The 60948-nt window shown below is 38.2% G+C and overlaps 1 protein-coding gene across 4 annotated transcripts; it reads right to left on the bottom strand.

Moving 5' to 3' along the window:
• Window positions 1–787: 787 nt before the first annotated feature.
• gal3st4 (galactose-3-O-sulfotransferase 4) lies at window positions 788–30532 on the bottom strand. 4 transcript variants are annotated; one of them, XR_006093541.1, is made up of 6 exons: window positions 30247–30532; window positions 24941–25057; window positions 14201–14501; window positions 10162–11274; window positions 1303–1379; window positions 788–1124 (listed from the first exon to the last, which is right to left on the bottom strand). XR_006093541.1 is itself a non-coding variant. In XM_042401423.1 (5 exons), the coding sequence occupies exons 1-4, from the start codon at window positions 30267–30269 to the stop codon at window positions 10168–10170; spliced, it is 1548 nt and encodes a 515-aa protein (XP_042257357.1). In that variant the 5' UTR covers window positions 30270–30532; the 3' UTR covers window positions 9101–10026; window positions 10162–10167. The 4 variants fall into 4 exon arrangements, 3 of the variants coding, with proteins under 3 accessions (XP_042257357.1, XP_042257358.1, XP_042257356.1); XM_042401423.1 differs by lacking the exons at window positions 788–1124; window positions 1303–1379 and adding an exon at window positions 9101–10026; XM_042401424.1 differs by lacking the exons at window positions 788–1124; window positions 1303–1379 and having other exon boundaries at window positions 9102–11274; window positions 14201–14498.
• Between the last annotated feature and the right edge of the window lie 30416 nt (window positions 30533–60948).

The raw sequence follows: 60948 nt of genomic DNA, 5'->3' as shown, positions 1-60948 counted from the left end.
GTTTTTTGAGAGGAGGGCATTTTTGCATATGCCAAATTTTCATTGAGAGACAGCCAGGGACAGTTTAATTAAAGTAAGAGTAGTATGAAATTAGATACATAGTATAGAATGGACAGACATAAAGAAACACACATACCTGTACTGTAGATAGACACACCAACCAACACACAGGTGCGTGCACACACACACCCAAGCATACTCAGATCAGCAAACAGGTTTAGTTGACTGATAAAAAATTTATTGTGAGTGAGAGAGAACTAGAAAGTAACTTGCTGAAAGTGAGAGTGTGTGACTAAAAGGCTGTGTGTGATAGAGTGAGGGAGGGAGAAAAAGGGATAATGGAGGCAACACCAGCAAAAAGAGCCAGATTATATGTGTGGGGGCACTTTAACTTGATTGGTCCTATTCTGTTTTTTAATGAAAATTTGTGAACCCCCTGCACATACACATCAAAATCCACCACACGTTTTCTATTTTCTTTTTTCATTAACACAATCACTTTCCTAGCTACACAAGCATATCCTTAACACTGTATTATCATTGTAGCACAGTCACTTTTATTCCTTTATTTCATGTCACTGCTTAAAACCAGTTATAATATAGATCTGTCACATAGCTTACTGTTCCTAATTCATCAAAGAGTTTATAAAAGTAGTAAGGGGTTACTATAAACCGTATTAAAAAATGACTAATTATTATATATTATTATTCTTCATATATATGTGTACATCCACACACTGAGACAGTTTTTGGTAAATAACCTTTATTGAATAAAATATGACAGAAAACAGATGACAGCAGTGAGTTTACTTATATTTTGCCTGTTTCATGATGTCTTGTCCTGAATCCTTACGTATAAAAGCAATATCAAAGTTGCCCAGCAGATGCCATTTTGATTGTATCAAATGCTTCAAAACAGTGAACCATTTTCAACACAATTGCCCCATATGATTTACTGCTTCAGAAAGCTTCATATCTCCCATCACAACTCTAAACTGCACTTTGGCTATGCCCCCTGAGATTGGGCCCAAAGCAGGGGTTGCGGACAGAAGCCGTGCACGTCTCTGCTTTACCAGCAGCCTCACGCCACCCAGCCTTCTCGTTTTTATACAGGTGGACTCCACCTACTCAAGAGAACAATATCAATTATCTCTTACAAAACACTCACAGGAACAGCAGTGTTAAATAACAATATATTATCAAAAAGAAATTCATTTAAGTTTACTTTACATGTTTTCTCTTAAAAAGAGTACTTTAAGAGCGAAATCCCCCCCAAAAGGCAAAACACCCCTCTCACTGTACCGCATTTGGTCTCTTCCCCCGGAACCCCTCTACTTAACCACGTGGACTGCTCCAGGTTGAGTTTGGCGTTTCCCGGACTGACAGGGAAAGAGAGAGCACAACAGAGAAGACAAAGGAAGCACAATTTAAACTCAGTAAACCGACTACTTTTAACACAACCGCAATGTCTCTTATTTTGCTTAACCACAACATTTTAAATGTGTGCATTGTACATGTCGATGTTAGCAAACACTTACACACTAGGTAAACAAGCTGTCGGGTAAAATTCTCCGACCAACAACGAGATTGAGAGGAGAGTGCTGCATGTATATATGTGTGGCGTATGCGCCTAACTTTAAGGAACAGGGCTTCCATGTGACAGATATGTTTCAATGTTACAGTCCCCCTTTTTGTTACTATACGTCCAACGCAGCTCAACAAGGAAACAGTGGGAATTTGATGCTGAAATCCTCCTTAACTATTCATATGGGCACCTGACCTATGTTTAAAGGCAGCTTAAAAATTGTGAAAATGTACTTAATAATGTACAATGTATCAAATGTAAAAGTGATCATTAAGTACAATAGCCTTAATGATAACTTTTAATTATATGAAAAGTGATTAATTATATTAAAAGTGATCATAATTATTATGCGTATTATTATATTAATACTGATGCATTACGTTTAAAGCAGAGGTTAATGTTCAGATTTCATAGTCTATTTTATAAAGTGTGTAGTTAACTGTATAACAGCATCAACAACTGTATGATCCAGCTGATGATAACTGAATGTTGGCTATCAACATGTGAAAATCAAGGAGACAAATGAGTGAAGTGAAAGAAATGTTGCTTTTATTCAGTACAAGAAAAAACAACTCAATGGATGCACAAAAAGAGCATGATCTGCTAAAAAAAAACAAAAACAAAAATACGCAGTTTCAAGTAAAATCCACGCCAAGGTACACTGTTGCTTTCTGAATGAACTCTTGCAGTTCAAATTCAGTGAAATCTGTAACAAGTTAAATTAACTATCTCCTGTCAGTAGTAACCTGGGGTTGTGGAATTGTAGGACAGCGATGGGAACTGTTAAAATGAAGTGAGCGTGATAAAAGATGAATCATACTATGTACCAGAGCTTCTGCTCATTCTGTCCTCAAGACAAGACGTACCTTTTATACTCTGCATCATTCCTACACACTATGTAACATAAAACATGTTCACATATGAAAACTTTTATAATAGTAACAAGCTACAAAATAAGTCACAGTACCACATCAGTAAGAGTTCTTTAAACCAGATTTTGCCTGGAAGAATAAAAACAAAGATTAATAGTATGTTAGGAAGACAAGCATGAAAATTAAGCAGAGTTTTCACTTTATTTTCTGTTACCTATCACCAGAGAGTGAGTTTGTAGAGAAGTGTTTGTAGGGATGAAACATTGATGTGTGCACACAGCATGTATGGAACCACACTGTACACCATAGAAAACAAGTGGAGATGCTTCTGTGTCTTCTAACTGTGACTTAGCGTCTCATAGTTATGAGAAAACTTTGTCATAATCACAATATCTCCATCTAATAATTAGAAGAAAATATAATCAAGAGAAAATATATTATAATTACAAGATCTGCAGCTCTCAATTACGAGATAAACATCCTGTGTTTACGAGACACCAATTATGATCTCCTTATTACAAGATATTGAGATGAGGAATAAGAATAAAGGGTCATAACTACAAGACAGCATTTCACTTTTTCTTTTTGTTGGGTGAAGACAATACTCTTCTGTGGTTACTGATCCTTGTCTAAGCATTATCTTGAGATCAAGATGTAATGTATTGTTGTCTAGAGGTAACACACCCCTTTATTCTTCAGTTATCCCAATATTGTGATTTATTCACCATTTTGAGGAATCAAACCATTTTTTGATGATCATGATGTAATTACCTGATTATATTAAGATAACAACAGTTAGTAATAATGGTAATATGAATATTTCTATGATTTGTAGGCCTACTCTTTACCTCTTGATGAATGAATACTGATACTTAGGTCAGGAGGGAGAATACTTATTTATACAGACAGGGCTGGGCAACATGGTTGAAATCAATATCATAATATGTATACAAAAACAATCCCATATGAAATAATTGAATTAATTTTCAATGTACTGGATTATTCCACCATCATGTATTACACACACCCTTACCAACATGCAAAACAAAATCTTCAGTAATTCATTTTGTTAGATTTAATTACAGTTGGCTTAAATTCTAAATTTGTATGATGACATTTTGTAAAACAATAGCACTGTATGACCCTATCATCACGCTACAATCCCAGTGAAACTAAAAAATCGTCAAAACATCCACTATCACCCAGCTCTAGTTACTGAGCGACATTTATCATCACTATTTCAACCATGGGATGAGTGTGAGCAGATTCAATACTTTCTCATCAACATCAATAGTAAATTCCATCATACTGTGACATACCAACTCCTCCCCTCGCCACCGCTGATCTCCAAAGAGAATAAACCCTGATAAATACAATATGTACACATATCAGTTTGAATAATAAATACAGAAGGACCTTGGTCCATAATATGACTGCATCCTAAGGCATGAAACAAATCCTAGTGGTAGTGTTTCTGAGACATATTCTGTGCATCTGTGTCCTACAGTTCAGTAAGCAGAGCTGTCCGAGCACAGGTTTAGTCCAGTTCTTCACTGCAATACAAGCATGTAGGGCTTGTTTATATCGGCACAATAAATGTATGGCATTGGTGCAAACAATATCCCTCCTTCGAACAAACTGAACAAATACTGAACATACTGTTCTTATAGCTAAACACATAAAGTTTGTCCTAATGGTGGGGCTAGAGGAAAGATCACAGGGTCACTTAAATAAAAAAAACTGGGAGCATGTTGTCATGTTGTATCCACACCTGACGTTTTGTGAAAAAAAAGCTTGACTGTCCAACATGCTGATTTTTCATGAGCGTGCAATGTTGCCATTAGAATTTTATATTCTTACATGCATGTAGACAAATGGAAATTCTGACCTGCTGGTGTCTCTGGAGGGAAGGTCAGAGCTTCACCAAAACTATGATTAATTAATTAATAAGCATTACACACACATGTTGTGGAAATTGGCCACTTTCTTCCATATCTTGCATTAGAGCCTGACCAATGCATCGAGATCACAGATATATTGTTGATTTGTCTGATATGTAATGTCAGTACAGAAATGCCAAAGATTACTTTTTTTAACTGAACAATGTCATAATAGTCTATAACCAAAATATAAGAAATCCTTATATAATGTTTATGTTCTATGTTTAAGTCAGAAAAACTGTAAAAAAAAAAAAAAAAAAAAATCCCCTGGAATCTTGGCATCTCAGTCAATGAGCAGCTCATTAAAAAAATTGACATTAACGTAACTGATACAAACCCACTAGATGGTAACAACTTATAAGGTGGGATACAGGATGTCCAGGCAGTGCAAAGTAATAAAAAAATACTAATTAATCTGATCAAGAAAGGTCCCTTCAAAGTCAATACAAGATACTGTATATTAAGGAGACTATCGACATGCACACCGTAGTCTGTGTGAGGAAAGGAGGGATTGTGTGCAATTTTTGATTTGATATAATTTGTATTGACTTTAAGAGAAGAGAGCTTTCTGGGTCAGAGTTATTTGTCCTGTAACAAATTTATTCTGCTGAACAACCGAAATGTTACCAGGAGAAGGCCATGCAGGACTGTGATACATAGTCTGACGATCCTGGATCGGGGCTAAGTATTGGTCAGGCTCTATTTTGCAAAGGTCACTGTAATGATACATAGTTGTAACTGAAGGAAATTTCAAGACTGCAAGTCTGAGTTTCAGATTTTGTGAAATAAATATAATGCAGTAGTTGCTGGAAGGTAAGAAAATGTAAACACTGGTATGTCCCTTTACTGTTAAAGCTTAATTAATTCTTTATCAGCCCTTTGACTCAATGTCTAAACCAGATGACTGTAAAAGCTGATTAGCAATCTCCTGTCACCATAGGAAACAGAGGAGGTATCCACTCTGAACACAATGCAGTACACCCAATCCCCCCAAAGGGCCATGTGCTGCAAGGTGACACCATTCACTCTGCACAGGATGGAGAACTCACTCTACTGTTCAGTGGAATATTGGATATTTTACACACAATCAGAGCTCCAACACACTTCAAACTGTTTCCAGACTTTCTTTCCATACCTGCACCTGAACACTCTGACCAGCCTGTACATATATTCAGTTGGCAATATGAATATATTGTCAAGTGTAGCTGCATAAGATGTCGATGTATGTGTACTATGACTCGGCCTCAGCATTTTTCACAAATTGCCTAAAATTTCAGGCTTGCTTAATACCTTTTATTATTGCTGATGTTGGCTAATATGTTCTTACATGTGCGCAAAGAGAAACTGTGTGGCATTTACACTTATTGTAATCAATATTTTGTAAATTGTAAATTTATTTCCATGGAGAATTTTCCGTTGTGATTGGTCAGAGGATGTGCATTATTTTCAGATATCACCATTCAACAACATTTTTTCCAATGTTGGTGAAGAAAAGCGTGAGCTGTGCCAAAATATGAATAAATACTTGAGCTCTGTCAAATTGCTGTTCACTCCAAGCCATGCAGTGAAAAATAACACACTCCATGGAGTGTTTCCTTTTTATTTATTTATTTTTTTAACACGTACTGGCTATATGAAGGCAATCAGAATAACATCTGTTCCACTTCAGACACCTACTTGTAAAATATTTATATAGTCTATACATTATTAATTATATTATTATTATTATTATTATTTATTATATAAGACTTTGCAATGGCAAAGTATGATGGCTGTACCAAAAATGAGACCAGTGTTTAAACAGTACACACTGCAGGAAAGACTTGTGTTGTTGACTGACAGCTCGAAGTGAAAACCACAACTGACGGTTGAAGTACTCTGACTGCTCACACACCAACCAGTTTGTCTGCTCTCCATCCCACAGCATCAAGCAAGGTACCTGCCTGAGTTTTCTGTGTGTGCTCTGTTTTCCTCACACACCACTTGACAACCAGTAAATATAGGTACCTATAGCTTACATGGCATTCAGTGTGGGATGTGCTAATTTCTGTTACAGCTATCATTTAGATTTAGAATTGTCAAATATTTCCATGTTACAGAGCCTAAAGAGAACCACATCAGACGACATACTGACTTTGATCAGATTGAGATATAAATGAGGAGGTTTTACTTGATTTCAAATGTAGTGAGTCACTTTGCTTTGGGAACCATAAAATCTCTCCAGAGCCTCTTTAAAGCCCTCAGTGTAAACATGGAACTGCACCTGCTCCTAAAATGCTTCAAAAATGCAGTCAACCAGTGCGACTTTGTGACTCACATATGTGTTATATTTTTATATTTGTTTTTGCACAAAGACTGAGCTCTCAACAAAAGCTGTCTTGAAAAAGCAGCCAGACAGTGTCAGCATGCACACACATTGTTTGCACACAAATTACAGAACTGTGTTATTGGATTGTAGGTGCACATGACTATGGATAGAGATACGAAAGGGGAGAGATGTTGTTTTGTTATATATGTCGTAAACAAAGATGATTAGATTCCACTGGAAACATCACGCAGCAGGATGTTAATGACTAAATATCCTCAGCACCATGACAAGGAAGCGGCACCACTCAGGGCGCATAAACAGATCCCTATAATAGAACACATGACTCGCTCAGATAAACACATCTAACGCTGCATTCCAGAGATGGTGGAGATTCAGTTTCCTACTCCAAGCTGAAGAAAGCAGGGTGGAGGTGGAGAGCAGGAATCAAAGAAATTGTATTCAATTGGAGGAACATCAGGACTAACAGCACCACCAGTCTGAGACAGTGATGCCCAACATTTCAACCATGGTCTCATTTGTTACAGCACTTCTGACTATCTCTCGAAATGTAGTCACTGATCAATTTGTCAATTACTTGATTAGTTTATTGGCAAAAAATGTATCTGCAACAATTTTGATAACTGATTAAATCATTTTTCAAGTAATTCTAGCTTCTCAAATGTGATAAATTGCTGTTTTTCCTTGTCTTAACATTACAGTAAACTGAATATTCATGGCCTTTGGACTGTTAGACAAAACAAGAAATTGTGCATTTCACAGTTTTCTGATGTTTTATAGACCAAATAATTAATTGATTAATTGATTAGGAAGATAATCGTTACTTGCAGATCTGATTTAATTTCAGGTGAGCATGTCAAAGGTGTGCTTAGTTATCAGTTACAAGTACCCAGCTCTTTTGAAGCTTTTATGTGCCCAAAGCTGTGAAATTTAAGAATGACAGGTGGCATTTGCTTGTTTTAAGTTTAAATTATGTTAAAAATATGGGTTGTATTTTTGACATAATTAGTTCCATGTTTTGTATGTTTTATTGGTCTTAATTTTAGCGCATCACTTATGATCTGCTTTTATTTACAAGTTAATCAATTGTATTTATATTGTTTTTTTAAGCTCCTTGAACAACAATAACAGAAAAAAGTCATTTTCTGTGTTAGTACTGTATGTCATCTGCTGTGTCTGTCTAGTTTGCCCTGTGAGCATTAACAAAGTTATCTTAACTAGGCTCAAGTTCAAAGATACGCTTTGTGATTTTGTTTACTCACTCAGTGATCTGGGAGGAACTCTGGGGAGTTGAGGACAAAATTTCTTGAAGATGCAGCTGCTTTGAGATGTACTTTCAGCCCACATTGATGAACTGTATTTTTAATACCTGACATCATAACAAAGAAGTGGATCTCCATGGGAACAGCTCTGCATGTGGATACATTCCATCTACTTTATCAGATAGTGGAAGGAAGGAATGTCATTTACCAGTCTCCTAGAAAATATCAAGCAGCTGAGAACAGAAGTAGGCCTCAGATGGTTTTCCCCTCTTGTATTATTAAGAGATATTCAACAAGCTGTTCAGACTAGTGGGGGCTCAATACTGACTTTGAAGCTGAACTAAGTTTGTTTACAAGAGTACCTTTATCCTGCAAGTACCAGCCAATGCTGAGTTTACAGAACATATCAGCAATGGAACATTAATGCAGTATACATACTCTAACCCCAGTTTGTGCCACTCATGTGTTACCATAACCTGACGTGCCAAATGGTTTGTTACACAGAACCTTCTGAGAAGTCATCCTTGGAAACTGTTCAGAAAAGGGCAGGCACTTTAAAAAAAAAAAAAAAAAAAAAAACTTGGCAGGTGATTGGATGAACTATCACTGGCTATCACTGTTCATCACACTAACTTCTCACTGTCATCACTCCTAAACCACACCCATAGCTGCCAGTAGTTTCACATAGGACAGTGATTGGTCCGAACTGTCTGAACTGTTGGTTCAGCCACAAGCACACTTGAACCACCTGACGAGATGGATTCTCACGTGATCTCATGAATCCAGCTGCCTCGCAAGGTTAAGTGTTACCATGGCATTAGTCACATAGCTGAGTGTGTGCTGTTCTGAAAAATGCCCGACAATCTTTGAAAAACCCAGAAGGTGCTTAAACACTTGCGATCATCTCAAAGACTCCTCTGACCTTATGAAAGAAAAAATGTTCTTTATGATAAAAAATCATGGAGAAGGAGGAGGCATCTGCACTGTGACTCACTCTCCCTCGCTGCCTTCGCTGCCTCCGTCTCTACTCTCTCTCTTTTCACCTCTCTTCTTATCGGGCCCCACCACCAGGGAAAAACTATATATATATATATATATATATATATACACAAATATTTGATTACTGATTTTGCTGTTCAAATATCATGGCAACGAACAAAGCTTCAAAACATTCGGTACAGCCCTAGAAATAGCACACCTCTTTGCTCATTTTATACAGTATATACAAGATAAACTCTGTCTTGGAACTCCCTGCCCTAAGATATCAGTGTGTCTTGTGTGTCTGTCTTATGTTTGTCTGCTGTTTGTCTCACTAACACCGCCCCTTAGTGTATAGTGTATAGTGTAAAGCAATTAAAGTATATTATGTATAAAGTATTATTAATGCATTATTTTGTATTAAATATGAAGTGACTCAAAGGAACAACAATTTCTAAAAAAAAAAGGATGACTGAATAAATACTTTTTAAAACTTTTGTACATGTTGTACTAATTGAGCTGGAACATGTGACATTTCTGGCTATCAACTCTGTTTTGATTAAGAAAAAACATTTTTAAATCTTTTTTTGTTGTGCAGCAGACAAAATATTTATTTATCCAGAGTCTGAGGATTATGGTAATACCTTTAAAACATGGGTTCTCTTTTTAAAGGCCTGTGTTTTCAAAGATTAGCTTAAAGAAAATCAGATGCTTGATTGTGTGACTTGGACTGCATGAGAGACACAAACTGTGACTATAAGTATCTTTAATTTGAGAAGTTTCAAGCATGTGCACCAATGTCAACATGAAAAGTGGAACTCTTATAGTACTCGTGAACCAGGAATAAAACAGGCTTGTGTGCCCACCGTCACACATCACTGTGTAATAAACTGCAGCAGTAGCACCTGCCAACACTTCAGGAGTGTTTTACCATACCAAAAACAAAGTGGTCCTCTCACTTTATGACACAAAACCTACCATCATCTTTCAGCTTGTTACTGCAGCCATGAAAGCATCCCAGGCGCTCAGAGGTCAAAGGGCAAGTCCACGAGAATTACACTAACTAAAAGCAGAGACAGTTTTTAAGAAAACAAGCAAATGACCAAAAAGTGGAAGTGCAAAGGAGGAGCTTTTTGTTTTCTCGGCTCAGTTTTCAGTTTCATTAGTCAAAGGTACCATATTTAGGGACAAGACTCACCTCAAACTATCTCAACCTTCCTTTTTCTTGCACTCGTATCAAAGTCTGGTTGTTCCTCATTAAATGGCTTCCATCCCAGTCTCTCTCCCCCTTCTCCACCGTCCTCCCCCCTCCCTCTACCCCCACCTGCCTCTCTCCTCCTGTCCTGGACGAGTCTTGTCTCAGAAAAGAGCCACCGGCTGCTATCATGAGTCCCTGGCTCTGTTGGCCTGGCTGGGCTTGGATCGGCTGAGCCCGTGGGAACTGTTTAACATCCAGTACATCTTTGTACTGGATCTCAGGTCTGATCATCCTCAGACAGGCCATCCTGGTGGTGTTGTCCAGCCCTGGCTGGAGCTCATAGCCAAGGATCTTCACTAATCCGCTCTGGAATGGCCGGATGGTTTTGTCTCGGATCCGGTGGGCCTCCACAGGCTTCCCGCCATCCCTCAGACAAACCCGGGCCAGATCGTCCCGTCGCATCCTGAGAAGAGCCACTTCCTGCTCCATCTGGGTGTGACCGAACCTGTCAATTTCCTCCCAGAAGGTCCGGTTAAAGGCTTTGTATAAATACCAGTCTAAGGCATTCCACTGCCGCAGCTTCTCCCGCTGTTCCTCCGTTAGTGACAGATTGGGCGGTGTCTTGGCTTGTGAGCGTCCACCTCTAACGTTGACACCAGCCACTGCTGCCGCTTTGCCCATCCAGCTCCCACTCATCCCTCCTATGCTGCTGGGCTTCTGCTGCCGAGCGTTGAGACTAAATGAGACAACAGCATCCAGCGGCCAGCAGAGGGCGTGTCTCAGCAGGATCATGGACTGGTCAAAGTACTCTGATATCAGAATCAGCTTAAAAGCCTGGTGGATCATGGCCTCACCACGCTGAGCCAGAGCCACTGAGAAGTTAGCATTGTGGTCCATGCCAAAGTCAAACCACAGCAGGTTGCGTGCATAGTGGTTGTTGCGGAGACGAGGATCATAGTATTTCCTGGGGTCATCAGCAAAATCGCCCAAGCCTTTGGCTTTCCGAAAGGCAGGTGCCACTTCTTTGTAATAGGCAAAGGAGGACTCAGCCAGAGCAACCGGGTCTCTGATGATGGAGAAGTAGAACGTGTCTGCAGGCATCACCTTCTCCACCTAACAGACAGAAGAAGACAAACTCTTTTGCAAACAGTAGTAATATACAATTCCTGAAATGAGACATTTTCATTCACATATCTGTGAAATAATAAGAAAATAAATGTGTAAATATAAAGAGAAATAAATAAATGAATGAATTAATTGGTAAATATAAAGAGAAATAACAAAATATAAAAGAATAATTATAAGCATTTTCACATATTTTCACATTTATGTGCCTACTTATTATTTGTTTATGTATTTACTTTTATATAGCTTTGTTTACTTTTATCCCTTTATTTTTCTTAATTCTTTTCCCTGTTGTTTTTGCTTTTCCTTTTCCATTGTTCTTTCTTTCTCTTATTGTTTTTGCTTTTCCCTATTGCTTTTGACATGCCTTGTGCTAGGATTGCCAAGGTGTCCATGCTTGCTTAGTCCCAGGTCCATCAGTTAAGTAGCTGCTACGACACAAGCATTGACCACTGGGATCAGCAATTCTGGGATGTGGGATCAGCAAACACACCTTGAGCAGCATGTTTCTGTGAATCTCTTGTGTGTGGGTGTGCAATTTGAATCCTGTAGTAATTTTGAATGGAAATTACGGTACAGACAGACAATAACAGAATGTAAATACATTGAATCACAGTATAATGAAAATCTAAAGGATTTTTGGACCTTTAATGATGTGCTCAAGAGCAATAAGTGTAAAAACTGCAAATGCTGCTCTACATTAAAACCCATCATTTAACCACCTTATCGACCAGATATTTCATGATAAATGGACTAAGTATTTTATCAGCATTACAGTGGCCCCACAAGTCCCAGGTTGACTAGGTCAGTTAGTTATAGTAATTTGATAAACTGCAAATTAATTCAGGAATTTACACCACTAACGTACAATACCTGTTGAGGAGGTGAGTTTGTCAGTTCACATATCATCACTTTTTGGCGTGCTGAGACAGCAGGTGTGCCATCAAAGTAATACAATATTATTACTTTCCTAACCTTTATCCAAAGACATTTAATATTGCTTCATTAGAAGACTTATGATCCCCTCTCTCACACTTGCTCAATTCAGAATGTATTGACGGTAGAAAAGAACAATTATTATTATAGGGAAATTTAGTAATTATAGTTGGTAAATTCATCGTATTTGGCTACCCCTTTTCTGGAGCATGAAGGAAAGGAAGACTTAACCCTATAATTTTATGTATCTATGTATTTGTGGAAGTACATAAATACACAGTGTGTGGAATGAAGCTATGAATAGAAAACATAACATGTATTATGTTATTCAAAATCCCCTTTCCCCTTTCATGCAAAAATTAATCTAAAAACCGGTGAATATTAAGTTTTTACAACAATTTAATTCTTGATAAACATAAAAGTCACTCACTGTCAGCAATTAAACAATGGACTATATCATGATGACATCCTAGGGATGTCAGGCACTCATCGTTGTCATCTTGTCCTCCATTATTTTTTGTTATTAAAACAACATTCTTGCTATGTTATGCTGCTGAAACTGAAATGTGAGGCTGCCAAACCACTGTCAGGTTGCAAAACAATCTCCAAGCAATTAAAAGCTGCTCAGTGCATGATCCGACTAGTCTTCATTATTTATCAGATTCCTCATTTTGTATTACAGTGAAGTGGTAGAGTGGGACTATGACTGGCCCACCAACATCCACCCCTATCACAAGAATCATGTAGTAAACAGAGATTAATGAACTATAATGATTTATGGAACAAATAATGGAATATTTGGGCCTTTGCATGAATGTTTTCTCATTTTTCTCCTATATTTCTTCTTGCACAATGCGATGGGAGGAAAACAGGAAAATCCTGCGTGGGATTCAACAAACTCTCCTAACTGCTTGGACTTGTCATAAAATCACTTGTGTCAGCCTGATGAATGCCACCTTTTCATGAGGAGGTGCGTGTTCGTGGGATGTGATCACAAAAAGCATAATCCACCCCCCTAAAATTGCCATATAAGGCTCTGTGATCCACTCCGTTTGTGGGCAAGTTTCAATCACAAAAAAGCTCTCAAAAGGTAAAAACACTGCACAGCTTCGAGTCCTGCTTTTAGAAATCAGAAGACAAACACAGAACAAATTTAGGAGAGACAGTAGAAGACCTAAAACAAATAGAAAATGTGAATCCAGCTAACATCATCAGAGCAGCTCTTCGCTGTGACAGAAAAATAAAGAGGGAATGATTTGACGTCAAGTTAGATGCTAAAAAACATCTTTCTAAAGCAAAGCGCTCTGTGATGGGAGGCAGTCATGTGACAGTCACAGAGATAGAAAGGAGAGAATAATATAGACTACAGGCAAAATCATAAAATCTAAAAAGCCTTTTAAATAAATTGCCAGCCATGGTGATGAAAATATGGTGAACAGAATATAAATTTTGTTTGTATAAAGTTTGTTTTAATTATATATTTATTTTTTTGTTAATTTCAGTATTATATGTAAACTCCAAATTAATTCAGATTAGGGCATTATAATTGTAATTCAAATGAGCGTTTAAATTTGACAAGGATGTGAAGAAAGCGGTGTTTCTTTTGACATGATTAAACATGTAAAAATTTACGCAAGAGGAAATAATCTCATGTTGCAAGTCACAGCTTGCATGTTGCAGTTTTAATGAAACCGGCCCCAGTTCCTCTCTGGCTGTTGTCTGCAGGATTACTGCTGCTAAATATACAGTTATTTGAAGCATTTGGATACTTCTACTTTATGTGAGAAAGATGACAGCCCCACAGAACCAGCACACTCTCCCTCATGCTCTCTCTCTCTCTGGCGTTTTCTTTTTTCCCCATTGAGCCCTTGGCACAATTTGTGTAGCTGCAGTGTATCCACATGACTACAGAATATCCCATCATCATTGTGTCAAGCTTATATCCCCCCTACCCCCTCTTCTCTTCTGATTAACTCACCTCTGGCTTATTAAATCTCATGTGATTGCCCATGATGTGGAACTCCATGGCTCTGGGACCTCGGTAACCTTTGACCCTGTGAGCGTTGAAGGGCAGCGGGTAGCCCAGCTGGTAGCCCAGTGGTAGGGCAAAGTAGAGGTTGCGCTCCTCTCCAAAGCGGTACAGCATGTTGAGCACAGTGCTGCTGGCTGTCTTGTGGGTCTTGAGGAACATGATGTGGGTGTGGGGCTGACAGGAGCCCAGAGAAGGCCCCTGAGCATCAGGGGACGAGAAGATGGAGCGAGCAGCTGGCTGGACACTGCTGGGGGACAGATGGAAGGAAAATTTTACCTTTGTGTTCAAACCTCAATTTATATAAACCCCATTTATACAAATGCGTGTCATCTAGCAAATTACAAATTACGATCAAATTGTTTATCAAGCTTTTCATAATAATGGTAGTATACCAAAATTGCTGCATTGTAATAAACCAATCCTAAAATCACCTATAATTTCATGGTAATTTATGATAAATAATGTTATGATGATATATAAAAACATTTTACTAAAGTTTCAAACTACTACTTAAAATGTCAATCATTAAGCTTTAAACTCAATAAATGTTTTACTTCCATCCTGTCTTTTACTGCATTGTCTTTGACTGATGATCATAATTTGGCTGATCAGTTCTAGCCTTGTTTTTAGGAGAATTATCTTTAAATAAAAACTTTTTTTTTCTTCACCAAAAGACACAAGAAGACTTCTTTTCAGCCCTGAGTAGTGTCTGCAGGCCTCCTCACAGGCACCCCCAACAACTTCCACCATGGGCCTGAGAGGCTAAAGCCAGAGCAAAACAAAGTCTGCAAATCACTCACTGGGAGCTGGAGTCAATCCCAGCTCACACTGGGTGAGGGGCAGGTATGCAATGGACATGTCATCGGTCTACCACAGTCTCCAGTTAACCTAACTGCTTGCCTTTGGGCTGTGGGAGGGCACCCAAGCACCTGGAGGAGACCCACGCAGACACAGGGAGAAGATATAAACTTCATACAGAAAGGCTCCAGATGACCAGCAGGTTTGACCCCCATAACTTCTTTCTGCGTGTATTTAGGGGACAGTGCTAACCACAAGAAAGCGGTCAAGTTTTGTCGACTGATGAATGGTAAATGGACTGTACTTGTATAGCACCCATTCACACACACATTCATACGCTGAATTGGTACAGGGGCTACCATGCAAGGTCCCAACCTGCCCAACAGAGGAAACTAACCATTCACACACATTCACACACTGATGGCACAGCCATCAGGAGCAATTTGGGGTTCAGTATCTTGCCCAAGGACACTTCAACATGCGGAGTGGAGGAGCCGGGAATTGAACTGCCAATTTTCCGATTAGTGGACAACCCCCTACTAGCCCACAAACTATATTTGGAAGTTCAACTTCCTTCAAATTCCTTCACGTTCTGCTGTGGCTGCAGATGGATATACTTGGGGATGACGGCTTGCGGGACACGCCACCTCAATCGTACCACGGCCTGATGGAGGTTTGGAGCTGTCACAGCTGTCAATCATGATGTCACACCCCTTTTTATATATTGTCAAATAACTTATTAAAAACGAACTTATCAGAAAAATTACTATTTGAACAAACATCAGCGTGATAAGGATGACCTTAAATGACAGAAAGCATCTTTGGGAAAAATATATTTATTTGACGTGTACTTTGATTGTTTTAGTTTCACACATCACATCTGCTAACATAGAGGGGGCCAGATTTATGACCATACCGCAGCCAGCCACCAGGGGCGATGGATATGTTTTTGCTTCACTTTTAGAGCTGTGATGATGTCCATATATACAGTACATACAGTCAATGGTGCTAACATGATAGTAATATGGTGAATAAGTATAAGGACTCTTTCTGTATTTGTTTTCTGCTCAATTTCCCTGTGAAGGACATGAAACTCAACACATCCTGCAGATGTTTCTCATTAAAAGTCTCATTAAGGGCCTCAAAATCGTGTCAGCATAAAAAATACAGTTTTCTTTTAGGTCGGTGTGCATGCAACAGAAGCCTGTTTTTATGCTCTGGCTGTGAACAACACCACATGAATGCTCTCAACAGGCAGAGAGACTGCAACCTGAACCTCCCTTAGGGCCCTTGGACCCAGATGTTTATAGGATACAGTGAATGAGTTAGATGGTAAGCTTTGTAGAGGCCCTGGATGTGGGTGTACTGGTATCTTTGAGAGAATAGCTTTGACTTGAAAACAGTAACACCATTTTTGTTAAACTTATTCCTTAGACATGAGTCTACTTCAGGTTAATAACTGACTTTAGTATTTTCACGATGTTTAGGTTGAAAAACTCAGAAAGAGGGTATGGTTAGAATGGGTAACAGTGTTTTAGTGTTATTGGTTGATACCTTACTTTGGGAGCAAAGTAATGGTTAAATTAAAAATATTGAATTACAAAACCCAAACTTCTTAAATGTGTCGGTGCTCTATGTTATCTTAACATCTTAAAATCATCAAAATGGTTGTACAAAATCTTTGCTTAAACAAAGTAGTATCTTGAATTAGCAAAATCCTGATTAAATCAGGGGCTGTTCGAGAATAAGTCAACAAGATCATGAATCTCACCAAACATGTGATGCCCTTTTTCGATACTTGAGAGTTTTAATACTATGGACACGTTTGGTTTGGATACCCAGCTGTGACTGTGTGCATTCAGCGGTGGAAAGTAACTAAGTACATTTACTCAAGTACTGCACTTAAGTACAATTTTGAGATACTTGTACATTACTTGAGTTTTTCCATTTGATGCTGCTTTATACTTCCAGTCCACTACATTTCAGAGGGAAATATTGTACTTTCTACTCCTCTACATTTATTTCACAGCTTTAGTTACTTTCCAGATGAAGATTTGATACAATGGATAATATAACAAGCTTTCAAAAGACAACGCATTGTTAAAGATGAAACCAGTGGTTTCCAACCTTTTTGGCTTTTGATGTCTTACAAAAAACAGTGTGTAGTCAGGGTCACATTTCAGATGTCTATGAGTTGTTAACAGCTCCACCAAATAGTTATTTTTACCTCTAAACTAAAGATTAGAGAAAAACTGAAAACAGATTTGTGTACCAGAACTTTGTTTTTTCTTCTTTCCTGTCCCATTAATCATCTCACAACCCCTCAGATTTATCTGATGACCCTTTGGAGGGGCCCAACCCCTAGGTTGGGAACCACCGGACTAAACTAGCTAATAGTATATAAAAGTAGTTCAAACTAGTTTTATCTTCAGCAGCTAAAACAGTAACATGCTGCTTACACACCTATACTTTTTAATGTTTTAATAATTTTAATAGATTAATCTTTTTAATAGATTAATAATCTAATGTGATATATAATAATACATCAGTCAGAGGGACCAAACCACTACTTTTACTTCAATACTGCTAATACTTTTACTTAAATAGGATTTTTCATGCAGTATTTTTACTTGTAATGCAGTATTTTTACATTGCTGTATTAGTACTTTTACCTAAGTAAAGGATCTGAGTACTTCTCCACTGCTGTGTTTGTATTAGTGGCACTAGAGCACACTAGAAGCAGGAGCAGAGAAATATTGTCATCTTCCTAAAATAATGGCCATTTTTTTCAACTCATTTTTTCAGGTTTCTCAGAAAACACAAAAAAATCATCATGGTGTGCATGCACCCCTAGGAGTGCACAAGCTGCCTATAGACACTGCATAACAGACATACTATAATATTGGTCAAATGATGTTATGATTACTAATATTATGTTCAAGTGAAATTTTCATTAAATAAAAACACAAAAGTAATTTTTTAGTTATACACATCATTTCTAGCTGTTAGATTAATATACCGTATTCAAAACTGTAGATTAAATATTGTTTAAAAGGCAGAAAAGAGTCAACAGAAAGCCTATCACTTGTAACAGCCACAGATTCTGGAGCCTTTCCACTCTTTGCTAAATGCTAGCGTCATGAACTTAGCTATTTTGCTGACTAAAATGCTGACTAAAAAGACTGAATAAAAAGACTAAATAACTACGCCATTTGACGATTTAGTCACACTCTTGACAGAGGCTATTATACGATAGGGGTAGAACCACATGATCTGTTCAACTGAGGATTTGGGCGATTTTACCAGAGGTGGCCAGCATCATGAGGAGACGATTTTGTCAAAAAATGACTTGGGCCATTATTTTAGGAAGGTGACGATATGTGAATCAGTAATGAGAGGATGTGTCTCTGAAGACAAAGCAGCCTGATATACTGAACTGAACTTTTCCCTCACAGCTCTGTAGAACACAGAAAAACTTGTTCATCTGAAGGCCCTGGGACTGGAGAGACTTAGCACTGCAACAACACTATAAAACTCTTGCTACACCACTGATCATGTTAGCCATTAAAAGGGAATACTAACAATTTTCAACAGAGGATTGGTAATAGTTAGTGGACTAAAGTGCCACTAGAAGCTATAACACTGAGCAGTCATGTCATCAGACAACTCAAGACAGTTGTGTGTAATTACTGAGTTGGTTGTGAGGGTTAAAGATACAGTGTATTTACAATATATTACTATATCCATTCAATTTGACTTGAACAACCCTGGAATGATGGACTTTGGCTGACAAGAGGCATCGACATTTGGTTTTCAGGCACTTCTTTATTATTAAGCACCAAGTTAGATAAACTAGAAAAAAAAAACGTTCCCCTGTCATAATTATGACTTGGATGTTGATAGGAACAATACACATTTGAAATTACATTAACTGCGATATAGACATTCACAGTGACCTCCGGGTAGTGCAGGAATGTCTAAATTTGGCAGCAAAATAAGAAAATGTTTTCTTAGCCAAGATTTTGTGTATTTGCAAAGGTTTTGAGTCCATAAACACAGTTAACATTTCATGTTTGCTTTATGTGCTGAATATTAAACCAATGTGCCACTTGTGCTCTATGATGAGACTGACTGCTGTCAGCACTTATGTGGGCATTACTATACATCTTACTACACTTCCTGTGATGCCTTTGTAGTGACTACATGTGGAAGGTATGAATTTTGCTTTTGCTTATGCTACAGTAAACTGAGAAAATAGAATTGTCACATCTCATAAAGTGCACAATATAGGCACTGTCCCTTTGATCTTAAATTAAACTGTATGCTGAGAAAAACTGAAGTGCAGACGAAGAGATTTAGGAGCAAACTATGAGTAAATCTGTTAAGAAGCATCTGCTTCATTCACAGTGAGGACATGGTTTGCTCCATAGCAGACAACAATAATCTGCACACTATGCAGGGCTATACAAGCAACTTGTCATTTCACCTCCAAACAGAATATGTCTGCAGGTCTGAGATGGTAGAGACTACTGCAATTAATCAATTTGTGGCTCAACTGAAAATTAATTAATATAAACATTTTTTTTGATCATCAATTGATCATTTGAAGATTCCCCCCAGACATGTTTTAAGGCATAAGAATGCACTGCTTTGAATAACTGATGTGATTTTTCCACAAAAGTTCATTTACAGTACCAGTCAAAAGTTTGGACACACGTTCTCATTCAAGGGAATGGGAAAGTGTATCCAAACTTTTGACTGGTACTGTACCGAGTTAGCAATGATTAGAATTACAGCTACTCCTTCTGCCTCATTAAAAATCCTGAATCTATGAATATATAGAAATATTTTTCATTTCAAAAGTTTAACTGTTGGACACAAGATGTCTCCTATTTCACTGTAAAGTCCATTCAGTGTATGTGCACTGGAGGCTTGAGGTTTCTACATCACACTTCTGTTAGTAGAATACTGGACCATGACTGGCTCCAAACTAGTTGTGATGTCATAAATCATGCTTGTAGGTACACATGTTAAACTGAGATATTAGATGAGCACAGAGGAAACTTTCCCTCTTCAGCAGATGAATATGAAAACAAACTCTGCCGTCATAGAGAGGGGGGAAACATGATATAGTTTAAATACAGGGATAACAGTGCATATTAACAGACAGTTTGAAAATATTCATATTTTCACATGAAAAGTGACAGAAAAAAGAGAGCTAGAGAGACGACTTCCAACCCCGACAACTTTCTCACATCTGCACAGCTGGCCAATCACAGTGTGGAGTGGGTATGAATGCTGAAAGTTACAGAAATGGCCCTGTACAGCTCCTGTATACCGACTCCTTAAGTCATACATTTCACCTCTTCCACAATTCCCCAAACCATCTACAATCAATCTGTGACATCTTGGCCTCCCTTCTATCACAATCACCAGCCTTCAAGTCAGCAGGATTCTCAAAAGAAAAAAGACAAGGAAGGCAGCCTGCCAAGACCGTGTCACTGGTAACACTCAGGCACTGTACTGATCAGCTGTCCCCAACCCTGGCTGATGTCTTCAATCAGTCCCTGACCCAGTGCATTATGCCTGCCTGCATTAAGACCACCACAATCATCCCAGTCCTCAAAAAACAGTCTGTCTCCAGCCTAAATGAGTAGAGACTATTAGGATTAACCTCCAGAATCATAAAGTGCTTTGAAAGACTCATCCTGTAGCAGGTCAATCCATAACCGACCCCTTTCAGGACCCCATGCAATTCACCTATAGAGCCAACAGGTCAGTAGAAGACACGATCAGTCTGGCCATGCACCATGTTCTACAGCACCTGGACAACCCCCACATCTATGCCCGGATCCTGGTTGTGGATTTCAGCTCTGCTTTTAATACTGTCATCACTGATGTCAAGCCAAGTCAATTTTATTTATATAGCACCAAATCACAACAGAAGTTATCTCAGGGCACTTTTCACATAGAGCAGGTCTAGACTGTAGTCTTTATTTTACAGAGACCCATTATTCCCTCATGAGCAAGCACTTGGCAACAGCGGCAAGGAAAAATCTCCCCTTTAACGGGAAGAAACCTCAATCAGAACCAGGCTCTGATGGGCGTCATCTGCATTGACCGGTTGTGTTGAGAGAGAAAGAGGGATGGGGAGAGGGGAGAGAAAGACAGAGAATCAGAGCAACAAAAATAATAAAAACAACAATAACAATAATAGACATATGACTAATAATAATTAAAATAGCAGGCATGGGCGTCAAGCAGGACCACTGCAGCATGGGGTCTGCAACCATGACCCACAGAAGCTTGTGATCCATAACCAGGCGGTCCATGACCATGAACCATAGAAACCTGTGAAATGAGAAAGCACAAAAACTCTGAGGAGGAAGCAAAGTTAGTAACATGAACTAATGGTACATGAATGCGTACAGATGGAGAGGGGGAGGAGGAGAGAGGAGCTCAGTGCATCATGGGAAGTCCCCCAGCAGTCTAGGCCTATGAAGCATAACTAGGGGCTGGTCCAAGGCAAGCCTTGGCCAGCCCTAACTATAAGCTTTATCAAAAAGCAAAGTTTTAAACCTACTCTTAAACTTAGAGAGGGTGTCTGCCTCCCAGACCGAAACTTGAAGATGGTTCCACAGGAGAGAAGCCTGATAGTTGAAGGCTCTGCCTCCCATTCTACTTTTGGAGACTGTAGGAACCACAAGTAAGCCTGCATTTTGGGAGCGCAGTGTTCTAGTGGGGTAATAGGGTGCTATGAGCTCTTTAAGATATGATGGTGCCTGACCTTTAAGGGCTTTGTAGATGAGGATTTTAAATTCTATTCTGGATTCACAGGGAGCCAGTGCAGTGAAGCTAAAGTGGGAAATATGATCTTTTACTAGTTTTTGTCAGTACACATGCAGCTGCATTCTGGACCAGCTGGAGAGTCTTTAGAGACTTGTTAGGGCAGCCTGATAATAAGGAATTGCAATAATCAAGCCTAGAAGTAACAGATTTGTGGTCTAGTTTTTCTGTATTTTTTGAGACTGGATGTGCCAGATTTTTGCAATATTGCCTTGGTGAAAAAAGGCAGTCCTAGAGATTTGTTTTATGTGGGAGTTGAAGGACATATCCTGATCAAAGATAAGTCCCAAATTCCTTACAGTGGTGCTGGAGGCCAGGGTAATGCCATCCAGAGTAGCTATATCATTAGATAATGTGTTTCTAAGGTGTTTAGGGCCAAGCACAGTAACTTCAATTTTGTCTGAGTTTAGTAGCAGAAAATTGCAGGTCATCCAGGTCTGTAAAGAATGCTTGGAGTTTAGTTACCTGATTGGTTTCATCTGGCTTCATTGATAAATATAATTGGGTATCATCTACATAACAATGAAAATTCATGGAGTGCTCCAAAATAATATTACCTAAAGGAAGCATATATAAGGTGAATAGCATTGGTCCAAGCACAGGCCCTTGTTGAACTCCATGTCTAACTTTTGTGTGCATGGAGGATTCATCATCAACGTGTACAAACTGAAATCGATCTGATAAATAGGACTCTAACCAGCTTAATGCAGTTCCTTTAATGCCAATTCATTGTCCAAGTCTCAGTAATACGATGTGATGGTCAGTGGTCTTAAATGCAGCACTAAGATCTTACAAGACAAGTATAGAGAGAAGGCATTTGTCCAATGCAATTAGGAGGTCACTTGTAACTTTCACCAGTGCTGTCTCTGTGCTATGATGCGCTCTAAATCGTGACTGAAAATCCTCAATCCTCTTGAAAATACCTGCAACGCCATGATAATCTGAGATTAGATCTATTATTAATACGGGTTTAGATGACAGATCTAATGTTTAAGAGTCCACATTTAATTCTCCTATCTTGTTGTACTATTGCAGTGGTGGTGTGTTGTTATCAGATTTTTATGAATAACTCCTCTTCTGTTTACTTTATATTTAATTTATTTTTAAGTGGTCAGGTGGCAGACACAGTTTCTGTTTGTTTTTGGGTGGGTAACTGTGTGTAGGACTGCAGCTCTGCCTTATGATCTCAGCTCTGGGTTGTCATGGTTTTGGTCTACTAATAAACTCTACTAACTCTACTAATAAACTCAACCAGGAAGTCCACCAATTGTCTATGAAGCCCACGTCGTTTGGTGGATACCATCTTGACAACCAGCGGTTGAATGATGACATGCAGCCGACATGAGTCCGACATGTCCTCCTCAACAAACTCAGGCACCTGAACATTACAACATTTACAACTCCCAGGTCAGAAAGAGAGTGGGTAAGATCATGTCTGATCCCTCTTACCCCTGCCAGTCCCTCTTCCGAAAATTCCCCTCTGAAAATCAGAGAGCCCCCAGAACCAGGACCACCTGCCACCTCCACAGTTTCTTTCCCCAGGTAATAGCCATCTTTAACAAGGACAATAAACGACTGCAAACAGCAACTCCACCTAAACTCCATATCTCATTCAAATTCATGTTGTGTATACTGTATATACTCTTTGTCTGTCCTACACTGTGTATATACATTTTATTTTTTAACTGTTAACTTTACATACAGTATATATTGTGTTAATATACATACATAGTTTATTTACACTCAAATTTATATGTATTTATTTTTCTACATTGGTATTTATACGTCTATTTGTATTCTGCTTTTGTTGCACACAGTTTTTATCATGTTAATATGCATGCACATCATCCACCCCAACTACACAGAATCATTGTAAATGACTGTCACTCTCTTACACTTTTATGTTTGTGTTTATGTTTATTGTTTAATGTTCCTGTTTATTGCTTTTTCTGTTGACATCTGGACCACACTGAATTCCATGCTACTTGGCAAATAAATTTGATTCTGATTCTTTCTGTCTTTACTTAGATAAAATAAATGCCATACATGTAAATCTAGCAGTTGTGTAAAAAGAAACACCACAGTGTAGACACTGAACTGTTGATACAGTTGAATAGTTGTTGAATAGTGAGCAGCTACCACCACTGTGTGTGCACAACTCTGCTGCCACAACTACCAGCTACACTTCATCCATCTACTCCAGGTTATAGCTTAAATTAGATATAGTGTTAAGAATAACACACAGTTAACAGCATATTAACTAATATCATTAACATAATCTGACTTTGATGTTGCTCAAGGCCTGTTTTTAACATTGATATATTTGTATCTTTTGAGGAGTGATTAAGGGTATGACTGGTACATTTAGTTTCTGTGTTGTTCTCCTCAGTTCCTCAGTGTGGTTGCTGTGGTCACCACAGTTACATGATGAGCAGACAGCTGCAAGCTGAAAAACTCAACTCAGGTTAATAGTTGTGCACATACAAAAGAGCACCAGTTGTCTCTGTCTACTTCCTTGTTATGACCAAGTTTTGGTGCAGTGCTTGCTGTATAATACTACAACGAGAACGAGTTGTCAGTCTGGCAGTAAATGTACAGTACAGACTACAGTGTCAGTTAATAAATGCAGCAGTGCCTTTAACATTCTAGCATATTTTAAAAATATCTTATAAAATATATACTATATAATTACACATTGTTGCATTGAAATATATAAAGTTAATTAAGATTTTCCCAAAAACACAAATCAGATGGAGCTTTTTAGTTGTTCACAGGGTACTTTAACAAGCTCCAGCAATCAGAAGCAGTATGTAGGCCCACGTTGCCTGAGAGGCAAAACTCAGGATAAATTGTCAGTTTGTTTCAAGCCAACTGCTTGAGTTTCTTGACCCATCAGATTTTGTTTTGGTGATGTTTTGTGTTCTCTCCTATTAACTTGGTGAGTATAATGTTATTACAGATAGAAAGGATGGACAAAACTATGAAAATAACACCTATTTTGACAGACTTTAATAATTCAATCAACAACATGAAATCAGATACCTCTTGTTGAAGATGACTCCGAGCAGCTGGCCTGCAAAAACAATGGCCACAAAGAGCAGCAGTGCTTTCCACATCCAAACTGGACCCAACCGACCACACACCAGCCATCGCAACATCCTGGGAGGAGAGGTGGAGGTGGGGGAGGCAGGCAGATGGAGAGAGCATGAAAGAGGAAGGACAGAAGGTGAGAGAGAGGGTGGGACAGACAGAGTGAGACAAGAATAGAAGAAGGGAGTAGAATAAGAAGCAGAGTGGAATGAGGGGTGGATGGACAAAAGGCATGCATGAGGGACCATGCAAATGATGTCATGTAAAAAAGAGATGTAGAGATGGACAAAGAGTGGAATGGGGGGGGGGGGGGGGGGGTAGAGAGAGGGAGAGGTTGGAATGAGTCATAAAACAAACATGACTAAGGCATCATCATCATCATCATCATCATCATCATCATCGCAGGGAGGAAAGCAGCCTGAAAACAGGACCTGCTGTATATATACTGTCATTTCTTCTATACATGAACAGGGAATACGCAAGAAATCAAAAAAGGATGAAGACTCAGAGGTCTGTTTTCTAACATGTTACTTGAAGTCTGGTGATGTAATAAAACAGCATCACCTCCCTTTTAATATAGCAGCCAAACCACACAAGATATTTTTAAAACAGCTAGGAGCTCATTTCGGGAGTTTAGAGGCACCCTCAGGTGTACGGGTGAACAGCAATTGAACATGATCACTGATGATCTCTCTATATAGATGAATCGTGACAAAATTTTGAAGTTTTTGACAGCTCTCATGTCAAAATAAACGAGTTACATTTAAAAAAATCTGTCCCACTGTGAAATCCTCATTAACTGAAAACATATTTTTGATTCGAAGAGATAAACATGCCCTGTCATACTGAATAATAGTTATTCCTTTAATACCACAAGATCACTCCGGATATGAACTACTATGATGTGTTGCAATATAGTGGCAACAGGTCCAATCAGAACAGAGTATGTAAACATTTCCACTAGCTTCAGGCTCAAGAAAGACAAAAAACAGCCTGTATGTAAACAGGGGATAGGTCACTGCAATGCTGTCAGTCCACTTTACAGTAATGTTGAATTTACAGGATTTATGGGGTATTTAATTCACTGGAATAACCCAAATCAGACATTCCAGTCTGGTTATTGTATTGGATCATGATTTATATCACTATTGCAAAAAATGCACTCTGACAGACAGATATTCAAATTGCCCACCTCTATAGCACCATATTAAGATGCTGAGACAATTAGCGAAACATTGATCCTGTCCATGCTGTGTAGTTGAGCATCATAACAATATCACAAACTGTATCTTCTACCCAGTGGTGGAAAGTTACTAAGTACATGTACTCAAGTACTGTACTTAAGTACAATTTTGTGGTACTTGTACTTGAATATTTCCATTTTATACTTCCACTCCACTACATTTCAGAGGGAAATGTTGTACTTTGTACTCCACTACATTTGTTGGACAGCTTTAGTTACTTTTCAGATGAAAGTTTTTCATGAAATAGCATAATAATAAGATTATAAATCAAACTGCATTGTTAAAGATTAAAGCAGTGGTTCCCTAACTTTTTGGCTTATGACCTCTTACAAAAAAATCAGTGTGTATTTGTGTCATGTTTCAGATGTCTATAGGTTGTTTGCAGTTCCACCAAAGAGACATTTCCCCTCTAAACAACTCACGTGACAGACGGCTGTGAACACATTTGTACATTTGCATACCACAATGTAAATTTACAGTACCAATAAATGCAGTGAGTGTGAGCACTCTGCTTGGTCACGCTGCTGGATTGTTACACATTCATAACTTTAAACAGTTACACACAACCTTGTCTCATTCATTCACCTTCTAAAGTACATTTATGATGTTTTGAAGCTTTCTAGTCAGTAAATTTGCTTCAACTTAAGTCAATTTTATTTATATAGCGCCAAATCACATCAGAAGTTATCTCAAGGCACATAGGGCTCTTCACATAGGGCAGGTCTAGACTGTACTCTTTAAAATGCTTCAGACGTACTGGTAAGAAATTAAGCTCCAATCAGATTATCTGTATGAAAGGAGCCTAAAACTGTCAAAGGCTTTGTACAGCAAAAGTAACAAAAACCAGATTATCCATTCAGTTTTTTTCATATGGGAAGCATGCTAGATATTTAATTCGAGAACCTTTTCACAAGAAATGCACAACATTTGACTGAGTAATATGATCTGCAGGTTCTTCCAGCCTCTCAGATGTGATAAATGCCTGTTTGTTGCCGCTGGGATGTGAATGCTTTTTATGTTGTTCAGACAAAACATCTGAGGTCTGTTAACTTGTGCTGATAATTTGCATTTTTTTCATATTTTACACCGAATAATTAAGTGAAAAATAATACAATAATAAAAATAGGGATGGGAAGATTCACCGATTCATGTCAGTGGACCAGCATAAACGTTCATGATGCGATTGCCCCGATTAAAAAAGTGTGCACCGGATACAATTCAGGATGAACTTGTGGTACATCATTTCTAACATCTTTGAAAAGGCCTGTTTGCATTGCAATAGGGGTGAATCCAAGTGGGTCGCTGCTGGTCTGAAAAGTGAAGCCAATGTGGAAGTGCCTTAAACCTGCATTCTTTCTAATGGCCAGCAGGAGGCAACTCCACTGGTTGCAAAAAGAAGTCTGTTTGTATAGAGGTCTATGAGAAAATGACCCTACTTCTCACTTGATTTATTACCCCAAGAAACACTTTCCTAATGAGTTTATGGTGAGCATGATGTTCTTTTTGTAAATGATGGTCCCATTTAGAGTAAAACAGACAATAAAGCAAGGTATGCTCTACGGCGTGTTACCTTGTGATTAACAAGTCGCTACCATGGCAACAATGTTAATTACGAAACGTTACCATGGCGTAACCCCAGATTCACAGAGTATAGGCATAACTGTTGCTATTTCACAGAGTGTTTTCAGTTCATGAAAGTTAATTGTAACATTTTGGTCGCCTAAAAAAGTCTTGTTCAGAGTTTGGTTGTGATAAAAGACCCTCTAAGGAGTCTGCTGTTCAATTTTTCCGGTAAGTACATTTTGTTTTAATGGTTTTATGCCTATTTTTCGCTGGCGAAAATCAGCATTTACATTAGCATTATCACAGTTAACCATAGACTGTAAATGCACAGTGCTAACCAAGCTAGCAGCTAGCACTAGGGTCAGCTCCACCCCCTCGTCCAAATATGGTCACTTCTGGCTCCAAAAATCAAAGATGGCCATGGTCAAATGCAAGATGGTGACAGTTTAGCGATGGTCACAACGTCTATATTTTTTCATGGTCTATGGGTGAATCGTATTGTATTGCAGTGGTAGCTGCTTCATATCAGGGCTGTTACGATATTAGATTTTCACTGGACAATTATCGTGGCCAAAAGAATTCTGATAACAATATTAATGCAATATCTATAGAAAATTTTTAGAAAGTCAAATTTATGTTTAACTTTGTTTGCTGTGTGTTTTGTCTCTTTTCTGGCAAATGAATTACACTCAAAATACGAGTGTAGGGAGATGGAGACTCTGTAACAATTACTGTACAAAAGCAAACAAAAAGAACAATACACTTAATGGATAGTGAGAAGGCAACCAGATGAACTGATAAAAAAAAGTGTGGGTGGGGCACTGGGGGGGGACAAAGCAAGAACGGAAATAAATGGAAATGATTTAGGAGGTGCTGGATTATTTACATGATATTATCATGTAATAATGTGTATTATTGTGTATTATTAACATGATATCAATATTTCATTTTTTAAATATCATGGTTATCGTCAAGACTGGTATATCGCGATATGTATCTATTAATGTATTGGATCACTGGCAATGTATCGTGATGCATATCGCAGTGATGGAGATGCACGTCCCTAATCCACAAGCAACAAAAAAAAAAAACAACTAATCTCTGTTTTCAGCCTCTACAATGTGAATATTTGCTGCATTTCTGTGTTTTAGATCATGTTTGGGTTTTGGACTGGTGGTCAGACAACACTGTCAATCTGAAGACATGTCCCTGGGCTCGAGAGAAACTGTGATGGGCTGTTTCTTTCTGCAGATTCTTACATTTTATAGCAGTGTTTCCCCTATAATAGTACAGACCTGGCAGAGAACCCCCGCCAGGCCAAAACATATATTTTTAAATGTCAAAAATAACGCCAAATATCCATTCATTCGCAAATCAATAGCGTTTGGGAGCAGCTTGAGCAGAAACTTAAGTTAACGTCTGTGTCGTTGCCTGGGAAACTGAAGGTAGCGTAACTCCTTTTAAGGAATAGGGCAGAGCGTAAGCGAGTGAGTGGTTGAGCGAGAGAGCGAGTGACAGAAAAATAACGGTGAATGCGAGCAGAGCAGAGGAAAAGGTTAGCAGTAAGTTGTCAGTCTGGCGTTAAATGTACAGTACAGACTACAGTATGTCAGTTAATAAATGCTGCAGCTTGTCAAGACCATGAAAAGTCACGTCTGTTGTTTCCCCAACTGCTGGAAAAGTGAAGTGTACATATATATATATATATATATATATATATATATATATATATATATATATATATATATATATATATATATATATATATAGTATATATACAGTAAAGTGTGGAGATGGTGTGGCGATGTGTCATCAGGGTCCATACAGAACCAAACAGTATGAAGGACACACAGGCTCCCTCTGAAAACATTCTCTGAGGTCTCTCCCTCTTATCATTACTATCAGTATTATATGAATCATATGTTCTAAACATATGGACAGCAGAGTTCAAATTGTTACATAACAGTTCCAAAAGCAGATGTGTAGTATGAATATACAATAGGAGCGGTAATACACAGAGAAGACAGCAGTGGCCACCACCCACAGTCTACCAATACAGACACAAAGATACATAATACAGCTCTCACTTACACACACACATACATACACACACACACACACACACACACACAGAGAGAGAGAGAGAGAGAGACAGAGAGAGAGAGAGAGAGAGAGAGAGAGAGAGAGAGAGAGAGAGAGAGAGAGAGAGAGAGAGAGAGAGAGTTAAAGACGAGAATCGTCCTCGCAGATGGATTGAATAAATGTGAGAGAAAGGCCTTTGCGGCTGAACGAGCCCTCCACCCACACCTTCTGTTTCCCTACAGGATCACCACTCAGCGCCACCGTTCATTCCCACAATCACTGCATCCCAATCTGTGCAAACACTCTTTGGATCTCCATCTCCTCCCTTTTCTCCCTCTCTGACAGCTCGTGCTAGCTAGCTAACGTTACCTGGCTCTCCGTCGGAAAAGCATAGCTGTGTCCCCGGGCCGGTATCGGTGACGGCGTTATTGAGCAGCTGCAGAGAGCTCGGAGCATCTCGGAGGCTTCAGCTGCAGCCTATCTGCCGCCGGTACAGATCAGGCCATAGACCCGGACCCTAACCCGGAGCCCGGATCAGCCTGTGCGCTGCGGAGAGCTACTTTATTCTTTCAGGGAATTCTCTGTCTGTGCAGCGAAAGCTCCAACGCTTATTCTGCTGACGGCCAAGACAGACGGGCTGTGCAGACACACTTCTGACAAGGAGAGAGTGTGTATGTACAACACTTCCGGACACTTGCAAAATAAAAGCGTTTTGACGGACATGCAGGAGAAAAACAGAGTAGGCCCCCTCAAGGCAACAACTGCATCTGACCCCCCTCCAACAAGTTCTCTGATCCTTTACTGTAGTAAAATACTCCATTACAACTAAAAGTCCTGCATTTAAAATCCTACTAGAGTAAAAGTACATAAGTATTATGAGCTTGATGTAATTAAAGTATTGCAGTAAAAGTAGTGGTTTGGTCCCTCTGACTGATATATCATTATATATGACATCATTAGATTATTAATACTGAAGCATCAGTGTCTAAGTGGCATGTTACTGTTTTAGCTGCTGGAGGTAAAGCTAGTTTGAATTATTTCATATACAGGTAGCTAGTTTAGTACAATGGTTCCCAACCTAGGTGTCAGGCCCCTCCCAAAAGGTCACCAGATAAAGCTGAGAGGTCTTGAGATGATTAATTAACATAACTAATTAACATCTGAAATGTGAGCCTGACTACACACTGCTTTTTGTAAGACGTCAAATGCCAAAAAGATGGAAACCACTGGTTTCATCTTTAACAATGCGTTGTCTTTTAAAAGCTTGTTATATTATCCATTGTGTCAAATCTTCATCTGGAAAGTAACTAAAGCTGTGAAATAAATGTAGTGGAGTAGAAAGTACAATATTTCCCTCTGAAATGTAGTGGACTGGAAGTATAAAGCAGCATCAAATGGAAAAACTCAAGTAATGTACAAGTATCTCAAAATTGTACTTAAGTGCAGTACTTGAGTAAATGTACTTAGTTACTTCCCACCACTGCCAACCTCTACATAGCATCACATCAAAATGGTGAGAGAATTAGTCAAATCATGTCCATGCTGTGTAATTGAGCATTATAACAAAATCACAAACTGTCAACAATATGTTGTAATCTAAAAGCTTGTAATATTGTCTATTGTGTCACATCTTTATCTGAAAAGTAACTAAAGCTGTCAAATAAATATAGTGGAGTAGAAAGTACAATATTTCCCTCTGAAATATATTTGTTAGGATCCCCATTAGCTGTGCCCTAAAGCACAGCTAGTCTTCCTGGGAGTGGAGTGGAAGTATAAAGTAGTATCAAATGGAAATACTCAAGTAAGATACCAGTACTTCAAAATTGTTCTTAAGTACAGTACTTGAGTAAATGTACTTAATTACTTCCCACCACTGCCAACCTCTACATAGCATCACATCAAAATGGTGAGAGAATTAGTCAAATCATGTCCATGCTGTGTAATTGAGCATTATAACAAAATCACAAACTGTCTACTTAAAAATAGCAAGTTGTGTCAAAATCAGTTTCTTGCTTTTATACTAAACCTTGTTTAGTGCCAATTTGAAGACCTTTGCAGCAGCAGATTAAATGATTTGTATCATTTCAAACCTCAGAGAGAGTTTGCACATGGAAACTCCTGCTAATGTAACACAGAACAAGTGCATTGTTATTCTAAGCGGTCCAGAACTGGATCTGTGAGTAGGAGACAGACAGTCGTGACCACATTTGTACATTTGCATACCACAGGGCCTCTCAAAGTCCGGACCTCGGTCCGCATCCAGACCGAACGGCAAGTTAATGCGGACCCAGCCCATACCTCGTGATATGAATACAATACATTATGGAGTGTAACATTTTCTACTTTGAAATAAATTTTCTATTGATCATAAATTGTTAGTGACATTGAATATAAAGTGTAGCTGGAGATCATTCACAACAATCCTGTCCCCAGATGAATGTTGCTTTAATATGGCTTATTTCCCTATCGTTGACATCTTTGTCATGGCGACTTTAACTATCGGAGAGTGTTGTGTTTTGTTGCTGCCGAGTTCACACATTAACGTTACACTGGAGAATTTGCTGTCAGGTCCTAAATCGCAAATACAGAATGTATCTGTTTTTCTCTTGTACACAATTTCTACAACTAATGTAAATGTAGTTGTAAGAGTCAGACGGGAGCACTGGTCGCTCTATGGGCCGCTTGAGCAGCCTGTTATACAAAAACAAGAGTGAGAGAGATGCGTCGTCTCATCCACCCTCTAAAAGTCCATTTATGATGTTTTGAAGCTTTCTAGCCTATAAATTTAGCCAGGCAAAAAATACAGAGGACACAAGTCCTTTATTAATTATTGTTTTGTTGGCCTAAAAATAGTCAAAACAAAATACTGGAATCAGCTTATAAAATAACCACCTTGTGTTTTGAATTGTGGGATTAAAACCCATAAACATAACCTCAGTGAACTCACAGGCTGCCTGTCATTATTACTGTCATTATTAATTCTTAACTGATTTTTATTTTAATAGTTTAGTCTATTACATATCAAAGAAAATTGGGTCCTAAGGTCCAATTAATTCCCATTCTAATTGCAATAATATAAAACAAAAAAATCCTCAAATTTAGTAAACTTTTGGTAAATTTATAATTTCTAAACTTATTTTTGTAAAAAAAAAATAAAAAAAAAAAAGTGTTATTTATATATTTACTTAATTTACACTCATACAAACAGCTCAAATCATCAGATAACAGAGGAGAAACACTGGAGAGGTCAAGAGGTTGTAGGCGTATAGCCTATAGATTTAGATACTGACGTCATAGGTCCGATTTCCTGCACACAACCCCACCCAACTGAGCAAAGACTAATCACCAATGCTTTTTTTTCTTTAAAATGTTTAATAATATTTTCTGTGATTTTATTTTCTTGCATTATGATAAGAGGATATTTTTAAAAAGCTGTAATTCTGGTGGAGAATGCTAAATCCTGAGTGTTGCCATATGACATCACAGTTCCACAGAAGTTTACGTGGTCACGGTCCATGCTTTTATTTTGAATGCAAAATGGGTGTGTTTCCTGTGCAGTTTGATTCACTTCTGTCAACTTGACAGAGCAGGTTTGGAAGAATCTGACGTCACCCTGTGATGCTGACAGAAAGGCATCCAGACAAAAAGCAGTTACTGCACCATACGCCATGGTAAAATATGACATTTTAGATATATCTGACATTACTTAACTGCCTCAAAATGTGTCCTATATATCAAGACCTTTAAGCAGTCTTGCCATTCCTTGATGTGGACATGACGTATGAACACATTTCACAATTCTTGGTCATGTAGCTCAGTAAATAAAGCAACAGTTGATGTAGACATACAGCCTGATGTGATGTGAAGGCGTAGACTGAGGGGTGTGAGACGTGTGTCAGAGCAACCTGGTCAAATTAAAATTGTTTTCAAACATCCCTTTTATTAATGTTGCTGTTAATATTATTTTTCCAGTGTAGTGTAGTCTTGAAACGTTTTTTTGAATTTGAAGTGTTGGATTTCTGTCCTAAAAAAAACAGAATTTTTTCTCTCTCTCACCTTGTTCCTCCCTTCTCTCAAGGCTTTCAGGTGTGCATGCACACATGCATACAGGAGTAAATATTCATGTGTTTTTTTTGCCTGCACAAGTATATCCTTTACATGTATAAAATGAATACTTCTGTATACTATTTTTGAATGCATGGCCTTTCCCCTATAATTGTACAGGCCTGGCGGGCCCCCAGGCCAACAAGAACCCCGCCAGGCCAAAAAAATATTTTTTTTCAATGCCGATAATAACGCCAGATATCCATTCCTTTGGAAATCAATAGCGTTTGGGAGCCTCTGTGTAGTGCTGTTCCGAAATGTGAGTTAACCTCTGTTGCCTTGGAAACTCTTGGTAGCGTAGCTCCTTTTTAGGAATAGTGCAGCTTGTCAAGACCAAGAAAAGTCATGTCTGTTGTTCCCCCAACTGCTGGAAAATGAAGGGGGTTAGCTCCAAAAAAAGAAAAATCCCTGAGTGAATGCAAATTCAAATTTTGTCAATACTGTGAATTGCTACTGATGACCAGTAAAATTTAAGAAGAAGTAACTTTTTGACCTTTAATCAATTATCACTGGGTAAAGTGTGTGCTGGGGCAACAGCTTCAACTGATTGACTGCACATGAAGTTCTGTTTTATTTGCGTTGTGTTTTGTGAGCTGCACTGCTGAAGTAAGGACCACAAGCTGTCACACAGGCTGCTTCTTTAATGTGGGATTGCAGGATAATGGCAAAAGTGGATCTGTACAAATCAGGAACATAGAATTGTGTGGCAGTTTTCTGCCACACATACAAGCCGTCAGTCCCTGTTAGCAAAGAAAAGCACACATAAAAAAAAACCTACACTACTGGGAGACGTGTGCTCAACATAAACCTCACCAAAAACTACTTTTAACACATTGTGTCTTTAGTGACTGAATAACCACATGTTAACATTCTTAAGACAATCCTTTAGAGTTACATAGACCTTTGTTTAAATCATTTTCAAACTAAAAATAGCTCTGACAGAAAAATGCATAATTCTCACAGTTCAGACAGAGCAGAGAATATTGCAGTGAATCAGCAACTGTACAGGATATTACTACCACAGTGTTAGAGGAATATACTGTAGTGACATTTTCATTGCAGACAAACAACAAGGAAGTGAGACAACTTGACAAAACCCACACTAGACTTGCAACTTTGTTGGTTGGATATATGTTAAAGAAGTGGTTGGCCACTTCTTTAACATGTTAAAAACTGTGTGCAGCACCATTCAGAGTGTTTTGCTCATTGCAGATTTGACAAGTGTAGTCCAGCTCTGCAGGTCACTCCTGCTGCTGGTCAGCAATCTCACACTGCTGCAGCTGTTACAACATGTCAACCTATCCAACAGCTAAGCGCTGCTCACACACCAGGAGCCTGTGAGCAAGTGCTGTGCATGCAACACGCTCCTGTGTACACTGACATTACAGTTCAGTGTAGATCATACGGGATAAAGGGACAGATATGCTCCAAAACAGATGCAGGCAGTGCATAGCTCTGTTCTTACTTTTGAGTGTATTCATGAGTAGATGGTCCCATTACGACATATTATGTAAAGTTTACACTAACGTACAACAATGTATACAGAGTATCATTATATTTTTACTTGACATTTTTCACACTCTCATAATCCTACATTATTCTCAAAAATAAAATACTTTTCTCAAAATTATGACTTTCTTCTCACAGTTTTGTTCCTGGCAAATGTCTTTATTATCATAATATTACTTTTTTCTCTAAATGACAACTTAATTCTTATAGACATTACTAACTTTTCCTCTAAATATCCAGAATGCATTCTCGAAATTGAAAGTGGCTAGTGGCCAACAAGGGCAAATGCGCTGCAACTTAAAAAAAACATATGCAAATAGACAAAACACAAGCAAATTTAGATAACATCTTCATTAATTTGACAACACATGGGCAGCATTTAGAAAACGTGCTGCAAATACCACGACACAGCACATTAACAAAAGGCGCTAAAAATACCACAAGACAACACATTATAGAATTTAAGAGTGATGAACACGTCAGTGAAACATTAAAATACAAACGAGGCCTCTTTCCTATTGTAGTAAGGTAGACAACAAGCTACAACCTTATTTTCACAAAAAAAACAGCCATCTTCAGAGCTGGACTAATAACACTGTTCTCTATGTACAGCTGGCTGTGAGACAAGGGCACAAGGACTGTCTAAAAAGTGCAACACCAAAAAGAGATAATTCAAACAATATTCAATAACTTCACTCTTACACAGTGTAGTGCCCAAAAAATCACTTCACATATCAATGGACTCCTGTTACTACAACACTTAGTTTGGAAAAAAGGGTTAGGGGTTATTCTCTGCCAAGAATATGATGAGAGGGCCCTGACAATCCATTCTTTCACATACAATTAACCAATCAGTGCTTTGTAGACAGGACAAATAATGAGGATGTCGACAACTTGTATAGCTATGATCGAAGTGGCTATACAAGTTAGTTTAAGTCAACATAAAGAAATGACATGTCTTAATTGGCATATTTCTTTGATTATTATGAAAAAAAGGATAGATTCAAAAAATCTTAAGTCTGCCTTAAAATAACAGTCAGGTGTCCATATGTCCATAACACTGAAAGGTTTTCCTCACTGTAATCATTGCTCCTGTTCATATTGGCTATTAAAAGATCCCCTTCAAATGTGCTTTCAGTGTAAGTGATGGGGGCCAAAATCCACAGTGCAAAAATGTGCAAAAATGCATTTAAAAGTTGATCTGAATCTTATACAAGGCTTCAGCAGTCTGAGTTATTCATATCAAGTGGATAAGTGCCACATTTACCATCTTTTTAGCACAAAATTCCCTCTTTGTGTTTCCTCGGACAGTGTTTCCCTGTTGAGCTGCAGTGGAAGTATAGTAACAAAAAGAGGGACTTTGGCGCTAAAAAGACTGTAACATTGAAAGATTTCTACTTGATTTGATTCTGAAGCTTCATATTAGCGTCAGATAAACTTAAAAAAATACATTTTTGCACAGAAAGACTGTGGATTTGGCGCCCATCACTTACACTGATAGTAAATTATGAAGGGGTCTTCTAATGGTCAGTATGAACAGGAGGAATGATTACAGCAAGAAAAACGTGTTTCATTGTTCATTTGGGTACCTGACTGTTGTTTTAAGACAGATTGGAAAAATTGGAACCCAGAAGAATGTGCTGAAAGATACCTTCAAGGTAGAGTGACCTCATGCTACACTGCTTGGTAAAAGGAACATGAGAGTTTGCCTGGAGCTTAATACGCCTTGTATTATAAAAAAAAAAAAAAAATCTTTGGTCTGATGAGATACAATCCAGTGCCACTTATCACCTGCTAATGCCATCCTCCAGTGAAGCATGCTGCTGACAGCATCATGTTTAGGGGCAAGTGTCCCAGCAGCAGGTCAGAGTTAAGACAATGAAGAACGGAACTGAATACAGAGAGCTAGAGACTGCACACAGGTGCAGGTTGTGGTGAAGATCGGAGGTTCTAAGGATGCAGGATGTCACATATTGTACAGACTGCAGAACCATCTGAGACAAATTTGTGATTATGGGCTACATATAAAAAACTGACTTGCCTTGTGTTAAACCACATAATAACAGTGGCTTCTGGAAAATTATGTGAATGTCCTTCAGTTGGCAATCCAAAGCCTGGACTTCATGCCAAAAGTAGTCCTAAAAGTAGTGAAATTCAGAATATGTCCATAAATTATATTTTTAATGTAACATTTTGATGGAACCTGGATCAGCTGTTAGTCGGCTTTAACAGCTGTAGAAACTTATAATTGTTCAGGCCTGGTGGGCCACCAGGCTAATGAGAACCTCCACCAGGCCAAAAAAATATTTTTTTGAATGCCAAAAATAATGCCAAATATCCATTCATTCGGAAATCAATGATCAATAGTGTTTCTCACATTTATTGAAATGAAACCATGTGAGAAGTTTAGAGGTAAAAATCACTGTTTGGTAGAGCTGTTAACAACTCATAGACATCTAAAATGTGACCCCGACTACACACTGCTTTTTGTAAGACATCGAGGGCCAAAAAGGTTGGAAACCACTGGTTTCATCTTTAATAATGTGTAGTATTTTAAAAGCTTGTTATATTATCCACTGTGTCAAATCTTCATCTGGAAAGTAACTAAAGCTGTCAAATAAATGTAGTGGAGTAGAAAGTACAATATTTCCCTCTGAAATGTAGTGGAGTGGAAGTATAAAGTAGCATCAAATGGAAAAACTCAAAGTACAAGTACCTCAAAAGTGCAAGTACAGTACTTGAGTAAATGTACTTAGTTACTTTCCACCATTTATAATTTTTTAAGACGGTCTGAAAACAGTCAGGTGGCCATATGCACATTGAAACAGTGTTTGTTTGTCATGATCAGGCCTCCTGTTCAAACTGACCATTAAAAGATCCCTCCCTAATACACTTGCAACATTAGTGATCGTGACCAAATCTACAGCTGTGTGTAAGTACATCCAGTGTTTATCTGGAGCTAATATGAGGCTTCAGCAGTCTGAGTGAGATGGTGTCCTGGGTTGCATCCAAGTCTCTTAAATTGCATCCACGTTTCCCTCACTTGCGTCTTTTCCTTGTGTCTTAGTCCCTCCCACCATGGATGCATAGAGAGACGCAAGGAAACCAAGCGAGGAGAGAGGAAACGAGGAAATTTGTTTTTAGAGACATGAGACATGCTTTCATCTGAAACGCCACATGAAGCGACATCCGTTTCTGATGATGGCACCAGCCGATCACGGCTGGATCAGCTGTCAGTCGGCTTTAACAGCCGTAGAAACATCTGGATCATATGGAGTTTCATGTCTGTACACATGTGCACTGTGTTAATACTAATAAAGGTGCACAGTTATCACTGCAGCAGCTATTTCCTCTCTGCAGCCTGTTACCTGTTTCACAAACACCTACATAAAAACAAACATAAATAAAAACCTGCATTCAGTATTTACACTGTGTCCTGCTCAGAGGCAAAGGAACCATTTCCACTTGCAGAATGCATTTATACTATTTATTGATTATTTGTATCTGTTTTTTTGATATTCTGATTGTGAATTCATTATTCAGTAACCCAGAATATGATCATGGTGTCTTTGAACACTGGAAAATATGTATTTGGCTAAATGTTTCAGGAAAAATGGAAATGATGAAACTCATATCAAACGTCAACGCTCAGGAATTTCCAGCCTCACATGTGACTGAATGGAAATGACGATAAATGATGTAAAATATAAATGTGTTTTACTGTTATTATGGATACGATTAAAGTCAGGAAGAGTCTGTCTGTCAGGAAGGAACAGTTTACTGGAGGAAATAACAGATCATGAAAAGAAAAATCTTTCTAATAAATGAAGGAATTTGATGGTTCTTTTGTTGATCAGATCGACAATTAACAGATTTTTTAATTAGATGATGAATCAGAAAACAATTACAATTTACAATTTCATTTAGCAGACACTTTTATCCAAAGTGACGTACAAATAAAACATAAAACTTGGGAGTGATACACTTGAGTTTAAACTGTAATCTGTCTCCAAGTCGGTATAAAACTGCAGTGATGTTGTGATGTATCAGATCAGTCCAATCATCTGCAGCGTCCAATCAATAACTGATATCCAATAAGGGGGCGTGTCGGCTGGTAAAAGACTTCTTTTATGTTGCTGCTTTTATGTTTCCTCGCTCCTCGCTCCTCAGAGATCCCTTCTCGCTCCTCGATCCTCGCTCCTCGGAGCAGAAATAAGAGACTGGGGCTGCGGTCGAAAAAGTCCCTCCTATCGTCTTTTCCTAACCACTTTTCCTTGACCTCGTGACTTTTTCCATCGAGGTCAAGGAAAGATGTGAAGGAGAAATCATAAGAACTATGAACTACACTGTGCTACGTAATTATGCGACGGCGGATGATATTGACGTGGTTCTGCTGTGGTGAAACTACAATGTTCTGAAGATGGACTACAAAAAGCGCATCTTACATGCTTCTTTAGTTTCAAACATGATGAATTAAAAACATCATCTGACTTAAAACATCTTACGTCTTACATCCCTTTCCCTTGAAAGACAGACTTCTGTGTTATGGTTAATATGCTGATTATAATCTGTTATTAGCCTATAATGCAAATAATAGTTTAAGAACCAGCACATACAAACCCAAACACCTTGAAATGTTGACTTGTTTGGGCTTTAAAGTTGTCCTGGTTGATACAGGCTAGGGGTCTGTGTCTCCTCCATCCAAATCTCTGTTCAACTTGTTTGATAACAGGATAAACAAATATACAATGCATTGTTTTGTTGCAGATTTTCGTGCGAAGAAACGGCGTGTCTGGAGATTTAAATAATAAAGTTAGGCTGCTGTGCCTGGTGCGTAAATGCGCACAGCGTCTCTCTTAATGTGGGGTGATCCCTGCAAGTATTTAATAAAGCAGAAACGATTTGTGCGTTTCCCCAATAAGACAGAAGCTGTGCGCATTTACGCGCGAGGCACAGCTGCGTAACTTCATTGATTATCTATCTATCTATCTATCTATCTATCTATCTATCTATCTATCTATCTATCTATTTATCTATAGCAAGCATAGTAAATGACAGTATTTTTGTAGAGATGCAGTTGGGGCAGATAATATAAAGTAAACAATAAAAGTGAAAAAACAGTTGTTTTCTGGTTTTGATTTAATTTCTATTCCAATTGCTGATTTGAAGACGAAAACGGGAAAAGCACACGAATTTCTGTTTTTTTTTTAAATTCATACGAAAAACATATAACGCTTTGTACATTTGTTTATTCTGTTATCAAACAAGCTGAACACAGCTTTGGACGGAGGGGACACGGACCGCTGTGGATGTGTAATGTGGGTTTAATCGTTTGAATTTGTGAATGGTGCGAGGATGAGAGAGAGAGATGCGAGGAAGAGACACAAGGATGGACGAATTTAATTTATGAAACGGGACGTCCTCGCTCAATCCAGCATCATGTTGACGAGACGACGAGTTGTCATGACACACCTCACCCTAAATGTCAAATATGAATAAATCAGTGGTAGAAATCACTAAGTAAAGGTTTAAACTCTATAGTTTGCATTTTAAATCCAAGTACAATTAATGAAGACTTTTCCCTGTTACTTAATAATTTCCACATATTGATAGCTGGAAGGAAAACACCTGATAACTGCTCCAGTGTTTTATCATCATCATCATCATCTGGCTGTCACAGAATAAGACACAAACAGAAAATTTAAAACTGTTAATTACTGAAAGAACAGAACTGACATAAAGGGACAATAGAAACAGCTGTAGCCTGCAGAATGTGTTTAAATAAAATGTTGCTTATTTAGTTTATGAAAGTCCGACGTGCTTTTAGGCTCAGGATGATTTTATAGGAGACGCAGCTGTGCAGTGTCATATGTTCCTGAAGAAGCTGAGGCGCACTGAAACGGAGAAGAAGAAATAAGAAGCCTTTTGGCACATGAAAAAAATAGTAGTGTTTTTATGATTGATTCATGATTCAGTAATGTGTATTTTATAAATAGGCTATGAGCAGCTGCTGTTGTGCTTTCATTCGTTCTCTACAGGTAGTTTTCCTGATCTGCTGTATTGCAATAACAGTCTGACTGGTTACTCTCCCGTCAGATCAGCTGACTAATCAATACACAATTGAATCAAAGGGGTGTTGCTGTCCGTTAAAACACTTCCACATAGGATACACCTGTGTTTCCTCGCTCTAAGCTCCTCCAGGAGCCACCTCTCTCCTTGCTCCTCGTCTCCCACAGGTGCATTTAAGAAACTGGAAGATCCTCCGTGATGGCGGAGGGAGATCGGTTTCTGGGTCACGGAGGAGAGAGGACGCGAGGAAGCATAGAATTAATGTATTGAAAAGCACCCTCTCTCCTTCCTCTGACTGCGTGCAGCTGCTGCGGTTGTTTGCAGCCCTCTGCTCTCCCCTCCAGTTTCAGTTTGGGTTTAGTTATGTTGCTTTGGTTATTTCTAATTTCTAATTGGGCTTCTATGCACTCACTGTCCAACACCTACACACATACACTCTCTCCACTCATTCATCATGCACCTCGCAGTGATCCTGCTGACATTCACACCCCATACATTCGATATTTAATTAATTTGTGAATTTGATTTAATAAATTATCATTTGTTAGCTCTTTAACATAGTGTGTCTCCTTGTGGCCACTTGAGCCAGGTCATAACACAAATCAAATGGATATCCTCCAAAGTTATGAAGTTCCTGCTTCCTTCCTCTGCTCAACAAGGAAACACTGGCCAGTAAACATAAAGAGTCATTTTATACAGAAAAGACTAACTTTGGAAGATACTTGATTTGAAAACTTGACTGCTTCAGATAAATATTTGGAATACAGGCTGTGTTCTTCACATATCTGGAAGTGCATATAGGAAGGGATCTCTTAATGGCCAGTATGAACATGAAGAATGATTACAGAACACAAAACCTGTTTCATGAAGTCTACAAATGGGCACCAGGTTATTGTTTAATGACAGACTTGAAAATGTGTGAACCTTAAAGCTTTAGGGTGTATGCACTGCATGGAAGCACCAGAGACACATATGATCCATCACAAACTCACAGAAAGTGAATCCTTTAATATGTAGAGGTGAAAGTACGTGTTTGGTCCACTGTATTATTGGGTTCACATCAATGGAAAGTGAGCTAAGAAGTTCTAATAATTTTATGTCTTTTATGTGTATAATTTTAATGTCTCATCAGTACTGATGGAGAGTTAGTGTGTGTCAAGCAGGACAGCTCTGATTCTAAATTTAGAAGTTAAGCCTCTAATCGGTTAACTGGTGCCTTTGCTAAGGAGCGCAGCACCAGCTGCTCCTGACCAGCCTCCTCCTTCTCTTCCTCCCCCACCTCACCTTTATGGCCTAGATCAGACAATGGCACCATGTCAAAAACATGAACGGGCTGCACTTGCTGTGTTGCTATAGGTACCAGTGAGATGATGAATTATGAACCAGAAATTATAATTTGAAGGCTTATCAGATGCAAGGACACTGCACAGCTGTGAGCCAAGATTTCACAACTGTGGAAAGTTTTCACAGCAGCAATCAGTTGCTGCTCTTCCATACTCTCTTATACTCCTCTTACCTGACACCCTGCCTCTAGTATCTCCCTATAAATAAAAGAAAACAAGCACAGTTTTTAAACTATGTGTATAACCTCTAGCCTACATTTCAGTCTTTTTAAACTCCCTTTCTAGCACCAACTCTGTTTTGGAACAGAAACTTCCCAAACACTGGCAGTTCAACATAATCCCACATTCCCACTCCCCTGCTTTTCAACTGAATCCAAATTAACAGCCCTCACTGAATGATGTTACCATGTGTCAGAGCATGCTGTAGAATTAATACTTGATTGGTTACTAAAAAAGTACTTGGGATTGGGTACTGTGCTATATACACTGAAACCAACATGTAAAAAATTGCAATATAACATGGCAGCACTGAATCACATTTTCATGAAGTTTAACAAACAACTAACTTGACGCACCAGATGGTTTGTTACACAAAACTATCTGAAAAGTCATTAGGTTATTGGATGAACCATCTTTCTATCACTGTCTATGACCATCTTACCTTGTGAGGCAAAAATTGTCATAAGATGCTGATTGGACCGAACCATCGGTGGTTCGGACACAAACGCGTAATTTGCAGCCTGACAAGATGGATTCTCGCATGATCTTGTGATCTTGCAAGTCCAGCTGCCTCACAAAGTAAACAAACACGTTTGCTCAATCAAGATAAAATATGTTTTTAATTCAATTTAACTTCAAGAATAACCTCACTCCTGGTCAACTCAGTGGTGTAGAGGTGATACATGTGTCATGATGAACATGTAACCATGGACAGAAGAATCAGGAGAGGAGAGAGAGAGGCTTACTGTTTCTTCACAGCTGGAGTGATCGATATCAGCAACAGACACAAGGTGTTATAACATCCAGTCTGTCCTTTGATTTAGACATAGAAACCAGCTTCACACAGCATGTGGTCAGAAAGCGCAGTAATACAGCGTAACACTGTAAAACACACATGACAAACTTTCTGAGAAGTAGAGGTCTAGTCAGGGGAGCCATAGCTAATTATTTAACCCATTTTGCTGTTATTGTGGCTGCCTCTGCCGCTACCGCCGCCACAGTATACTATCAAACAAGACTATTATCATTATTACATTACATTGTTGTATTGTTATTATTATCATTATTATTATAATAATTATTGACGCTCTCACTTTTTCTTTCTCCCCCTCCCTTTCTCCCCCTCCTCTCTCTCTCTTCATTTCTCACTTTCATTCACTCACCCCCCGTTCCCCTTTCCCACAATCAATCCATATTGCTTAGTTGCTTTCTACATTTACTATCTTTTTAATTGTAATATGATGCTGTCATTGCTGTTGTTTGTCATTATTTTTGTTTGTTTGTCTATTTGCTTGATTTGTCTTTTTTTTTTTTCCTTTCCACTATGTCTTGTCAACAGTATCACCAATAAAAAATAAATAAATAAATAAATAAAAATAGTCAGGGGAGCCAGTGCTCAGCTCCCCTACAAGTGTTGTTACACATCATGTCATTCCATGTCAGAATGCTACACAAAGTTTTATACTTTATATGAAGTCCATATGATGCATCATTCAGGTAAGGGATGATATAATATAATAATATATTGTGATGGTTAATAGCATCTGTTATAATGCATCATTTATACTGTGTTATGTAGGTGCAAAAAATGCATTGTGGGTCTACTATGTGCTTTATACAAAATGTTGCATATATTTTAAGTCCCCCTCCACTCAAAAATGACATCACAACTAGTTTGGAAGCCAATCCTGGTCCAATATGCAACTCACAAGTGTGATGTGGAAACTTGAAGCCTCCAGTGCACATACACTGAGAATGGACTTTACAGTGAAGTAGGAGACATCTTGTGTGCAGTAGTTCAACTTCTGAAATGAAATATTTTCATATTTGTAGATTCTAGAATTTTTAATGAAGAAGGAGTGGATGCAATTTTAAGGATTTTAAAGTTGTAAATACAGCCACAAGCAGCAATTCGTGGGTTCAATCTTTTCTGCACTCAACAGAGGGAAGCAGCTCAATCAGCCGAAATTAAAGCTGTGAGCAGCAATGAGCAGGTTTCAGGCTTTACAAAGATGAGCAAAGTCAATTCAGCTAGTTTAAGGAAGGAGTGAGACCAATCACACATTTGTTTCACCATCAGAAAGTCTGCAGCATTTCAATTAATGCACACTCAAAGTTACGCCATTCATCCGCAATTTATTCCCCCTTTGTGTATGTTCATGAGTTAGCATAGGATGTCTATAGTGAGTTTAATCAGGACTGCTCAAAGGCATCTTCAGTTATGAGCAAATATGTGATAGGCCACACCCACTTGCACTGATCAATATGGCGCTTCAGAATTTGGTTAATACTTTCCCCCAGAGCATGCACACCAATTTTGGTGAAATTCTGTCCATGGGGTTTTCAGAAACATGTTTGTGGCATTTGTGGTGACCCCTATGGGTCGGGCTCAAAATGCTTTGGTATACCTATTCCCAATCAAAGACTGAAATTACCTACCAAGATTTACGATGATTGGACAAATGGTTAATGAGCTATGGCCAATATTTGCTAAGCTCTGCCCTTTGCAAAGACATTTTGATTGATGGTGGCCATGTTTTTCAACTGATCTTGTTCATTTATCATAGAAATGTGTATCTCAGTTCCCAAAGGCTGTATACCAAATTTGGTGTTTATTGAGTCAAAAAAAGTAGATGTCACATTACTGTTTTTCACATTATGCAAATTGGCAAAAACTCCATCATGGTGGACTTTTATGGTCCAAGAGGCTTTTCTGTAGAGCACATTGAGCTGGACCTGTGGACAGTTAATTGGACTTTCGGTCTGAGGGGCGTGGCCTTTCCAAAATTGAATTTTTGGGCCTTCATTACAGCACTATAAACTGGCCAATTGGGCTCATATTTCATATGACATCATTTGCAAACAGCTAAATGACGTGTATTAAGTGTAATAAGTATTACAAATGAGTATTACAAATAAGTACTGTTGTTAGCCATTAATTCTCTTCCAATCAGTCTGTCATTCTTAGTAAAGAAAAAAGACTTTGTATTCTGGTACAACTTTTGATCGTTTAGGAGATCTCTTCCTTCAAAGTTCCCATAATACACATACAGAGTGTGTCAATTTATTAGTTGTTAATGTCAATCAAAATGTTTTCAAACTGTTTCTGTTATCATTCAATCCACACAACACTTTGAATGATAGCTTTCACACCAGGAAGTAGTCCAGTGGTTCCCAACCTAGGGGGGAGATGATTAATGGGAGAGGAAAGAAGAAAAAACAAAGTTCTGATACACAAATCTGTTTGAAGTTTTTGGACTTCTTCTCTAATCTTTGATTGTTGGTGAAATATTGGATGATTTGAACATTTATTGAAATGAAACCATGTGAGAAGTTTAGAGGGAAAAATCACTATTTGGTGGAGCTGTTAACAACTCATAGACATCTGAAATGTGACCACGACTACACACTGCTTTTTGTAAGATGTCAGAGGTTGGAAACCACTGGTTTCATCTTTAACAATGTGTTGTATTTTAAAAGCTTGTTATATTATCCATTGTGTCAAAATTCAATCTGAAAAATAACTAAAGCTATCAAATAAATGTAGTGGAATAGAAAGTACAACATTTCCCTCTGAAATGTAGTGGAGTGGAAATTTAAAGTAGCATCACATGGAAATACTCAAGTAAAATACAAGCACCTCAAAATTGTACTTAAGTACAGTACTTGAGTAAATATACTTAGTTCTTTCCACACTGGTATCCATGTATGAGTTGGTAGAATAAAGCTATCATTACACAAGAGCCATAGTGCACAACACATACAGCACAGCATTCAGTCAATGTTATCAAACAGCACCACCTAGTGGCACAACTACAACAGCTATAGAGTATGTTACAGAATGTGTGTGTGTGTGTGTGTGTGTGTGTGTGTGTGTGTGTGTGCGTGCGTGCGTGCGTGCGTGCGTGTGTGTGTGTGTGTGTGACATCATCATGCATTTAGTGTAAAGTTCCTTCTAAAAGAGATGAAAAGACTTAGTGAAGCATTACAAGGTGTTGTTTAGAAGTGTCTTCTCTAATACAAAGAGGTAGCTGCAAAAGGGACAGGGCCTGGGCAGAAAATGTTTTATAATGATCACACACCTCCTATTTGATTGCCCTCAGTTGTTGGCATTAGCAACAATTATTATGTAGATATACCATAATGGTATTGTCATGTCTTCTCACTCAAATATTACAAAACACTCATGTTAGTGGTGAATTAAAATTTGACAATAATCTGATACATTTTCTCTCTGATCAGTGTCAGCCTACAAACAATTCTAACTGCTTTGGCATTAAATCTGGTGGCAACCTACATTAAAATGTAGCTTTAGCTATGTGTGAAAAAAGAAAATGGGATGGTTTGGATCACTTATCTGCAGGCATACTGAAATACTGTACCCAAACCATTGTTACAACTAAATATGATGTGGGTCAGGACTTTCAAGAAGATAAAAAAAATCTCTTAGAAATGCATTTTTAAATTCACATGCAGTTTTTCCACAGTTTCTTTTTAACAAGCCTGAACATGTCAAGTGTGACCATCAACTAAAAGGGAATAATACTGTATATTTTCATTCACTTTAAATGCATGAGTGTACAGATCATAACCATTATTTTGTAAAAAAAAAAAAAAAAAAAAACACAAAAAAAACATATATCAGTTGAAACATCGCCTTAGATTTTCTAGAAAAATTAATTTCTGTAAAATATTGATGATGATTTTTCAGTTGCAGACTATTTTTTTCTGTTAAAATAATTAATATCTGGTGGCGGCTGTGGCTCAGGAGTTAGAGCGGGTGGACAGAGTCGTCCACTAATCGGAAGATTGGCGGTTTGATTCCCGGTTCACGTCGAAGTGTCCTTGGGCAAGATACTGAACCCCCAATGGCTCCCAATGGCTGCGCCGCCATCGATGTGTGAATGTGTGTGAGAATTTCTTGTAGTGTGAAAGCGCTTTGAATGGTCAGAAGACTAGAGAGGCGCTATATAAGTGCAGTCCATTTACCATTTACCTTAAAATGAATACAATGTTGATAGTATATGGAGTTAGAAGTTAAGAGTTATATTCAAAGTTCTAAGTTAGACTACTGGAAAAAGCAATATTATAGCCTACTGAGCTAAAGGATTTTTTTTTTTTTTTTTAAAGGTTTGCACTTTAGTATGACTTGTTTTGGTTGCCATGTTTGATATTTGTGACTTCAAACTCAAAAAACATCTCTAGAAATGAATTTGATTTATACATGTGAAAATATGTCTCATATGAAATGTATTACGTAGTTGTTGTTAATGTTTTTGAGACAGTTCATTGCCTGTATACACCATGTTTAACAGAAGAATCAGGGAAACAGTGACAGAACTGTGATACTTCCTAATGACAATGCGAACATATGATCCATTCCTGTTGTAGCCTACCCCTCTGGTGCCTCATTGGTGTACTAGTTTTAACCTGGCCCAGTAAGACCGGGTTAATACTGCAGGATCAGTCAAACAAGATTACCCCCAACTGTTGAACCAAATGCCTGGACAATAAGCCGACAAGTGCTCGGTGTAGGCTATTTGGGAATTATTACAGCAAGACACGAACAGGGCAGTGAGGATTATAAATCAGCTCAACAGGCGTTTGCAAAAACAGAAAAGAAATAATAATCTAACTTCAAAGTTGCGTGTCTTAATCAGGAGACAATGTGATCTAACGCGAATTAATAACAGATTTGAAGTAGCAGGTACGAATTAAGAGCGCAAACTTCTGTTAAGCAAAACGAAATGGGGAACATTCGGCCATAGCTTCCAAAACTCTTATCTCGCCCTGTATATATATATATCCCAATAAATGAAACGGCTGCTGCATCTGCAGGGAATGTCAAGAGCAGGTGACGGTCCAGAAGTATCTTGACGGTAGAATATAATCAATTTTTCAATTACAACCGTGAGCGATTCCTTTAAGCTGTAGGCTACATCGAACGATGTATTAGGCTATATTTTATGCAAATGGATGACACATTGCATTGTTTTATTATTATGCTAATTATCTTTCATTTGTGAATGTAATATTTCACGTTAAAATTCGATTGCTATGTTATTTTAAAAATTTGTTAGCCTCTGTTCAGTGTTGTAGTATGTTGAATGTTGCACTTGGCAGGCCATTAAGACTTTTTTCAAATGGAAAAGCCCACTGTGGGAAAGCGTTTGGGCCGTAATGTCAAAATGTATAAGGAACAAAGACGTTTTTTGGTTATATTGTCTACGCTATACATACCTTTTTTTGCTTTTATGTTGAAAGGAAACTTACCGGTGTTTTTCTTGCTTCCTCTAGCTTGACGCCCCGACCATGTTCCCCTGCATAACTGCTTAATCCTAATGTATTAAATAGATATTCACCTTCTGTTTCAAAATGTCGTCGACGTGGACTGTGTCGGAAGAAATCACAGTAGTGTAATTGTAAACAAACTCCCTGCGTTCTTTGTTGGGCTCCTCCTGTTGGACCGATAGTTTTCCAGCAGAATTCCAGGAGCAGACGGAGGTTAGAGTCTGTAGAAGTTCCCGGCTTGTGGCTCAACTCCCGGACACTAATAAAAACATCATAGCGTGAACTGTCGGTGACAAAAAGCGGTCATTCCCCATCCAGCCTCCAGCCCTGGTCTCCAGCACGTGCAGAGCAGAGCGGTCATCTGAAACCATGAATCTCTCCTGTTCTCCGTCTTATCCCCCCTTCCTTCCCTCCTTTCTTCCTTCCTTCCTTCCTTCCTTCCTTTCCTTCGGCTCACAGTGCCTCCTCCAGTCCGGCACTTTAACCTCCCTTCCTCTTTTGTGCCTCTGCTGTGGCCTACTGTCAAACATTCTTGCCTCTTTCAAAGATTCAAAGAATTTTAGCAAACTTGTAATGTGCCATTTTCTTTAACATACATTTGAGAGTCTCTGTTCAGTGTATTGAATTTAAATAGATTGTTTTGTTTTCAAGAATACTGATTAAATATATAGTGTAATATATATAAAAAAATATACCTTTATCATGCCACTTTAGTCCCAGTATGACCTTTAAGCAAATATTTTTCATTACATCCATTTTAATATCAGTGGATATATTAATGTACTGAACTGATTGCTGAAAGCTGCAGCAGGATTTTTATCTACTCATAATTAGTGAAAAACATAATTTTAATTAATCATTTTAATCAAGATTTAAAATTCTGTGGGTATCCATTCCTGTCTTACAACTCACACCAGACCACACGGCTTGATGTTTATGTTGCAGTTTGAGCTCCGGTATAGTTAAGTGTTGTAGCCTACATATAGTGCACACTTTGATTACATGACATGAATACCAGAGTAGTGAAATATATTAAGACAGGGCAAAAGGAACAGCATAAATAAACAAACAGTAAATAATATATTTTAAATAAATAAACATTAACACAAATCTTTCAGAAGAGTTGTAAATAAAAGTACAGTTTTCATAGCTTTAACATTTTTGGAAGACTTAATTACATTAAAATTGAGCTGCAGCTCAATTTTGATTACTTTTGGTAATCAAATATAACAAAGAACATCTTCAAAAGAAAATGAAAGTCATTGAAAACTTACATTTGAATAAAGTTGAGAACATCAGACCCAATGTTTTCAGTATGGATGCAAGACCAAAACAGATTCACGGGCTGTTGTCATAAGTGTTGTGAGTTAAGAGTAAAATTAAAGTCAGTGTCTTTCAGCAAAATAACCACTCCAGAGAAAATGACATATAAAAACAGAGAACTCTTTAGGAGATATTGGAACAGCATAAGCTGCAAAACATATTGAATAGTTATATAAGAATCAGAATCATCTTCATTGGCCAAGTATGCTTACACATACAAGGAATTTGAATATAGCTCACCATTCAGCTTAAGCAGCTGGCCAACCAGCAAATATTTTTTTGAAACCAATTCTCTAAGAATAGACTTTTTTGTAAAGAATGTTCCTATTCCAAATGAAATAAGTGTGCAGAGAAAAATTTAGTTTGAAGATGAGATAAAGAGAATAACATTTGCCTGTGGAAGTTGGACAATTTGATGGGGATTTTTGAAATACCATAATTGTAGATTAAGAGGAACTTTAGTTTGCCTATTAAAAACAAACAAAATTTGAGTCATTTAGGAAGTGCTTCAGACAATTTATTTTAAATGTGTTATTCAGGGAAGCAAAATGAAGGAAATTTAAACCACCACATTCTCCTGTATTCATCACAACAGATTTTTTTTTATATGGTAGACCTTCCTCCATACAAAATCAAAAACATTTTATCAGTTTTTCTAAGTCAGATTATCTATACATAAAGACAGTGCTGCATAAGTAAGTCAAGAGCGGCCTTCGGCTTTAGAGAGCTGAATTCTACCCCTTAGTGATACATCTCTTTGTAGCCATAACTTAAGCCTCTTTTTGGTTTCAGCAATGATAGGAGGTAAGTTGGAGGGACATCTACAGTCTTTAGTTGTTACTATTCCTAAATATGTGACTTGATTTTTTTATGGGGATGTCATATCTAGATGGAGCTGGGCAAATGTGCCATGTGTAGGTGGCTGTGTGTGTGTCACGCTGGGGCATACATCCTTAAAGGTGCTGATTGCCAAAACATATTGAAAAATTTTACCCTGTAATTCCCAGAGAAAAACTGAAGTCTTTTGCAGAAAGCATTCTGTCCTTGAAAAATCACACTGTACATAAAGCTAAGAGCGATAAATATACATTGTAAACACAGTGAGAGTATGCACTGATGAATGAGAGATGAGACATGATAACCTAAGGCCCATGACATTTATCGTCAACTTGCTTTTTTGAATGTGTGTATGTGGTGTTCTGTTTAAAAATAGGATGTGTCCCTCAAGCCTCTCTGTGGCTCTGAAGGACACACAGTGGCAGGCTATGACAGTTAGCCTGACACTGAAGAGTTGTACAGCTAAAACATTATCTTCTACTTGAAAATCTAAAAAGAATAATACCGAATGCTGACAGTAAAATGTAGTAATACGTGATGGGTTGACAAGATAGTGAATTACATCAAACAACAGTGAAATAACAGGCACTAGGGCCTCTCTTGGTCATGTGATGTGTGAGATATTGTAAAAAAAAAAAAAAAAAAAAAAAAAATCCATGTCATGTCATGTTCATGTCCTATGGAAATGATGAGAAAGATGGGAAAGACTGATCACATCATCAGACGACTCAAGATTGATTGATTGAAGACTGAAGTATGATTACAGAGTTGGCCCAGCCAAAGATCATTTGAGAGGAAAGATGCTTCCTTGCTCCATTTTTGTTGTTAGTTTGCTATCACCATTAGTCTGCATGCTCTTGCAGTTTCAACAACTGTAGCAGAGTGAGTTTTCTTTAGTTAAATAATCTAGTTGATTATGCCATGTTGATTTCTGAAAGTGAATGCATCACTGTCAAATTCTGTTTGTACATCAGTAAGTGAATGCATCACCATTCAGCGGCTCTCCATAAGTAGGCTATAAAAACAACCCTTACCTCACCTCGCCATATCACTGTCAAATGCACTTCAATTTGTAAAACAGTACGAGAACGCATCACTGTGGAAACATATTTCAGTTCATAGATGCATTTCAGTAAGTCAATGCATCACCATTCAAAGCATTTCAGTATGTTCATCAATTAGAAATCAATACACACTTCAAATGTATTTCTCTGTGTGCTGTCCTCCAGGCATTAGTGAGGTGTTTGGTGCCCTCTACTGCATTTCTGTTGAATTGTTTAGCCTATTAGGACAAAATTCTAGGTAGACAAGAAGTAGAAAAAGAAAGCTCATATAGGCCCCAGGAGGGTAGTTTTCAGCCCATCCAGAGTGAAGAAGTTCATAAACTGCCATCCCGTTGTGTCCCATATGAAGCATTGCCTGTAAGTTAGAGTCTATCAATAAGCAGTTCAACAATGTGTATTCATGAAACTTTTAACTTTTGAAGGTATTGTTTCTATGCTAGAATTTAAATCAGCATTTTGATTCATTCAGTGGTTAGATATTGATATTTAGCATTTAGCCCTCATCCTCGCTAGTGCTATGATTAGGTAGCTGTCTAATTAGTGTTTGGTTTTTAATCCTTTTATTGATTATCATTTCACAAAATCTAGTACAGAGCTGGTCATGTTTGTGCTCTACATACCTCTGAATAGCAAACATTACTATAATTTTGCATATTTTATTCTTTCAGTTTCACTCCATTTCATTTCTGGAGCTTGATGGCTACATCCTGACTTGCAAATGGAGTTGGCTAGCTGTCTAATTGTGGTCGCCTCACTTTAAGGAGGAGGACAGTATATGAAGTTCCTAAGTAAGCAAACACATCACAATTCAAATATATTTTGGTACGTTTATCAGCAAGTGACTGCATCACCTTCAAGTGTATTTTATGACGTTTATCAGCAAATGCATCACTGTTAATACGGCCCAACATTCAGCTCATTCTGATTGTCTTCAGCAGTAGCTATGATAAGTGCATTTTTTCAAAGAGTTGTGAGCATGATTATTCTTTGACTTTCGCAGTCTTTAATAGAAAGTAAGTAAAGTTTGATTAGTATAGCACTTTTACAGATCAAAGTCACCATGCTTTACAAGAGAATGAAGGAATAAAATTATTTTTAAAAGAAGACCATAAAAAGCAGTCAAGAAAGAAAACAATAAAATATGTGCAATAGAAAGACATTAAAAACACGCACACACTGCTTTTCAAAGGCACAATGACCTTTTCTTTTTAGTTGAGCGCCAGGGATAACCAGTAAGCCCTGGTCAGAAGACCCAAGTGTCCTACTGGTGATATATGTTAGGTTGACAAAGTAAGAAGCCCTCACATTTTCAATCATGTTGTTGAACTCGAAAGGTCCTTGTAATAGAGATGGTGTTTGTGTCCGCACTTCACGATGAAGTCGCTGATTGAGGATTGGATGACCGTGCAACTTGTGTGCAGAACTCCTTTCAAAAATGTTGAGATTTAATATTGCTGTCCATTTCTGAAAGTGGGCTGCTCACATAAAACATCATAAAGCTGACAGCACGACTGTCAGACTGACTCTTCATATCTGTGTGAATGTGGCAGTTTAACAACCAAAGCAGTGGGATTAAAATCAGTTTTTATGAATTTTTGTGAACTGTCAAGTGTTGAATGAATTGGGCTAGCTAATATTAGCAGCTTTATTTCCAGTCTGTCTGTGATGATACATAGCTGGTTTTGTTCCATTTCTTAAAATGGATCCCTGATTACCTTTCAAACAGCTCCTTAGATGCAAATTTAATTGGCTTGCAAGCTGTTTTGCATATATTTCTCAGTAACAGCAGGTGCTAATAGGCTAAGCTAACAGTGTGTCAGTGGCATCGAATTAGCAGCAGTCCATATGGAGGAATTGCTAACCAGCCTGTGAAAACTACAACTGTGATCCCAAAATGGATTAAAACTACAACAGTGGTCCCAAAATGAAGTAAAATTACAATTGTGGGTCCATGTAACACTTATCAGTTCAATTTTATGTGATTAAAAAACATTTACATTACAGTTCACAACCTGAGTGTGATGTCAGCCTAAGCAGGAAAGCCTGCCCAAAATCAGTTGATTGACAGTGTTGGGCCTTATACTCCTTGTACATGAGACAAAGGCAAGTCACAAAGCCTGATAACAAGAAAGAGAGCCAGTCAAACAAAGGGAGTCCAAAGCGGACTCCATCTCCCAACATGCACTGCTCTGTTCGCACCTTGGTGTTAAATGCGGAAACTCTTGTCTCTCATTGGCAGAGACACTCCAGAGGAAGTCATGACGACACGGCTGTGACGTCACCACCCCTTCAAGTACTGGGTGCACGCAGAAATCTCTGCCTACCACAGTAACCGTATCGGAGGTAGCTTCGTCCCCTCTGTGAGCCAGTTGTTTACTAAAGGAGGTAACCCCGTGCATGTGTACTTTTTTCCCCACAGACACATGTGTTTTACACTGAATTGGGTTCAGAGACGCCGACCTTTAGGCGGCGCCATCTTGCTATTGTTCTAACCAAGACACCACGGTCACTTCCACGGCCACGCTATTTGGTTCTCGCGTGACGTGACTTCCTCCCATAGTGACGTTCACAAGAAATCTTTCTCACAATCTCTTTCTCACATCTCTCGACATCAGTACACCAGATCACACTGCCCTTACCATTTTTTTTAAGTATTTAAATAAATGGGTGATTCTTCAATTCGGGGCACTTTTGACTTTTGGAATTTTGAAAAAATAATGTTCTTTAATCTCTGTTTTTTCTATTTCAAAAGGTTTATCAATTGGTCTGGAACAAAGATCTTAGCATAGCTTTGATTGTACTTCATGATAATTTTGATATTATGATGCTTTTTTCAAAGTTGTCACAGCAAAATGTCATTACCATCACAAAAACAAAACAGTGATTTTAATACAAAATGATTTGACAAGCAAAGTTTTCACAATCATTCCAGTAAGTACAAAACATGCTCTTTAAGAATTATGTTCTAAATATTTGTAAGTACATTTAAAATACATTTTAACAACATGTTCTCCCAAACTTTTTAATATATTGCCTTGTCTCAACAATGAAATATTGCGTAATAATCAGAATATTTGAATTGCAATGTATATTTTTTCAGAAAATGCAAATTTAGACTTTTAAACATTACCAGAATGATTGAGGTAAAACCCAAGTTAACAAAAAAGTAACATTTTCTATAAAAAAAATGTCTTGTGACGGTAATGACAATGTATTCCGGTAATGACAACATGTTTTGGTAATGACATAAAAATTAACACTGGTGTTTTTTGTTGTTTTTACAACTAATGAAAGATAAAGAAAATACTACTTTTTAAAAAGAACACCTTTTGAACACTTAACCTTCCATTAAAATGAATCACTTGGTAAACTACCACAGCATTGCTTATGTAATATCTTCTTTGGGCCGGCTGGCTCATTTCTGACATAAAAAAGGATCAAACAAGAGAATTGGCATGCTCAACTCAAATGTCCCATATGATGGGTGCCAATCCAAAAATGATAAAATGGAAAATAAAGTTTTCAGCACTCTCAAATAAGTGTGTAGCATTTTAATTCATGCACAGCAACAGTGGCGTGACCCATATTAAACAACAGTCAGGGACCTGCCGGTTATTATCAACCAGCTTATACAAATCATCAGAACAATGTCATTGAAAGACAAATACTAGTACGAAATACAGTGGAGTAAGAAAAATAGTATTTAAGTCAGTAAAAAACATATATCACATTCTGTGACTGCAACAACCACATAAGTAACCAATTGATTTTACACACTAGCAAAAAGAAAATGCACATAACAATATAAAAACTCATCATGTGCAAAGTGTCTGGCTTTATTTTTTAGCACTTTTTTTAATTAACAGCACTCAAATATCACTTTGTAAAAAGCTATTTTGACAGTTTAGAGTGTGCTACCAATATAAACCTTAGACACAAGTTTGTTTCATTCTCTGAGGGAGCACAACATCTCCCACACATTCTCTGGTAGCCTCATGTGCCTTTCTGTGACAGGCTGGGGCTCTGGGACAAGACCAAGCAGATCATGTGGCTGATACCACAGGACATCATCTTTCATAGGCCAAAAGAAATGGTTCTTGCCAATGATGCTCATTGTTTTCACAAGGGTACAACCTGCTGCATCTACATCCTGAATGATGCCTGGATACACATCTTGGTCATATTGAATGGCACACCATTGTCCTATCAGTTGATCTGTGATCTCTGAAATGGGGACAAGTGTTGATGGCTGTATGTCCATCTCAGGTGGCTGTAGATCCAGGGGTGATCCTTCCTGGCTTGTAGTTGGCTCATCTCGCTGAATGGCCACTGTCTGCGGGCCATAGCACTTGCACTCCTCTGGAGCTGAACAGAAACAGCTGAGTACTCGCCACTTGATGTGACCTGGATTGTTGGTGAAAATCTGTACAAAAATTAAAACAATTGGGTGTTACTGAATATGCTACATTCACAGAGTACATATAGACTAATTTAATAAATAAATATTATAATATAATATATAAAATACTCCACCTGATGTATTTTCATTGTTCCATGAACTGTTTCCAGTTGATTTGGTAGCAAGGCATCCTTTGTTGAAATGTCTTCTTCAGTGACATGGAAGAGCTTGATCTTTGATTGCTCCTTCGACAGGACATCGAAGAGGATCTCACCACTTGGTATATCTATTCCACGGGCAACAATAGCATCAGCATTTCGTTTTATTGCTGCCCCAACTCCATCCGCAGGCCCTTTGCCATGCCCGGCCTCCAAAAAGTTCCAGGTCACCCTGTTGAACCCAAACCTAAAGGGCATTGTGGAGAGTAAATAAAAATTCTTCTTGGATCGGTACTGGGTTGTAGGGCCGTCACTTATGACATGCAGGGTTGTTGCAGAGGGGTTCTGTTCCTTCAAGTGGGAGAGCACAGGAGAGAGATGTGCCCATATAGCTGAAGGATCATGTCTCATTGATGAGGAAACCGAACACAATGACGATATCCCTTTTCCTGTGTAGGCAACTCCAGTGTGAAGGGATGCTTGCTTGTGTGAGTCGCCAAAATGTACGGCTTGAATCTCAGATGCGTATTTGCAAAGATAATTCTCAGCAAAATCCACTTGAAGAATAATCTCACTCAGACGACTCAGCGTGGAGTACTGATGGCGGATGTTGAAGACATGTCTTGCAAACCTCTCTTTTAAAGCAGTTGTGTAGTCTTCCAAAAGAGATTGAAGGGTACCATATATCCGTTCCTTTGTTAAGTGTACATTGAACTTGTGTTTTGTTCCATCTTTGTTTGTCTTCTCACATTCGTCAACTTTATTTTTCCAGTTAAACCAATAGGTCTGTAAGCCAGGATCAAATTCACCAGTTTGCAGCTCTTTTGCTTTGCAGAGGTTACACTCTCTGTATGCACATTCTTTTGTTGGCTTTTCACAGCATAAGGTCTCCATCATCCTGTCAGGGTTTTTGCTTTGTATCACTCTATGATACGCTAGCTTGTCAGCCATAAACTGTACATTGGCATGTATTTTGCATAAGCAGGTATCTCTGTCGCGTGAAGTAGGTGTCACAACCCAAAAAGGTCGGTTTTTGCAAAACTCTGTATATGACAGCTTCAACAGCGGACTTTCCATTTTGAACTTCAGATAAAGGTTGTGAAGTGTGTCATTTAGAAAACGTTTCTGCTTTTTCACCTTCTGTCGGGTGAGTGTCTCCCTTTTCCCTGTTGTTGCTCTGCTGTTATCGTCTCGTTCCAAGAATATCTTAATTCTCTCAGTGGTATCCACACTGATTATGTTTTTGTAGGGTTTCCTATGAAAGTGAAGACCAACAGGCCATTCGCTGTTTTTCCGCATCATCTTGGCTGAGAAACCAAGTTGGTTTTGCACTTCTTTCACCAAGTGGTACTTCTTTAGAATCTTCAAAGCCAGAATCTTTGACACTACTTGTTTTTCTTTTGTGCCAGAATCCTTATATTTTTTTCTCAGCTGAGAAAGCACTACATTCTGAAACAGTAGTGTTCTTCGAAGGGCCTTCGGTTTTAGCTGCATCTGTTGCTTTAATTTCATTTTGGGGGATTCTGAAATTTTCAGCTTCTCGGAGAGCCTTTGATATCTCTTTTTATACTTCTCAACCTTTCTCAGAGCATGTTCAGGCTGCAGATGGTACTCAGCAAGGTCACGGTAAGCTTTTGCCCTATTTGCTCTCACTTTTTTCCATCCTCTCATATGACTTGGGGTTTTATGATGAGAACTGTCAGAAACATCAGGTGAAGCTTCAAGAATGGGCACTTCATTCTCATGGTCTTCCTGACCTATAGGCAATATGGGGGGGGGGGGGGGGGGTTTCAGTTATATAACTTTGTATCTTCTCTCTGTTCTTATCACTGGCCCTTTTGTTTCTTTGGTTAACTTTCCACTGACGTCTCCTGCATCTTTGTTCCCGCTTTGATAATTGTGACAGGCTTTCAATTTTCCTGTCTCTTTTCTTTTTTTGTATCTCTCTTTTTCTCTTTCAAGATATTGCTGATATTTCTCAGGATCGTCCTTGATTTTGTCTCTGTATTTTTTTGACCGTTGAGCTGGTTTAGCTGGGGCCATGTTGACATCTTCAAACAAAAATGTAAATTATGGTTGGTCACTGTTCAATTATGTATCATAGTAAAGTAGTAAATAGTAAATTAAGCTAATATATTCTAGTTATAAGGTAATAAACAGATAAATTGTCATTGCCATCACTGATTGCCATTACCATCACAGTCACTTGTGTGATGGTAATGACACGTGATGGTAATGACAATTTTCACTCTTTGCAGAAAATGTTAGCTAAGTTTTAGACTTGCTAAGCTAACTGGTTAGCTAGCATACAATGTACACTGAATATATGTAAATAAAGTGAAATTTCCCATTAATGAATTAAAATACTCAAATGGTAACTTGTTTGGTAATGACGCCTAATAAACATACTCTCAGATCAGGATGTATAAAACACCAAATTACTTACATATATGGGCATGGTGTCATCCTTAACACAACACAAGAGGGAGTACACCACTGCTACACTGAGGCATGTACGGTTCGCAGAGTGGAACACTATCTATGTAGTTGCCACCAATCCACCAGGTGGCTTTAAACTATGTACATCTTTATATACAGTCTATGATGTACATACAAAACAGGCAAAACTATTTTGTGGAAATTCATAATAGGGGTTATTTCCAACCCTGTTACACATGTTTCCTCCCGAGCTGATTACAGGCTCCCAGACGTTACCTAGAATGAGACGTGGAAGAGGTATGCACCAGATTTAATAGGAAGGGATGAGGGGAGGAGGGAAGACAGTATGAAGGGATGTGGGTAGGGATGAGGTAAGAAGATGAATGGATGAAGGAAAGGGAGGGTGGGTCGAGAAATCTGAGACAAACAGGGTAGGATGGGTTGACCAGATATAAGAGGGCTTTACAGGTGAAGTTAACTAGTTGATTTCATTGAATAGTAAATAGAAAATAAACTTTGCTGTAGCCTAATTTATTTTTCAATATTTCATTCAGTGCCAAAACTAACTGCGTAATCATTAAAACGTAATTTTAATTAGTAACATTGCAAAGAAATCAATCATATTGATAATTGGTCCCACCCAGAAGCTTTGACACAAATCGAATTATTTATTTATTTATTTATTTATTTATTTTTTAATTGAACACATTGGGCTGATATATGGATTTCTTTTTTTACATTTTGAGGCTCAAGCCTAGGGCCCCAAGATTTTTGAGGGTCCCACAGAGAGGGCCCCTTTGTGCAGATTCAGAATGGTGAGGCTGTTTGAGTTGCCTTTGTGCACCTCAGATGAGCAGCTCAATCTACTTTAGGTATTAAAAACAGATCAGTTATTGGTCAACCCATGTGGTGTGATTCCTGTATCTGCCTGAAGCTGAAGAAGTGATTTTGAAATTATCTTCCTGTCAGTAGGTTTCAACCTACTGATGGAATTTTACAACTATGACTCTGATATGTTTGTTTTTGTGAACTGCACAATCCATACACTCCTCTGGAGTGTGTGTAAAGAATTACTACAAAAAATGTAACCAGGTCCAGTATTTTTACAGATGTTTTTTAACCGTTACTGATGAAACCAGAAGAAGATTCCAGTCCTCTTAGTGTTTCGATATGAGTAACATTTGCTGCTATGTTACTCATATCGAAACTTGAAAATCTCCATGGTTACTTGAATGTTTGCATTAAAATTGTTAAAAGTCATAAATCATATAAGCCTTAAAATCAGATTTTCAGTGAGTCAAGGTAAAACTTTCCTC

This window comes from Thunnus maccoyii, chromosome 22 (genome assembly GCF_910596095.1).
Source record: "Thunnus maccoyii chromosome 22, fThuMac1.1, whole genome shotgun sequence".
Classification (NCBI taxonomy): Eukaryota; Metazoa; Chordata; class Actinopteri; order Scombriformes; family Scombridae; genus Thunnus; species Thunnus maccoyii.
The sequence above is the reverse complement of the archived record's forward strand: the minus strand, read 5'-3'. Positions and strand labels throughout refer to the sequence as shown.

What these genes read in the sequence shown, in the direction of transcription:
- gal3st4 (XM_042401423.1), bottom strand. Translation starts at nt 30,269, where the DNA reads ATGCTTTTCCGACGGAGAGCCAG. An exon ending in CTTTTCCGACGGAGAGCCAG is followed by an intron (nt 25,058 to 30,246) that starts GTAACGTTAGCT and finishes CTCTCCTCCCAG; the next exon opens with GATGTTGCGATGGCTGGTGT. An exon ending in GGAGTCATCTTCAACAAGAG is followed by an intron (nt 14,502 to 24,940) that starts GTATCTGATTTC and finishes TCTGTCCCCCAG; the next exon opens with CAGTGTCCAGCCAGCTGCTC.